A 60,948-nucleotide genomic window follows, 5' to 3' on the forward strand; every position below is an offset into this window, starting at 1 on the left:
TAGAAAAGTGTTGAAAGACATAAATGGAGTTTGATTGTATTTAAAATAAGTGGTATATGAATACTCACTTTTATTATAGAGTGCTATATGATTATTTCTAAATATATTTAAAATATAAATATAAAAATTTTAAATTAACAATTTTATTAATTAATATATTTAATCAATATATTTTTATTAAATAAAAATATAAAAATATGTTATTTTTAATTAACAACAATCTTTTTATTGACGTATATTTATACTTTCATATTAATTAATAATAAAAATTGTTAGTTATCCTAACTGGGAGTATGTAGTCTAGAGGGGGGGTGAATAGACTCTTTTCGCAGAATGTGTATGTTTCTACAAAATATAATGCTTGATAAGATACGAGTAATTATATCACAATATATGAAATATAAATCATGCACAAGACATAAATAAAAGAGTGAAGGGGGAGAAAACTTAACACCGGAGATTTTAACGTCGTTTGGTACCCAGCGTACGTACACGCTTTAGCACCAAGTCAAAGATTCCACAATCCACTATAATCATTCATTTCCTGGCGAAGCAAACCTTACAAACTCGGAAACAAATCCGTACTGCTCACAAAAAGCCTTTACCGATTTGGTTCACAAAGAACCTTTCACAAGAAGATGGAAGATTATGAAGAATGCTCCTTGCAACGAGCAAATATGATTTACAACTCAAACCTCACACAATTCTCTCAAGAATTAAATCAAATACAATAAGTGAGTAAGAGAAAATGAACACATGTAATGAAGGAACTAATATGCAATGTGCTATGTTTTGTATAAAATGATGTTTTTCACTAAGAATGATCAAAGTGTTAAATAAATAAACTATATTATTTTGGAATTGATGAAAGAAGTTAAGTTTACAGTGCTATTTATACTAGTATTTATATTAGTATATAAAATGAAAAATACAACTAAATCAACAACTAACAAATTAACAACAAAACTAACAATTAACAAACTAACAACTCTAATATGCCCCCTCAAGATGGAGATGGGGAACAAAGATTTAACATCTCCATCTTGTGGTAAAAAAAACGAACATAATGCATCAAAATCTGATTGCAACGCCAAATACAACCACTTTAGATTTAACACTCTTGGGCTTCGCACTCATTGAAGAAGTTGCCTTAGCCAGTGCTTTCTTTGTAGCAGGCTTCGGAGCTGCAACTTTCTTTCCCCGGCGAAGTCCTAGCTGAGATTCTTAATGCTTTAACCGACTTGTCCTTTGGCTTCGTCTTTGGCTTTGGCACAACTTTGGCTTTGTTGCAGGTTTTGGTTTTCAACAGCTTTGGCCTTCTTTATTTTGGTTGGAGCCTTCGCCTTTGTCTCATTCGATGCCTTTGCAGACTTTGCTTTTTTTGCTATTGTCGGCTTCTTCTTTGCCACATCAGTAACTATTGGCTTCATCGCCGGTGACCAAGACCAGATTGGTGGTGGCTTCACCGCCACGAGTAGCTCTTTTGTGTCATTCTTTCGAACACCTGGTGTAATAACCCCAAAAAGGGATATAGAATATTAGTGGAATGATTCCCAAAATAATAATAATAATAATAATAATAATTATTATTATTATTATTATTATTATTATTATTATTATTAATTAATTAATTAATTAGATTTAAAAAAAGAAAAAAATAAAAAATAATTAAGATTTATTTTTATTTTTATTAATAAAATATATTATTATTAATATTAATAAAATATATTATTATTATTATTATTATATATGAAACAATTCACCCGAAGCTTTGAAGCCCCGAAGCTTTGAAGCTTTAGGTGAATTCAGGAAGGCTCTCAAATTCTCTCTGAACTCACTCTCTCTCTCCTCTCATTCTCTCTCCCTCTCTCCTCGATTTCGTGATGGATTTTTGTCCGATCGAAAATCGGAAGATATCTCTGGACTCCATTCTCCGCTGCCGTCATTTTTTCCGGAGCGGATGAGTGGTAGGAGCGGCGTAGGCGTATCTCCTATGAGTAAGTCAATTTCCCCTTTTTCTTTAATTTCATGCAAATTATAAGCCCAATCGATGAACAAACACCACCACGAGAATCTAGTAATGATACTCTACAAGTCTAGCGGGACAAAATTCTCGTGGGGTTGTCGTGGGTAAAAACCTAAATTTGGGGTGCGAGGTTATTAAGGGGCTTATTTTTAATTAATTAGTATTAATTTAGAAATGCTAAAATATTGAGCATCTGGAGTTGAAGTAGAATGTTCCGAATTTAGGGTCCGGGTGAGCGCCGCGGGTATAATTTTGGGACTCATAGGTAAAATTCAGAAAATTAAGTGGGGGTGTTAAATATTAGTTTAAATGTTAGTTTGAGGTACATGGAGCCTAGGGAAGGTTAGATGGGTATTATTTTGGGAAAATAAATTAATTAATCTGGACAAAATGCAAATTGCAGGAGTTGAGTTTCGGGCGCCAAGGGCGTAGGATCTAAGTGTTAACGAGATTTCAATAAGCCAGGTAAGGGCAATAAATTATAGCAGTGTTTTTAAAATTACTATTTGAGCGAATATGTGAAAACGTGCATATGATACTTTGTTGTGAAATTATTATGATATAAATATCAGATAAATTGTGTGGCATTTGAGTCATTTTAAATTGAGATATTTTAGAGTGTGAAATATAGCGATGAGTAATTTCTGAGAAAATATTGGAATGAGAATTATTGATGTGAATAGTGAAAAATAATGAAATATGATATTTATATATGAGTAGAAATGTTTTGGCTGAAAAATGAGATTTTGTGAATTACTGATATTGGAAATAATGAAATATGGTACTTATTTTTTAGTGAAAATTATTTGCATAAGAAAAGAGTTTGTACAAATTATTGATATGAGTATTTTGGAAAAAAGTGAAAAAAATACATGAATTATGAGATATGTACTATTATGAGATGATGGAAAGTGCACAGAAAATGATGGGAATATTTATACTGAACTGAATTGTGATATACTGAAATATGATTGATGAAATGCCAATACCGCATAATGATTGCGGGTATGAGGTAGTAAACCCTGTTGGATGGTTATGATATTGAGCACGGTATCGTTACTAGTGGTGTTAGTGCAACCACACGGACTCTTGGAGCGTGTGGCGTGACAGTCGACTAAATCATTTTGTAGGGTTGTGGGCCCCCTGAGTCCGGATCAGGGCTATAGGTCGGCCAGTTGTACTACAGACGCGATATATGACATGATGTTTGATCTAACCAGGTCGGCCAACTGTGGTTAGATCCAACTTTCGGGCCGTACAACCTTGACCATAGGGGGAAACATGGCTTGAATAGAAAGATCCTTAGGGTGACCATGAGTTATAGACGCGATGTTGGTATTTGATACCAAGGATACTCATGAGCTGAAAAGTAAAATGAAAATGGAAAGTGAAAGAATGATGAAATTGACTAAAATGAGAAATGAAAGAAAGAATGGAAATTGAGAAATAAAGAATAATAAAATTGAGAAATGGAACTGTGTGAGTTAATAATATAAATAATTGAGGCAAAGTGAAACTCTCCGTCTGAGGGCTTATTGAGTAAGGTGAGTGCCCTGATAGGTATCAGATGTGACCATGCTCGGCTGCATAACGTGTTAGGGTAGAGGGAAGCTACCTGTATGGGCGGGTAATCTTCCCTATTCTTAGGAACTTTGTAGGTAAAAATGTGTTAGAATGATTGATTTTGAGAAATGATTTTAAAGCTTATAAAAGCTTGTGTTGTATATCTATATGACCATGAGAATATTTTTGTCAGTGTATTTTTTCAGATGAAATGTTATTTTGAAAAGTAAAGTGTATTATAATTGTACTCATATGACCACACACTGTAAATAATTTATTCTTTTTTACTGAGATGTGTCTCACCCAAATTATCTAAATTTTTCAGAAAACAGGGATAGATCAAGCGATAGAACTCCGTGACCATTGGGAGCTGAGTAGTTCTTCTGCATTTTAGAGTTGAACTATATTTCATTAATAATTAATATGCCATAATACACAGTAAAATAATATATGGTCATTTTAAATATATTTTAAATAAAAATACTATTTATATTTGGTAATTTAATTAATAACTATATTTATTTTTAAATTACATTTTAAATATTTATATTAATTAATATTATTTTAGTCAACAATAATCTTATTCTTAATGTATATTGATAACATATGACTGTTTCATTAATTTATGTTAAAAATAATATTTAATTTATTTAATGCTAATTGAGATTTATATGTGGTTCTTTTTCTTCATTTCAAAATTGAATTATGTTTCGTCAATAATTATTATATTACAACACATAATAAAATTTCCTATATTTACAAAACGAATGTTGCCTTTGAATAGTGCCACCTATAAATGGTCAAAAAATTATTTTGATTACCTTTAAAAATTTACTTAATTTTTTTTTAAGAAGTGGTTTTAAAAACACACTTTTTACATTTAAGTATTTGCTACAATAGAATCCAAACACCACTTTTTTTTTTTTTTTTTTATATAAAAAATATTTCTTTTGAGTGATAAGTATTATAAACACTTTTTTAAACACTCTCAAACGAAGGCTAAAGGCCTATTTGGAAGTTAAAAAACATTAAAAAATAAAATTTAAAATTCTAGTTTTTCATGTTTTAAGGAAAGGGAGAAAGAAAATAAAATATATAATCAATTAATGAATAAATTTTTTATTTTACACTTTATTAACATCTAATTTTTAATTTTTTTATACATTTTAGAATAAATCTGTAACAAATTTAAAATTGATAAAAAATATAATGGAAAATAATTTTTTTTTTTAGTTGCTTTTCTCCAATAAAATCTTTAATTCAAATAGATCCTAAATCACTAATCATTAATTAAAAATCACTTAAAGATTTAAGTACCTAATTAATCATTTGAAATATAATACGAGAAGATGGTATAATTTAATAATTTTTTTTATAAAATTAATAAACTATTTATTTTCATATTATCTCTAAAACCATATGCCCTTTGGCAGACTTAAAAAAAAATTTATGTAATGATTTTAATGCTTTAAGAAATAAAAAATTTATGTAATGATTTCAATGAAATAAAATTTTTTATCAAAAAATTTATAAAAAAAATATTTTTTGCATATTGAATTTCATTTGATTGGCTTTGAAGTAATTGTTTTTTGAGGAAACAACAATCAATAAAAAAAAAAAAAAAAAAAAACATTGCGGCATTATTAAGTTTTTGACCCTCAATTTTTTTTTTAAACAAAATATAAGACTATCATTCTTAAAATAAGTTTCATATTTTTATGCTACTCTGAACAAAATTATTAAAACATCCTTATTAATGATAACTTTGCTGATGAGAAGTTGCATTGTGTTATACAAATCCAAATAAATTATATCGCCTTTATAAAAAATTGATATATGTTAGACAATCTTTTTCTTTTCGTAAATTAACAAGCGTGCATGCAAATTGTGTGAAGTATCATAATGAAGAAAATAACAATTATTTATGCATAATAAGTAAAAGAAATAATAATGATTAAAATAATTAATAAATAAATGAGAACGAATATTGAAAACAATTGATGATAAATTGATTATAATATTATAAATGAATAAAACGGAGTGATCCCGTCCATGAGCAATGAATGGTAAAAACATTTTTGTCAGATGAAATTCATTAAACCACGAAAATTGATCAAAACACATAAAATAAGAGGCTAACTTGAATACTCGTACTAATTTTGGTGCATTTTGCATATTATTGGTATTTGAGTCAAATTTGAGCACCTGTCGAATGCTTTTAAAAATTTTACAAAATAAAAATCCCAAATCAAGTGCTTCTTTAGATAAGAAAAATCGTTCATCATTAATATTTTTTGCATTGATCAATGACTTTCCTTGTACATGAAACATGATATAATTAACTTTATTTAGAAATTAAATATACTTATTAAGGATGACATGAAAAGAAAGGGGGCAAACATCATATTATGTGTACATTTTTTTTATTATTAAAGTTGTGTTTTTTTTTTTGTAGAAAAAAAAATTAATTATATTAATTTTTTGGTACATATTATCACTAAAATATGTGTTCAAATTAATTACATGGTCCGGATTTTAGTTATAACAGTTGTTAATCATGCATTACAATTTTCAAAAATTCAATTTTTTCATAAAGAATTTTTTTAGGGTAGTGGATATATATATATTGCACGGTTACTTGCAGAGTGACCAATGGACAAAATAGGGGCTGAGAATGAATGTTTTATATGAGATGATAGGATGGAGAAGGTAGTTGTGAAGCTAATTTCACCACGTACGCACATGCACCTACCAGTTATATATGCTACCCACCCATTGAATAGAATAGAATAGAAGAACCAATTAATTAAAAACGCTAGTGAATTATAACTAAATTGACCGAAAGGAATGCATGCGCGTGCAGGTAGCTACCATTTGGAAAGTTAGCTGCCTATCTTTCTATCTTCTATATGTATAAATGCCCCCTTTCGCGGCCCCCAGTTTTCTTCTGTATTGCTTCCTGGTTGCTGCAGCCAGCCCAACCCCCACCGACGCCTACTGCCTCCTCTTTCCCAACTCAAAGCTTTCATCTTCTTCTTCAACAACAAGTATCTCTCTCTCTCTCTCTCTCTTCAACTTATTAATACTATTGCTGCGTTCATTTATGAATTTTAAAATTAATTATTTGTATGTGTATGTATGTGGGCGCAGTGGGTAGTGAAATGATGATGGTGGACGAGTTCCCCTTTCCTTCCCAGTTGAAGATCAACCCCTCCTCCCCCAATCCGCTCCCTCTGTTTGCCCATGGTAACAGCTCTTCTCTTATTCCTCTCCTTAATTACTCCTACCTCCATTAATTCATCAATTAATTACTATTTAAACCTACCCATATATGCATGCGCATGCCAACAACATTGCTTAATTTGTTTATTCACCTTGGATTATTTGATTGTGTGAAATTCTGGTATTTTTATTTGGATTTGTTTGTTGAGTTTCTCCTATTGAGGGGTGGTTGTGAAATTCTTTTACCAGTTTTCAGTTAGTCAATTATCTTCAATTTTTTTTTTTTTTTTTAAATTCCTAGGGACTGCCCTTCTTCGATGTCCACATTGTTGGCTCCTTTTACGTTCTTTATAAAATCTGGAATTTTCGAGACTACTTTGTTTGGCTCCACCGCCTTATCCTTGGCTAAGGATTACATTTTGACTATACATATGTTATTAGGGAGTAAAAATTAGTGTACTAATTCCTTATTTTAATTAATGGACGTTATATCCTTCCTATTCATTTCTATTGATCCCTTGATGATTTTTTATTTTTTGATCTTATATAAGTTAAAGTTAAGTTTAAATATTGGAGTCTCACTTAAATTTAGAAACTCATGCATGCCAACAAGTTAACAGTAGTTTGGGGGTAGATAGATATTTTAATCAATACATATAAATATATGTTGGTGCGCAATAAATGACTAATTAGGCATGCAAATGCGAATTCACAGGAATTACAGACATAGAGATACACTTCTTGCAAATCAAGTTTACGGCAATAGGGGTGTACCTGGACCCCCACATCCTGAATCATTTGCAACAATGGAAGGGCAAATCTGGGCCCCACCTTTCCAAGGACGATGCCTTCTTTCATGCCCTTATCTCTGGTACGCACTTATTCAAATTTCTACATTTTTGTTTATTTATTTCAGTTTCCTGCATCACTACGTATTGTGCTAATTAGTTCAAATTTCAAAGCCCTTTTTAATTTATCAGTCTAGTTATACTATACACACTATCAAATAAAGACATGCATAATTAAATATGTTCAATATGTGGCTCATTTTGAGTGGAATGCATGCACCGAAAAAACATGGTGAAATAAAGAATAAGAAAACTGGGTTGTAGGAAGAACTGTCGACTGTTTTGTCGACGGTTCACCCTCGAGAGATAATCGTCGATGGTTTTAGGGAAACCGTTGATAGTTTCGGTCTATAGGAATCAGCCTCGGTATTAAACCGTCAACGTTTATGCTAAATCCGTCAACGGTATTGTTCAACGCTAAACACGGATTTTGAATCAGGAAGATTAGTAAATTGGGGGATTTGGAGGATTTTCCTCTAGGATTTACTACAAAAGTATTTTAAATAGTTTCTAAACATTCTATACACATAGGGTTAACATATAAACACTATTTGTAACCTTTGATTGTAGTTTTTGACAAATAATAGTGAGAATCAGCCGTTTTCTTGCTCCCATAGACGTAGTCACATTGTTGAACCATGTAAATTCTTGTGTCTTTAATTATTTGCTTTCTTTTATTCTCTTTGTGAGTGATTGTTTATGTATTATTCATCGTTGGTTGCTGCATTGCACGCTCCAAATCGATTTGTGGTTTCCGTTGCGCATTAATTGGCATTCAACACTTTGCACAACAAATTTGGTATCAGAGCTATTAGTTGCAATGACCAAGATTTCTTTAGCAAAGTTTGATGTTTTTAAGTTTGATGGAACAAGAATTTTCGGACTTTGGCAGAGGATGGTTAAGGACTTGTTGGTGCAGTAAGGTATGGTGAAGGCATTATACGGAAAATAGTCGTAAGGCATGGACGACACGAGTTGGAAGTGAAAGCTATGACTACTATCAGGATTTTTCTGGCCGATGACGTGATGTATCATGTCATGGGTGAGGAATCGCAGGCGACAAGAAACTGGAGAGCCGGTACATGTCCAAGTCGATGACAAACAAGTTATATCTGAAGCAAAAGCTTTATCGGTTTAAGATGACAAAGGGTTTGGATCTAAATCAACACATCAATGTATTCAATCAGATCACCAGTAATCTAAAGCGGGTTGATGTGAAGTTCGAGAACGAAGACAAAGCGTTGATGTTGCTGAATTCCCTACCTACGTCTCCTACGTTTGAGAATCTGGTTACGACTCTAACATGAGGAAAAGAAACTCTATAGTTGGAGGATATCACGAGTTATAAATGTGAAGGTCTCTTGGTGAAAGGTAATTAGGATCATGGGAGAAGTAAGTTTCAGGGAGGACCGAGTAATAATAAGGCTCGGTCCAATTCTAGGAAGAGGAAGGATGTACGGTATTTTAAGTGCGGAAAAAAAGGGCATATAAAATCGGATTATCCTGAAAGGAAGAAGGGGAATGCTGAAAACAAAGAAGGTTCATTAAACATGATGAATGTAGTGAAAGAAAAAGACTTAAGGAGTGGTGACGGTGATATGCTCTCAGTTTCATCCAGTTCAAATGAGCTCTCAGATTCTTGGATCTTAGACTCGGCATGCTCTTATCATATGACGCCCAACAGAGATTGGTTCACCGCTTACATATTGGTGAATTCTAGTTTTGTTTTGATGGGAAACGATGTTGTCTACAAAGTTGTCAGAATGAAGAACATCTGAATCAAGATGTATGATGGTGTAGTGAGAACGTTATGTGATGTTAGGCACATACCGGAGTTGATAAAGAATTTGATTTCATTGGATACTTTAGACTGTAACGAGTTTAGTTACAAGTTTGAAAGTGGGGTAATGAAGGTGAGCAAGGGTGTTTTGACTGTGATGAAGGGGCTGAAAGTATCAGGGAATATATATACACTACTGCGAACTAAAGTTGTAGGTGGAGTTGCAGCTGCAGAGTCTAAGTTGGACAGTACTTTTTTGTGGTATATGCAATTAGGGCATATAGGTGAGCTTGGAATGAAGGAGCTTCACAAGAGAAATCTTTTGAAGGGAGTCAAATCATGCAAACTGAATTTTTGCAAGTATTGTGTGCTTGGAAAGTAGAATAGGGTTTAGTTCATGACAGTCATGCAAAAGACGGAGGGCATACTCAAGTACATTCATTCGGATGTTTGGGGGTCGGTGAGAGTAGCATCACGAGGAAGACATATGTACTTCGTGACTTTCATCGATGATTACTCACGAAAGGTTTGTGTGTACTTCATATGACACAAGTCAGATGCGTTTGTCAAGTTTAAATTATGGAAAGTTAAGGTGAAAAACTAGACTGGGAGAAATATTAAGTTTTTGAGGTCAGACAATGACACTGAGTACACAAATTTGAGCTTCAGATAATTGTGCGAGCAACATGGCATAATGAGAAATTTTACAGTATGCAAGACACTACAACAAAATGGTGTGATAGAAAGGATGAAATGAACCCTATCTGAAAGGGCTCGATATCTTAGATTGAATGCTGAGCTTGCCAAGAATTTTTGGGCCGAGGCGGTGAGTGTGCCTTGTTTCTTAGTTAACGGATCCCAAAGAGCATTGGGAAAGTTTCTGAGGAGGTGTGGATAGGTAACAAGGTAGATTACTCTGACTTGAGAGTATTTAGGTGTCCAACCTATGTGCACATTTCTGGCGAGGAGGGATCAAAGTTTGAGGCAAATTTTAGATGGTGCATCAGAAAGGGGTGAAAGGGTTCAAGCTATGAGATCCAATGGCAAACAAAGTGGTGATCAATAGAGACGTGGTTTTCGGCGCTAAACGCGAATTTTGAATCAAGAAGATGAGTAGTTTGAAGGATTTGGAGGATTTTCCTTCAGGATTTATTACAGGAGTATTTTAGATAGTTTCTAAATCTTTTGTACACATAGGATTAGACTATAAATAATATTTGTAACCTTTCACTGTAGTTTTTGACGAATAATAGTGAAAATCAGTCGCCTGCTCCTATGGACGTAGGTACATTTTCGAACCACGTAAATTCTTGTGTTTTGATTATTTGCTTTCCTTTATTCTCTTTGTGATGGATTGTTTACGTATTGTTCATTGTTGGTTGATGCATTACACGTTCTAATTCGATTTGTGGTTTCCGTTGCACATTGGCATTCAACACTCTGCACAACAAATATATCTTCATTTTTTTATGTACCTGCTTATATTGTTATATTTTTATATTTTTATCTTTTTTAAAAAATAATAATAATTTATAGAAATTAACAATCCCCTTTCATGTACGCATAGAAATTAACAATGGCATCCCATACTCACCCACTTGATCTCAATTGTGTAGAGTATTAGCAATTGCATTTACAATATGCATGTTGGTATGCAGCTCCAGTTGAGAAATTTTTGAGAATAGTGGTAATAAAGGAAATAAAGGGATCGCAGTACGGGGTGCAGCTAGAGACCACAGTACGGGATCGACTGGCAGCGATGGACAAGTACGAGGAGGAGGAGGAAGAGGCCCTGGAGAGAGTGGCCGAGTTCTTCCAGTCCAAATATTTGAAGAGAAATTCCGTCATCACCTATCATTTTCCACCTTCCTCCAACACTGTCCAGGTAATAAACTCTTTCTTACAATGTTTATACGAATATTGAAATATTTTAAGATAAGATGTTGACTGTGATAACTGAACATGTCATGACATTCTTGCATCCTGATAAAATCTCTCATTATTATTCTATGGTAAAATGCAGATTGGGTTTGAAACGGAAGGGAAAGATGCGAGTAAGATAGAGGTGGAGAACGGGAACGTGGCAGAGATGATAATGGAATGGTACTTGGGAGGGAGCAGAGGAGTGTCCCCCACCACCATCTCCTCCTTGGCCAACGCCCTCTCTGCTCGCCTCTCTTCTGATTAGGTCAACTACTAGGGTTGTGGCTGGGAGTTTGAATTTTAGTTTTAAAATTTGTACTTGTGTGTTGATGATTTTTAATCTAAATTCACACGGATGCAAATTTGAAATCTAAACTCAAGTATCCCTGAATATAAAATATGTGTGGCTTTCTTATTCTTCTCCAGTTGAAATCTGGATAGTTAATTTGGAGATGTTATCTTTGCTTTCTTGTGAGGATTAGCATTGCCTGCAGTATCAGCATGGGTGCCTCTTTTATATTATTATTGATAAAATAAAATAAATATTTATGTTTTTGTCATGGGTGTTTGTTGACTCGATCTCAATCGGTTAACTCTTCTTTAATTTCATTTCTTGAACTTAAATTGGTCACATGTGCACGATTTCTCCACAAACAGAGCGATAACCACCATACTTGAGCCATAAAAATTTGGTATATAATGGTTTTGTCTGATCCCAAACAATAGAATTGAATGGAGAAATAGTCATTGTAATTTTACAAATTTGTCATTGTAATTTTCATTATATTTCACTCCTTATCCATTCCATTCCATCAAATCAAAGATTGGACAAGATCCTCTCACTCTCTCCCTACGTCTTTTTTTTTTTCTTTTTCTTTTTTCTGTAACAAAAAATTATTAACCCTATATTTGGGAAAGACCTTGAATTTAAATTTGTGTGAATTTGAACAAAATACAATATAAAATTATATTATATTTTATTCAAACTCACCCAAATTCAAATTTAAAATAAAAAAAATGTATGCTCCCAAACATAACATAAAAAGCAATAAAAATACAAGCATAACATGATGCTTAAGGCTTAGATAAATGGATGTTTATGACATTATACCTCAATTTGGATGTTTATTCAAGTTTAATGGCGTCATTACTTGAAAGGATGTGGCTGTAGTTCTCCTTATAATAGAGTAAAGTACCATATAGCATCGATAAGTAGATTGGGTGTTAATCATCTCATTGAAATACCTTTCTTTTTCGATTGCAATTGTTACAACGTGTTGGAGAAGAGTCTAGAATGGTGAGGGATAATAGATATTGAAATTTGAATGGAATCGTCACTAACCTATTATTTACCTTAGTGCGTTTAGATCACCTAATTAATTGCTACTCATTTATTGGTCCTTAGATTATTCTTAAGCCAAGGAACTAGTAGTCTTAGTCTGCTTTTTCCAAAGTTGGGATTGAGAGTTCAGTTATATGATAGGAAGGTATCAGCACATCCTACACACCCGTTCTATGAACGGTATCTAATTAATCATGAACTATCCTAAAATTAAAGCTAATGGTCTTTAATCAACCCATTTGAAATAAATAATTAAACAAACAAACAAATAAAATAAATAAATAAATAAATAAGAAAAATTTAAAATGAAAATGAAAATCAAAGTGTGATTAAAATGTCTAATAAGACCTCCAAACGAGGGGATCTTTTTAGATAAACCCCCCTCAAAACTAATACAGGCGAGGTCTGAAATATCTTTTTACCCTTTTTTGAATCATTGGAACGCACATACACACAAATCATGAAAATCATAAATATATATATATATATATATATATATATATATATATATCTTTAAAAGCATTCCCAGATTTTTCAAAATCTTTGTAGAATTTTTGAACATTTTTAGCATTTTTCCAAAATTTCCCTCGACAATTCCTCTAAGTTCTCAAATTGAATTTGCTCTTATTGCTTAAAATACTTCCTTGTTGTGTGCAAATTCTCTTTATATAACTCTATTTGAATACCTGTCTTAGCCTTACTCTCTGAATATTTATGTATAACTCCCTGCATGCGAATTTTTGTGTGTGAATCTCTCTCTAAATGCCTCACTTTCTTAATATTTCTGTGTCTAGAACTTCTCAATGGATTTCTTTTTCTAAATGCTTATTACATTGTGTGCCCCTTCTTTGTAAAAATCTCTCTATTTATAGGCTTATGAGGAATAGTTTAATTAAATTGTAATTGATTGATTGATTCTGATTATCAATTTGTCTTCAATTTCATCAATCAGCAATTCAATTTAGATTATCCCATTTTGTTGGCCCTAGAGTCGAGTCTAGAGGGGGGTGAATAGACTCTTTTGCATATTTTTGATTTTCTCTACAAAATATGAAATGTTGACAAGATACAAATGATTATATCACAATATATACAAAGTAAATCATGCACAAGATATAAATTAAAGAGTACAGGGAAGAAAAGTTTGACAAACTATATTAACTTGGTCCAGCCCCTTGCCTACGTTCACGCCTTGAGGCACACTCAAGGATTCTCAATCCACTATCATAATCTCCTTCACTAGCAGAGAAACTTTTACACCACAAGGGAACCAATCCCTTTATGCTTGCCCAGAGCCTTTCACCAAGGTTCACCAAGAACCCTTGCAATTTGGTTCACCAAGAACCTTCACACGGGAACAAATCCCTTTTGCTCACACAGAGCCCAAACAAGGAAACCAATCCCTTTAACACTTGGTTCACAAAGAACCCTTACAAAATGAATATGAATAACAGCAACAATGCTTATTAAATGAGCTGATATTTGATACGATGCAAACCTCACACAACTCTCTCAAAGTAATGAATCACGACGAGATTAAATAGCAAGAGAGATGCTGAGCACAAAGATGATGAACTAAAATGTAATGTGCTTGGAAATGATATGTAATTACTAAATCAATGTTTAAACAAGCCTTTGGACTTGTATTTATAGGCAATTTGAGCTACTAGCCATTTTATGGTCGTTGGGCTTATAAAATGATTAATCACTTTGAAAACTAGTCGTTTATAGTCGTTGGATTTAGAATCTCGACTCAAACTGTCGACGGATTCCTCAAATTGTTGACGGTTTCCCCTTAAACCATGGACGATTTCATACTGACCAAAATCCGTTAAGCTCTCTGCCTGAAACTGTCAATTCACCTAGGCCAAACCATCGACGATTTGCCCTATTTCTTCATTAACTTGATTTTTAGGTGCTTAAATGAGGTTTTAACCCAATTAGGACCAAGTCTCTAAAAGATTACAACACTAAGATTGTAGTGACCCGAAGAAAAATGAGTATTTTAATGATAAAGAGGGAGAGAAAATAGATACAGAAATAGAAGGAGGCCGTAGATAACATTGTAATTTGGAGAATAAAATAATTTAATTTAATTTTAAGAAATTTTTCTGGCTTCGTCAACGAACATAAGGTTTTGTCGATGAAGGTCTTCAGAATTTCACTTCGTTGACGAGAAAATACCGAGAGACGGTTCGGGGTGCTCTGAATTTTGTCAACAAACATACGGTCTCGTCGACGAATTTTGTGAAGGGCTCGTCGACGAACCTGGCCCTATAAAAGGCGGGAAACCAAGATATTTCTCATTTTCTCTCGCCGCTTTCTCTCTCCTGTGACTCTCTCTCCCTTCTCTCTTCATTTTCGGCCCCACCAGTCGCCGGATCGACGATTCGAAGCTACCACAACGCTCTTGGAGGAGTTCTCTACGCTTCTATCGGAGCGGATCGTCGGGAAATCAAAGTTGGAAATCATCCCAAATTCAGGGTAAGCCCTTTTAGCCACTTTTCGGCCTCATGGTAGTTATAAGAAATAATGTAGGTAGAAAAATATTGATATTTAGTTCTGGAAAATATTGGTTTCAGGGTATTTTTGTAGGAGGCCCTGTGGGTATTAGGCTAGAGTACATTAGGGGCTTTTTGAAGTTAAGGTAAGGGATATATGCTATGCTAGGAAATTTCTAAATATTATGTAGTGTATTTATTTATGAAAATTATGCACTCAAATATGGTGTGACTTGAGAAATATGTATGTAGTATGGGAGTATGTTTTATGAATTGTAGTTTCATGATTTTATGTATTTTAGTGCTATGATTATGTGAATTACAGTACCATGATTTTACGGCTTTTAACACCATGACTATACGAATTACGGATACAGTATTATGATTATGCAGTTCCAGCATTATGATTTACAGAGTTTAAAGCATGCCATGATTTCTATTATCATAACATTCAAAGTATACAGACAAAGCATTTACAGAATATATAGACAGTTATACAGAGATAGCTTCGAGATGCTACAGTTATAGTATGTATAGAATAGAAAGATAGCGTTATGGTAATTTTGAAAACATGATGAAAACAGTGAAAGAGTATATATATATATATATATATATATATATATATTTGAATACGTATATAGTATTAGACCCTATTGGACCATACAGTTTACAGAGCACGGTACCGTAGCTATATGCAGTATACAGTTTACAGAGTGCAACCGCCTATTCAGATAATAGGCTATAGGTCAATCGTATAGTCCCCTTGACGTGGACAGGCTCCCCATTAGATATAGGTAGAGGTGGGCAGATCGACCGAGGGAGTATAGTGATTTACCTGGTTGGCCAGCCAGTGTAGATCCCACCTACGGGCCGCACAACCCTATCATGAGGGATTAAATAATGACATACAGATATCCACAGGGGAAGTTTTTACAGTTATTATTATGTATATTATGATTTACAGAGACCAGGGTGTTACTTATATATGTTAGAAGTATTTTGAATAGTAACTTAAATGCAGATGTGTTAAATGATATGAAAATGGTAATGAATATATGATTTGTACTGTATTTATAGATCCAGATATACATGATTATATGGAAACAAATTTTTATGATATGATGACTCGTTTGCCATACACTAGTAATAGCATATATCGTCTTACTGAGTGTTGGCTCATCCCAGTGTTGAAACCTTTTTCTGGTGATTCAGGTAGGCGAGCAGATAAGGCTCGCAGGTAGAGGGGCGTCTGTAGTGCCCTGACAACAAAGTGAGTACAGTGGAGGGTTTTTGTATTTGCCCTAGCTAGTTGAGGACAATTTTGGGGAAATTAGTATCACATGTATATATATTTTTGGGAAACATGATAGCACTTTGGTATTGTACAATAGGGTATATCATTATGTATGGAAACGTTTAATTGTGTTATGCTTCTCGCTGCTTAGGATAATATTATGGTATCAGAGTATGATAATTATTACAGTGGAAAAAAAATCATTTTAATTAAGCAGGTCCTTACAAAGATGATTTAAAACTTGTCCCATATTAAAATACATTTAAGTATAATATATTTTTATCAAACTTTTTATTTTATCTTTGAAAACTATTAGTATTAAACTTATGACTTAGTGAAATCCTATATACTCTTATGAACTAGTATGGACATGCAATTTGCTCAACTTTTACTCAATAAACATACGTGAAACAATACTGCAAGAATTACAACAGTTTCTACTTCAAACACTCCCCATTACATTATGACTTTATATTTACTTTATTAGATATGCTTGAGTTCTTCCGAATGATTGTTCACTTTAATCTTTCCTACTTGAATGTCCACTTGATCTTTGCCTATGAGAATGTTCACTTGATCTGTAATGATCCCAAAAATTGTATGCATGGAAATGTAAAAAAAAAAATTAAAAATTAAAAATAAAATAAATAATTTTTTAATTTTAAATAATAATTATTATTAATTTAATAATATAATATTATAATAATATATATTATATACATGTAGGTAACCTCCTGAGGAAGTAAACTTCCTCAGGCCTGAATTACAGAGAGAGATCATCTCTCTCTCCCCGCCTCACTCTCCGTCTCTCCTCATCTCCTTTCTTCTAGTCTCCTTAATTTCTCGACAAATATTCAACCGATTGAAAAATTGAAGATACTGCTAGGTTCTTATCTTCACCACTGACATTCCTACCGGAGTAGATTTGTTGCGGGAGCGACATAGGCACCACTCATGGGGAAAGGTATACTCCTTATCTTTCCTCAATTTCTCCTTGAATCTTTAGCAAAATCGACGATCGGGCACCACTATGGGGTCCTAGTCTCGATCATCGTCATTTTGGCCGGAGCGAATTTTCAATTTGGGGATCTTAGGCACCACTCCAAAGCGAAAGTGAGATTTAGGGAATTAAGGAAATTGATTGTTTTCGAGGGTTTAATTGTTATTTGAAATTTATGAGCTTAGGAAATGTTAAAATAATATTTTATTTGGAGTTGATTTGATTAAATTAGGATTATTGAATTAGGGTTCGGGTGAGCACCACAGACATCGTTTTGGAGTCCCTACTGGTGTAGTTTCAAGAAACTAGGTAAGGGAATTAAGTTAAATTAGTAATTTTATGAAATTTGGAAACAATTTAATTGTTATGTTTATATATACAACTTGATTTGAGAATTTAGAGGTTATTTTTGAAAACCCCGTTCGGATTGATTCATTTTACAAAATTAGGATATATGATATGTAATTTTGTATAAAATGAATGGTGGAGAGTTGAATATTTATATGAGTGTGTTTAAATGTGAAATTGTGTGGCAGATGATCCGAATGGATTGAAAATTATAAAATACTGAATTATTTGAGAAATACTAGAAATGCTTGCAAAAATACTAGAACTATTTATAAAATGCAAAAGCTTGAAATAACAGCTAGTGGTCTGGTATTGTTTGATTGGCTAAGGGTCAGGATTATTATTTGACAGCTGAGGGCCGAGTTTTAATTGACGGCTATACGCCGGGTTGTATTTTGTGGCTGGGGGCCAGGTTTTGGAATAACAAGAATATGTGTGAATTAATGTTTTAAATGGTGATTTCTATTATCTAAATTGCATGATATGCTTTAGGAATCTTGGGGACCAGTGTATTGTGAGCATGGTATCCTTGCTAGGAATTTGTTATGTGGTCGTGTGCGCCCACACCTGTGTTGAGAGGTGTAGGGTGGCCTTGTCCGATTTGCCTACGTGAGGTAAATGTACCCCCTGGGTAAGGGCAATCGGACCAGCAGTTGGAGCTGCATGTACCTGCGGAGTATGTTAGCAGAGAGTACAGATGACTATTGTCTGGGTGGATCCCCCAGGACATTAGTCCAGCCTTCGGGCCTCACAACCCGTGCCATGGGGGAAGTAAATGACGTGTTTGTCATAGGGTGTGTCTTATATGCATATCTATTAATTTATATGAATACGAATAATTAATAAGATAACTTCGAGGGCTTGCTGAGAAAGGTGAGTGCCCTAGTAGTAGTAATGGTATTAGAGCTGAGGGGAGCTACTTGTATGAGCGGGTAATCTTCCCTATCCTCAATTAATTGTGTGTGTGAGTGTAAAATAGAATGATTTCATAAATGTGTTTATCTACTTAGTGAACTGGTTATTTTCTGTGCACTAAATGCATGTTGGCCACACACTGACATTAACATAGTCTTTCCTTTACTGAGTTATGTCTCACCCCTACTTTACAAACTATCATTTTAGGAAACCCTAGGGATCGTGTTTAGCTGACTAGAGGGGTTGAGCTTGTTGTATAGTTGATACATGTAATGTGTTTAGACCGAGTTTCCTTTTTGGTTAAGTATTTTGAGTTGTAATATGGATATTTGGAGACATTTGTGTATAATAGTAATTAGAACTCTGGTAATGTAATTTAAGGATTTTTTTATTTTATTTCCACTACGTATATGTGTTTCATATATGATGAATAAGGTATTAGATACATAGACGTCACTAAAGTAGCACCTTGAGCCAACGTGGTGGGTCAGGGAGTTACAGGTGGTGTCAGAGCAAAGGAACAGCTAATGTCTCTCAATCCTCAGGAACTCTCGCTTATGAATGATTGTGGAGAAGTAGGACTCTTTGTTTAGGGGCTTGCTGAGTAGGCCTATCGTACGGGGTAGGGTGCTTGGTGAGTGCTCTAATAGGTACCTGTTGTTGCCACGGGCGCAAGGCCTATAAAGAAAGTGACAACGCCCAAAAGTGGGGCCATTACATGATCTTTGCACTAAAATCAATATCTATGTGATTTCACCACTTATACCTGCCACAACTTAGTATGCAAAGATTAGTTTAACTTAAAACCACTAATGAGTTGTTATCATCAAAATACAACAATTATGATCATGTAACAACTCAGACTAACACATTTATTTCTAAATTTCAACACATGTTTAACCCTTTTTTTTTTCCCTCTTTCTCGTAGGTTGCAAATTTGCCGTAGATTGAAGATTGCTGACCCACCTCTTGTTTTTTTTTTTTCAATGTACAAAATGTATTTTTTCCTTTTTCTACATCTCTATTTTTTTTTTGTATTTTTGTATGAAATAATAAAAATTCTATTTTTATTTTTATTGTATAAGACCCCGAACAATTTTAGGTGTCTACAGCAATTAGCAAATTGCAGGAGCAATGACATAACCTAGGAATGTAGGCACACAAGTATCTCGCGAGTTGCTACATCCTCCTATAATGTGTGGAGAGATGTAGTCCATTTTAGACTTCTTATACTCATATGTTTTTTATACTAAAAAAGATAATGATTTTTCCTAAAATTTATATAAAAGACACCCATATTTTCTGAAGTTTCAAAATTTCAAGAATCACTTTTGATGTAATGACTCGAATTTAGAATGGTATTTAAATAATAAAGGTTGAGAAATGGAGACCGGAAACAAAAGGAAGTCGTCGACGACATTGCATTTTGGAAGGAAAAGAAAAGGGAATGGAAACAAAATAAAATAAAGAAGGAAGCTGCCCAGCTTCGTCAACGAATACAAGGTTTCATCGACGAAGGCTTAAGAGAATTCGTGGACGAACACAGGGCTTCGTCGGCGAAGAAATGCCGAGAGGGGTTTTTGAGCTGACTGAATTTTGTCGATGAGGAGTGGATTTCATCTACGAAATTTGTGAATGACTCGTCGACGAAGGTCGGGCTCGTCGACGAAATCCTGTTTTATAAGAAGGAAAAATCCGAGAGAAATATTATTTTTTTACGAAACCTCTCTCTCTCTCTCTGGTTCCCTCTCCCTTCTCTCTACGTTTTCGGCCCCACTAGTCGTCAGATCGACGATCCAAAGTCACCACGACGCTCCTGGCGGAGTTCTCTTCAAATCTGCCGGAGCGGATCATGGGAGAAAGCTAGTTGGAAATCATTCCAGAGTTGAGGTAAGGCTTTTTAAGCCATATTTGGTCTTGCGCTAGTTATAAGAAATGTTGTGCGCATGAAAATACTGAAATTTAATACTGGGGGTTTTCAGTTTCGGAGTATTGGTCAGGAAACCCCTCAGGTGTTAAACTTGAATGCTTTTGGGTAAAAACTTTCTACCAAATACTTGGGTTTTTGGCAGTTGAGGAAAATAGTGTGCGCTTCAAAATACTGAACTTTAATTCTAGGATTTTTCATTTTCAGGGTGTTGAGTTAGGAACCCTACGGGTGCGGGGTAGTTTTATTAGGGGTTTTCCAGAAATCAGGTAATAGGATAAACTAGGCTAGTACTGTTTTGGAAAATGCTTATATATATATATATATATATATATATATAGTTATTATTTGATTTATGGAAAATGTATATGATTATATATATATGTTTTATATTTGCGAAATACTGTGAAAATGATCGTATGTTGAGTATGTGGAAAATCTATTGTGGCATGAGTAAAAATATTGTGTAATGCTGTTTTCTGGGAATGAGGATGATGTGGATTTTTATGAGAGAAAACCGGCGTACGGGCTGAGATGTTTTTGTACATATATATATATATATATATATATATGTATATGTGTGTGTGTGTGTGTGTGTGTGTGGATATGTTTGCCGGCGTACAGGCCGTGCTATGTGATTTGCCGGCGTACGGGTTGTGCTATGTGATTTGCCGGCGTACGAGCCGTGCTATGTGGTTTGCTGACGTACGAATTGTGCTATGTGGTTTGCCAGCGTACGGGCTGTGCTATGTGATTTGCCGGCGTACGGGCCGGACTATGTTAAAATGAGAAATACCGGCGTACGGGCCAATGATTTTTATGATACATGTATATATGTGAAATGATACGATTGATGTGAAAATAAATGAAATGAGATATTTATGTATAACGGTTTCATTATATGTATATGATATCATAACCTAATTGGCTTGGTTTAGGCTAGCACTTGCACGGTACCGTTGCTATGTGTCCATGGTCCTCGTGATCATGATATCTGTGTTAACGCCGTTGTACGGAGTGGTGTGAGATTGGATGGTCGATGTGATTATGTTTGAGGAGTGTGCTGTTATCGCCCCTGGTGTACGGACCAGTTTGGGTAGACCCATCGGACCTACAGACTAGACTATCGACTTGACAGTTGTCAGCCAACCATTGTTAGGTCTCGCCTTCGGGCCACACAACCCAATCATGTGGGGGTAATACATGACAACAGCCAGCTAACCTACCAGGATTGTTTTATGATATTATTATTACGATATAAGATGAGATATTATGTTATGAAAATGCAGTATGTTGTGCCATGTTGATTATATATATATATATATATATGTTTTCCCATATTTGATGAAACAGTACTAAATATATTATATATGATATATGTTGAACACGAATTACTTATGTTGCCACATACTAGTATTAGTTTATTTCCCTTACTGAGAGGTGTCTCACCCCTAAATCTTATACATATTTCAGGAGCCCCTGATATGAGAGCGGGAAAAACCCCGCTGATCTAGAGCAGTGTTTGCTCTCTTTGGAAGGGTAAGTTTTTGGTTGGGACAGTTAAGATTTTTGTGAGAAATGTCTCTAGATTTATTTTGGAATGTATATACTGTGAGATAGTGATAGTAGTAACTCTGGTATGTGTTATGCACATTATGATGAAACGTATATGATTTTATATTTTCTGCTGCATAGGCTTCTGCTGTATGTTCTGTTATATCCCTGGTACCCACGGGTCCAGGTGGATTGTGACCTGCTGAGCTAGTATGTGTGATGTGTGGATTTGGTCTGATGTTGACTGATATAAAAAATAAATAAATAAATAAAATAAATAAATATGAGAAAAATGAGCAGGTTGTTACATTTGAGGTTTTAAAATTTTTAATGACCTTTTTTTACAATGTATTTTTAAGATATTTACACTTTGAAAAAAAAAAAAAAAAAACTTCTTTTTTTGCAAAATATAATAGGATATTTGTATCTTTTTAGTAAACTTCAAGGGAAATATGTGAAACTTTTGAAATCTTAGGAGAGGTATATGAGATTTTTGAAACCTCAAATGAGGTGAATGTATTTTTTTTTTTTTTAAATCTCAAGAGAGGTAAGTATTGTCGTAACGTCCCAGAGAAGTGTCTGAAATAACGAGGAATAATAATATTGAAATTTAATTGAGTCATCACTGACTTGTTATTTACCTAGGCGCAGTCAGGTCACCTAATTACTACTCGTTGATTGGTCTCTCTTTAATCTTAGGTTAATGAACCAGTAGTCTTAGTTTGCTTTTACAAGAGTTGGGGATCGAAAGTTCAGTTATGCGAGAAGAAGGTACTAGCACCCCCTACATACCCGTTCTATGAACGGTAGCTAATTATTCATTAATTGATTGGTCTCTAGACTAATCTTAAGCCAAGGAACTAGTAATCTCAGTCTACTTTTACCAGAGTTGGGATCGGGAGTTCAATTATGCCAAGGGAAGGTACTAGCACCCCCTACACACCCATTTTACGAATGGTACCTTATTAATCATTAATTATCCCTAAACATAATCTAATGGCCTTTGATTAACTTCTTAAAAAATAATAATAATAATTTAAAAGGAAAATAAAAATCATAGTGCGATTTAAGAATGTCTAATAAGATTTTCAAACGAGTGGATCTTGTTAGATAAAACCACTCCAGAGATGAGGTTTGAAATACCTCTTTATCCTTTGTTAAATCATTGAAATGCATACATACAAAAATCAAGTAAAATCATCAAATTTTGAGCAAAAGAGCCTTTCAAACATTCCTAATTTTTTTCAAAAATTTTATAGAAATTTTCAAACATTTTTCTAAAATTTACTAGGATTTTTAAAGATTTTTGCTCATTTTTTAGTATTTTTATTTTTTCCATTTTTTTATTTGAATAAAAAATAACTCAAATAATTTTTAATTTTTTCTTTATTTTCTTGATTTTTTTATTATTTTTCCAATTTTTTTTAAAAAATCAATTAAAAATTCATTGTCTTAGGATTACGTCATGCCGCCATGTGGCACCTTCATTTATTTATTTTTTGAAATTTCTATAATAGGTGCTGACATCACCTGCCACATGACAGATCTTGGGTTGCTCTGGGTATTTTGCACAGATTACTGACGCGGCAACAATCTGACCATTTAAAGAAAATACAAATTGAATGGTTAGGATTGCATCATGTCATTCTCCGAAAGCGTAGCCTTGGTTGAGCCACGTGTTATCGTACAAACGATAACCATGTCCCACTCATTAATATATATATATACACACACATACACACACATTTTGTTTCCTTCTCTCTCCTTTTTCCCATTATGCTCTCTCTCTCTTCCTTCTTTTCCCTTTCTTCATCTCCTTCTTTGTTATTTCTTTTCCCAAATCCTTCTATTTCTTCACTCTCTTCTCTCAGATCTCACTCTCTCTACCTTTCTCTTTCTATTCTTCTTTCCTGGATCTACTCTTTCACCACTTTCTTATCTCTCGCAAACTCTTTCTCTTTGATTTTTTTTTCTTTTCTTTGATTTTATTTCACTTCTCTTTCTTGATGTTTTCCTCAAATTTCTATTTTCTTTTTCTGATTTTCTCTAATTTCTTATTTTTTTCCCCCACGGATTTCTCACTCTCTTATTTCTTTCTTTCCTTGCAGTTTGATTGAAGGGTCAATGCCATACAAGCACAAACACTGTGTCTCCTCCCATATCCAAGAACCATATTAATGTAAAGGTAGTTCCCTTCCCCTCTCTTTTTTCTTTTGTGCGTCCTTTTCTCTTTTTCTCACTGCTTCTTTGAATTTTCTCACAATTTTTCCCACGAGCCAAATTGAATGGAGTGGGGTAGACTTAGGTTAGCTAACCTAGGTTAAATTAGACGGTTAGGGTTAAGTATTAGGTTAGGAGGTTGGGCTAGGATTAGGTTAGTGGGTTTGGGCCAAGCCTAGTTGGGTTAGAATTCGGTTTGGGCTTTAATCAAGTTGGATTAGGCCAAGCCCAGTTGGGTCGTGAGAAGGCTTGAAAATGGTTTGTAGGCCTTTCAGACTGGGTTTAATGATCTTGGGCTTAAACTAGCTAACTGGGCCGAACCCATTTCAACTTGGGTATTGGGTTGGATTCAAATTCAATGGTCAACGCACCTAGATCCAAATTTGGATTCGGGACTAAGGTCCTAGTCTTTGGGTCAACGGATCGGATTCGGATCCTGACCTTAATATTACATTTAAATTAAAATTTTCAAATTTGTATAATTCAAAGAAGGATTAAACAAAAATTTGAACTGAAAAACCAACCTTAATCTTCAACTCTACACCAGTTTTCAGATTCAATGTTAGTTCTTTGACTCTTCTTTGATTTTGATCCTTTGCTTTGCTATTTCTTGAGCTTCTAACTCGTGCTACCTCTCCAAGCCTCTGAATCCTAAATCTGAAGTTCCTTTAGGCTTTTCTGAATTCCTTTTATAGATCCTCAATTCTTAGCAATTCAAACTTCTAGCCCGCTGAGAATTATCTGTTTGTCACTCAATCATAACTCTGACAATTATCTATATAAGTTCTCTCTATGATTGTCTCTCAATCAAAACTTTTTGACTTTTCTCACGATTGCTTGTGCTTTCTCTATGATTGTGTGAATCTAACTTTCATAAGTCTCAATTTATAGGCTTTGGAATTCAATTAGCTTAATGTTGATTAATCAATAAACACTTAATTTCATCAATCACCACTAATTTTGAGTTTCCACATTTTTCACACATATTTAATTTGCTTTCTTCTCTCTTGGCATATTTAAATTGAAGATTGATGATTGCTAGCCCACCTCTTTATTTCTAATTTTCCTTTTTTATTTTTTGTCATTTTCCATGTAATATTTATTTCTCTGTATATTATTTTCCTGTACTTTTTATTTTTATTTTTTGGAATAAAATTTGTACAATTTTATTATATTGACCCCTGACAAACAAATGAAGAATCTTTTTGTCAAAAAGTAAAAAAAAAAATGTCAACTTTGAGTATGAAGAGACTGCATATAAGCTTACAGCACAGGTGGGCTCATGAGAAAGAGGCCCTCTGGTATCAAGTATGAGAAACTCCTGTTTCGGCGGAATGGATTTCAACCCTAAATTTCTGAGCTGCAAGGCACTGGGCTTGTGTTGTTGAAGATAAGTTAGATACTCAGTGGGCTTAGGGCTGATTTTGCCTCCAAAATAGACAGATTAAAATACAGAGTCTCTAGAAGTTGACTACACTACACTTTGAGAATATCCAAAGAAGCTTTCTTTTTCTGCCCTTCAATATTTTCGGACACTATATATATTCCAGTTGGTTGTGATGAGCAATGCTACGGCGCACATAGAAACAGTACTGCTTCTTCTTCTTCTTCTTCTGCTTCTGTGTATCAGACTGAATCTGTGTCTCCTGGATTCAAACCCTAACCAAAAGGCGTCGCCTGCTTCCCCTACAATTATTGTACCAACTACCAACTTAACCCCCTCCACCTTTCCGCCTTTCTTCTTTTTATGGGACTGCCTTTCAAGCAATAGCTATCTACCCTTCTTCGATCAAACCCTATATTAAAATAATAATAATAAAAAAAGTCAGTCACTGGAATCTTATACGTAATCAAGCTGGAGCTAGCTAGAGCCAACTTTCTAATTAGATTACGTCTTGAAAAAGTCCAGATCTTTTTCATTGAGTGGGCATAATGCGAATTGAGAGAGGATCAAAACGGGGCTTGCTAATTAATTTCCACTAGGTGTGGTTCACATTGTTTGACAGGTACAGTTTAAAACATACACAAACAAAAAAAATCAAACAAGGAAAAGAAAAAAATTGTTCTTAGCCGCAATTACCTTTAACATCTTAGAAAAATCTAATCTTACAAAAATCTCCTATAGATTATAAGTCTTAATCAATCAATCAATCAAATTATAAAGTAAGGACCATTAGCGACAAGTCATGTAACCCATGCTTGTTAATAGTATATTAATATATCTATGCACCAGGCTGTAAATGGATGTGAACCCACGAGGGGATAAAAAAGAAAAATCAGATGTAATTGGAGATTCTATTCCGCCAGCAGAAAATGAAACTCGAGAGAATTCCATATGCTTCCTTTTTTTCTTAAGAAAAAATTCCATTTGGCCATCAAATCCAGCTGCCAACTGGGGAAGGAAGCAACCTTCCTTCCTTAACTAGCCACTGTACTTCTTTACTTTTTCTTCATGCCTTTCTGTTTTTGTTTGCCATGAATAAAATAACCTAATTAAGCTCCCTTCTCTACTGAACCAAACACAAAAGAAGGGAATATGACTCTCTCTCTCTCTGTCTCTCACGTTTTTTTTTTTTTCCCTTCCAAAAAAGGAAAAAAATCTACCGTTTTGCAGCTTTTGCTGCTGTTCTGCAGCTTTCGTAGGCAGGAAAAATAAAAATTATGGAGTACGAAGCCGGGAGATCTCCCACACATGTATAGGTGAACAATACTGTTATATAAATTGTGGGATAAACAAACAACTAATAAATACTAGACAACACATAGAATGATTTATATTTTATCAAATGTTAGACCCAGTCTATCTAACAACTTTTTAATATCAAAGAATTAAAAGAATAGTGACATAAATTATTGATAGTACTAAAGGTTCAAATCTAGCTTACCAACATAGACCTATAAATTCTCCTTTTTAGTCTCTTGATAAGAGTTCATAAATTTTAAAATTATAAAATTTCATTCAACTAATTAATAGTAGCATCCATAAGATCGGCGCAGTCTTCATCACCACGGGAGTCATATATAAAACTAATTGAGTCAATCCCAAATTATAGAAAAGTTATACAAAAGATTTATTCTTTTACATGCTCGTTCGTATGCTAATTTTTAAAACATAAAATATGTGCAAAAGGGAAAGAACTTTTTCAAGCTATAAACTCTTAAAACTTTGATTAATATGAATAAAAGTCCTCACAACAAAACTTTACCTGCATAGTGTACATAGTTAGGAAATTTAATATAAAATAAAAATAAAAATAAATATTAAACTTAAACACAAATAAAAATACAAATATAAACACGATTTACAAATAGACTGAGGCACGGATATCTCGCTCTCTTTAAAGAGATTCAAGCCCTCTGCGGTTTATGGTTTAGCCCAAACATTGGTATAGCAGAACTCTTTAAGACTTGTCTCCCCTAAGATACAATAGTTTGATTTGAATCATATGACTCTCTCCAATTCTGTACAAACGGAAGAGTCCAAAACTCCACAAAAAAACACTTTTCTTTACTAGTCAAACTCTCTTAGACTGATGTGTAGAAATTAGTGCATGACGCCAATACCTTAAGAGACTATTTATAGGCACAAAATGACATTTCATTTTCCATGCATTTAATAAATAAGATGCATATATATTAAATAGATATACACCTAGATTTAAGATACACTCACATAATTAATCTTATGAATTTATGAAATACATGAATGAATGACCTAATTAAATGAAAATACATAACCTATTCTAAGATACATGCTCTTTTTCAAAATAATTAAGAAAATAACAATATTAAAATACACTAACAATTCTCCCTTCATTTTAATATTATGTATGTACCATGCATGTAAAAAATTTAACAATCAAAGAAGAATAATTATGCATAATGAAGGTGTGCTCTACAGTGAATCTTCACTTAATGAACAATAGTCTTTATTCCAGAGTTAGTAGTGGTATTAAACTTGAACTGTCATGATCAAGTGCTACCGGTTCTTCTAAAACCAATTGGTGGTAGAAGGGGTGCAACTTTTTCCTTTAAACGGAAACACAGAACCCCGCACTAAGCGTCAGGTGAACATGAAAGGTTGCACCAATTCCAAGCAGGGGTGCCGACGGGCTAGCACACCAAGCACTGTCGAGTTGGGGCCCACTGCTACAATCGCTCACAATACGGTTGACTGCTGACTTCCCATAAAGCCAAATATCACACCCAACAGCTACCCCGGGAGCACTCAAACCCGTGACCTTGCTATGATACCACTTGACAGGATTAAGCGCTACCAGTTCTTCTAAAATCAATTGGTGGTAGAAGGGATGAAACTTTTTCCTTTAAACGGCAACGTAGATCCCCGCACTAAGCGTCGGGTGGACATGAGGGGCTACACCAATTCCAGGCAGGGGTGCCGACAGGCTGGCACGCCAAGCACTGTCGAACTGGGGCCCACTGCTATGATTGCTCGCAATAGGGTTGACTGCTGACTTCCCATAAAGCCAACAATCACCCCCCAACAGCTACCTTAGGAGCGCTCGAACCCATGACCTCGTTGTGATACCACTTGTCAGGATCAAGCGCTACCAATTCTTCTAAAACCAATTGATGGTAGAAGGGGTGAAACTTTTTCCTTTAAACGGCAGCGCAGAGCCCCGCACTAAGCGTCGAGTGGACATGAGGGGCTATGCCAATTCCAAGCAAGGGTGCTGACGGGCTGGCACGCCAAGCACGGTCGAGTTGGGGCCCACTGCTAAGATCCCCCGCAGCAGGGTTGACTGCTAACTTCCCATAAAGCCAACATGAACTATGACTACTTAAAGGAAATAAAGTATTACTACTCACACATAATCATTTGTTGGAGATGTGACTTATATTGAGTATAATGCATGCGTCGGGAAAGCATAGTGAAGCAAAGAACAAGGAAGTTAGTTGCAAGAAGAAACCGTCGACTGTTTGGTTGACGGTGATTGATGGTTTTGGCCTCAGGAAATAACCGTCGACGATTTCAGTTTGCAGAAGGAACAACTCTCAGTATTTAAAAATCAACGGTTTCGTTCGGTGCAGATCATGGATTTTTAATTTTGGAGATTAGTAGATTGGAGGATTTGAAGGTTTTTCCTCCGGGATTTGCTACAAAAGTGTTTTAGATGTATTCTAAGTCTTCTCTGTGCATAGGGTTGATATATAAACTATTATTTGTAACCGTTGATATACACTTGACAATTTGATAATGAGAAATCAGTAGGGGTGGCAAAACGGGTTCACGGGTTGGGTTCGGGCGGGTCGTGGATGGGCTAGTTCATAAATGGGTCAGGTCGTAAATGGGTCCCCACCATGGAAACCCTAACCCGCCCGTTTAATATGGGTTACCCATTTAAAAAATAATTTACTTATTTTAAAATTTTAAAGCTAAGAAAAGAATAAATTGTCTCTCCCACCTCTCGGTTGACGAGTTGAGGAAGAGAAAGAAGAAGAAGAAAAAGAAAACCTGTTGTGACGCCCCGATTTTTGTACCCTTTTTTTTCCAAAAAATAAAAGATATTAATCAATCATCGGCCACGTCAAATACTTTAATACCACTTCAACACAACTAGACCCGAAATGAGTACCGGGTAAACGGTAAATCTTATATACACAAACCTAACTATGGAAGTAAATATATACAAACCATCCAGTATACAAATAACTAGAGTTTTAACCATCTATATATATACATATTTAAACACATTCCCAAAAACCCACAATATACACTAGGAATCATGTATCCCTAAAAAAAACACTCACCCTGTCTATCAGGGTACCAGTTCCCTCTATCACGGAACTCTATCCGCTGGTCTGTCATGGTTTCCTAAAATAATATATATTTAGGCGAGACACATCTTAGTAAGATGAAATAAATTATTTATAGTTTGTGGCATTATGAGTTTCGTTATATCATAATATACCTATTTCAGTGATAATACCATCTAAGAAAATATACCAATTATACTCATAATCATATAGATATAAAACATAAGCTTTTATAAGCTTTAATTCCATTTTTTTTTTCAAACTCATCCACATGCAAACCATATTTATCAGCGAAAGTTCTCGAGAATAGGAGAGATTACACGCCCATACATGTAGCTTCTCTCTGCTCTAATATCGTTTGTAACCTTATCCGATTAACTCAGGAGAGGTTGCAACTGATACTTATCAGGGCACTCACCTTACTCAATAAGCTCTCAGGCGGAGAGTTTTACTTCATCCTAATTATTTATGTCATTAAACTCACGTTTTTTCATTAATCGTTTTCATTTCACATCTAACTCATAAGTGTCTTCGGTAACCAATCCATGTGCTGTCTGTAACTCATGGTTGCCTTGAGGATATTCTATATGTCATGCTTCCCCCCATGGTCAGAGTTGTGCAGCCCGAAGGCTGAATCTAAACTGCGGTTGGCCTACCCAGTTAGATCAAAATAAGAAGTCCATCATTTCGTCTATAGTACGATTGGCCTGCCTATCCCTGGTCTGGACCCAGGGAAAAAAACTACCCTTCTCATTGGCTCAATCGACTGTCACGCCACACTCTCTATGAGACCGTGTGGTTGCACTTATTATCCCACTAGCAACGGTACAGTGCTTTCAGAAATAATCCAGTCCCTCAAGGTTCTCATTTCCATGTTTCCATATTCACATTTCAACATTCATAATTCAGTATTCACATTGCAGTATTCAAATTGCAATATTCACATTTCAGTATATGCATTGCAGAATTTACATTGCAATATTGCTGATTTTATGAGTCCAATCCTGTTTTGATAATGAAAAATCATTTGATATTTGACCTATGCAATTGAGTTTGTAAACAGGATCATGATTTAGAATGCACAAACAAAGATCTTGATATGGAAGCCACGAGGAACCTAAAGTACATATCACTTGACTCAATCCATGGATCTAGAAGAATAAAAGGATGGAGAAGCAAGCTTCAAGTTCGAGATCGTCAATGGGAATGGGTATTTAGAATTAAATGTATTTACATGTCATATGATATATTTTGAAGTTCAAATATACCTTAGGACTCCTGCATTCATGAAAAATTCATTTACATTAGTCCAGGTTGAATAAATTTTTCGAGGCAAATTTTAGAGGCCTCGTCAACGAACCCAATGGCCTCATTGACGAATGTATGAAAGCCACTCTGCAACGAACAATGTTGTCTTATCAACGAACAAATACCGAGAGCCTAAAAAGTTTAGACAGTGCTCTCGTCGACGAACTTATGGTCTCGTCGACGAACGAGTGTCATACACTCGTCGACAAACGAGTGTTATACACTCGTCGACAAACTTACCCACTCGTCGACGAAGATCAGCTAAGTGTTTTCAATTCGTCGAGTCAATCGGTTGGACAATCCTCTCTTTTTAAATATTTTTATTTCTGATTTTTTTTTTAAATCTAGTTTACTTGAAGAACTCAAATACAACTTTTCAAAAACATTTTCAAGAGTTTTTCAAATGCTGATCTCTAAGTCTTTGTATCTTAAGGAGTTTCACATATCTAAATAGTAATGACTTGAAGTACTTATAAATATCCTTCTAACCATGATCTTCTTAATCGCTAAGTCTTGCAACCTCTTGAGGTTCAGTCTTTACTTTAAGACCTGCTAAGCCTCTAAGCTCTTCATTTGTCCTTCATTGCTTTAATATATTGAGAAGCTTTCACTTGATTGACTTTGATTTCCAGCTTACTTCAATGATTAACCATGAGTGTCCTTTTATTTAGACTTGAAATAAAGCCACTCAACAACACAAGTCAAAACATCCTTCATTTGTTATCATCAAAACAAGATTGAAAAACTCAGTTAGACCAATATATGCATAAAAGATACAACCTGGATTGTTGTATTAGAGTCATCACGCTATTACATACTCATATGACATGCTTCCCCCCATGACGGGTTGTGCGGCCCGAAGGTTGGACTCAGCATATGGCTAGCAATAAAGTCACTTAACAATACAAATTAAAACATCCTTCATTTGTTATCATAAAAATAAGATTGAAAAACTTAGTTAGGTCAACATATGCATAAAAGATACAACCTGGATTGTTGTATTAGTGTCATCACTCTATTACATACTCATATGACATGTTTCGTCCTATGACGGGTTGTGCGGTCCGAATGCTGAACTCAGTATATGGTCAGTCGACCATAGCTGAGTTAGAAAAGGTAGTAAGTATGATTGTGTCTACCTATGGTCATCCAAAACTACCTCAGATGGGGGCCCCTGACAAAAACCTCAAAGTAGTACTGTGGCTTAGGTCACCAAATTGTCTGTCCATTATCACACTATCATCCCAGTGTGATTGCACTATCTGCCAACATATAGCTACAGTACCGTACTCAATATATATCACATTTCATATCCATAAAGTTCTAGAATCATATATGGCAATTTACAAAATAAAAACTATTTTATCCTTATTTCATATAAAACCTGTCATTTATTAACTCTAGGCCCCCGACCGTCATATTAAATCTCGGCCTCCAGCCGTCATATCATACTGTGAATTATCAGTAAAAACATTCTGCTCATATATACCATTTAAGACTGTTCTCCTGCCAACCAATTTTTTTTAGACAAATCATAAATAAAATAAACTGACAAGGAAAGACATAAATTGCTGAAAATATGGTTTGAGCATCTCTAAGGTTTTATTTAACTTAAACTATTTATTTTATATAAAATAGGAGATTTCAAACCAATCACATTAATTTTCCTTAAAACATATAACAGTCAAAACCACCATTTTTTATACTTAATTCGTTCAGAAAAAAATATATGCAATTTAACCGGTCCATATTTCAAAATCAACTGACATAATATAATCCATTTACCTGACTTACTGGGAAACCTAAATCCACGCCCTGCGGCATTCAAAGATCAAAACTCTTAAATTACATTTTCCCCAAATTAATCAACTCAACCCACAAAATATTTCTCATTTAACATTTCTTGGGTCTCATGTACTCCAAATCAACAATAAAACCCTAAAATATCGTACTTATCCTAATTTTGGAGTAGTGCTTTGATAGGCTAGATAAAAAATCTGCTCTGTTAGACTTGTAGAGAAATGCTTCTAGATCCTCGTGGTAACGTTCGATCGTTGATTCGGGTGACAAACGGTGAGAAATCGAAGAGAGACAGGGTAAGGGTTCGTGGGTTAGAGAGAGAGAGAGAAAAAAAAAAAATTAAGTTTCTTAATCATGAAGTAACTTGAAAATCTATTTATAACCCTTTGACCCGACACAATTTGTCGGCGAAATGGGACCTTCATCAATGAACCATAGAAGGACGTTTGTCGACGAACCGTATGTCTGAAATTCCTCTCGGTATCTCTTCGTTGACGGCGCCTGAATTTCGTCGACGAACTACAGAAGGACATTCGTCGACGAAAACAGGGGATTCGTCGACGAGCCTTGCTATTTGCCTTTTTTTAAATTTTCCTTTCTTCTTTTTCTTATTTCCTCTTTATTTTCTGGGTTCGGGTTTCTACATATATATATTATATTATTTAATTAATAATTCTGATTAATTAATTAATTATTTAATATTTTATTTATTTTTATTTTTATTTTTAGGATCACTACATCTTACTATCTTCATTTCTTGCAAATATACATAATGCTTTTCATTAAAGGAAATTAATTTTAAACATTATCTAGTTAATTTTCGCTATTCATGTATACTAATTATGTTTATATACACTTATATGCATATTATTTTCTAGGACATTATCCCATAGCCCGATTTGAATTGTATGACTCTAATTCTATATAAACGGGAGATTCTAAAGTTTCACAAAAAAAAAAACTTTCATTGCTCGTCAAATTCTCTTAAACTTGAAGGAAAGATGATATGATAAAAATGATGTGTAGAAATTGGTGTATGACGCCAATGGCTTACAAGATTATTTATAAGTACAAAATGACTTTTCATTCTCCATGCATATAGTAAATTAGATACATATACATTAAATAGATATACACCTAGATTTAAGATACACTTACATAATTAATCTTATAAATTTATGAAATAAACGAATGAATGACTTAGTTAAATGTAAATACATAACCCATTTCAAGGTACATGCTATTTTTTAAGATAATTAATAAAATAATAATAATACAGTAACAAGATAATTAATAAAATAATAATATTAAAATACACTGGCTTGGATTTATAAATGGACAAAAATTGTTCTCTCTTTATGATGTGGAATAATTTAGGGGTAGATATTTTCAAATATTATGGTTGAAATGCGCTGCATATATCATCATCATAATCATCATAATAATCATGAAGTGAAGTGAAGTGAATTGACCAAAATGGGTCAATACACAGGTAGAGGTTGGAGGGCTATGGGATGGGACTGATGGGGGTAGGGCATTTTGTATGGGCCCATTGCTTTTCGTGAAAGGATTCCTCTCTCTCTCTCTCTCTAAATGATATTTGTGCGTCTGATTGCAGGCAGCGGGTATAGTTTTGCGGATGATGGGTGGAAACCGAATCCGCTCATGTCACTTCTGCTCTATATTTTTAGTCACAAGAAAATATTAAAAGGAAGCAAGAAAGAAAGAAAATGATGGAGTTCAAACTTTGCGTTTACCCTTCATGACCTTCACACGTAATTACATTAAAAAATAAAAATAAAACCAAAAGATATTAAACTCTTTTAAGATGTGACAAATAATCTCTTTTAAAATTGTAAATATCTTTTATAAAATTTCAAGAACCTTCTCAAAATTTATTAAAAAAAATATATATTTTAATTTTTTATAAAAGAAAAATTTAAAGAAAAGTTTGTATCTTTATGCAAAAATTCGAAAGAAGTTTGTGGCATTTTTAAGATATTAGGAAAAATCTTTATTTTTTTTACCAAATTTCAGAAAAGATAACTATCTTTTACTAAAAAAAAAAAAAAATGAGAGATACAAAGAAAGTGTTTGGAGACTATCAATTTTGATATTTAACATTAATAAAATAGCAAACTAAGAAAAAATATATTTTAGATTTAAATAAAATGTTACATAAAATTATATTAAATTTATTCAAATCTATCAAAATCTAAATCTAAATCTAAATCTAAATCTAAATCTAAATTATATGTTCAAAATTCATGCTTCCAAACATAATCTAAGGGCAAATCTGGATAAAGGATTTTTGATTGAGAAAATAAAAAGAAAAGGAAAATAAGAACAAAATTTACTACATTTTCTCTCTATATCAAATACCATTAAAAATAAAAAATTATTCCAATATAATTAAAAATTAATAAAAATCAAATATTAAGAATCTGTAAAATTAAAATTTTGTTCATTAATTTAATATTTATTTTTATTCTTTTATTTATTTTTTTAATAACCAAACATGAAAAGGTGAAATCCTTCATAATTTTGGGCTCTTTTCATATTGTGTGAAAGGAGAATTGTTGGAGTGTCAAGCTTGCTTGAAGGAAATACAAGCCGTCCATTTATTGAGAGAACCAATTGTTGATGTTATTTCTTTTACTATGAGGGGCAATGATGTAATTTATATGAAATGAATTGTAAATAGATAAGGAAAACACATAAGGGGGCAGGAGAAATTTTTTCACTTTCTGTTTTGCAACTTCAGTAGCGCAGTGGGGTCTTCTCCTTTTTTCTAGCCACGAGTCTTCAGCAGAGGGTTTTCAGCGGCCGCGAGAGAGAGCATTTGCAGCGAGTTCCTTCAGCCGCACGAGAGAGTGAAGCCGCACGAGAGAAGGAGACGGCAGCGGAGTTTTCGGCATTGGGGGGGATCTCCAACCTCTAGCGGAGGTTCGCGCAAGGGTAAGGCAAGGTAAAAGCTCAAATTTAGTTTCTTGGGGAGGGTTTCTTCTAGGGAAATCAGGGAGGAATATAGGAAGAAACCTAGGATTCTTCGCTGGTGCGAAGGGGGGATTTCTTGGATTATTCTTGGGCTGATTTCCAGAGGAGATCGGTAAGACAAGAAAGAGTAAATCTGTGTGTACTTGTATTTATTTCCACCGATTTAATATAGTGTCTCTGGAGGTAAGTTTCTGCCATGGATGTAAGCTAATTTTTGGGCCGAACCACGTAAATGTGTTCTTGTGGATTATGATTGTGGCATGTTTATGTTTTGCTGAATATTATTTGGTGAACATATATTTTTCTTGATCAGGCTTAGCACACACACACACACACACGTCAAAATAAACAGGTTTAAGTTTAGGTGTGATTGTGGTTGATGCTTGGACAAAATCAGATTGTTATTGTGATTTGTTTGGAATTAATTAAAATCTGAAAATAGAATTAGCAATCAGCTGAATTACACACAATAAGTGCTATCAGAGCCTGGCTATGTGATGGGGACCGCTAGGTTTGAAATAGAAAAATTCACCGGTAAAAATGACTTTGGTTTATGGAGGATTAAGATACGTGCCATCTTCGTACAGCAGGGGCTTGAGGAGGCTCTTCTTGGAGAAAAGAAAGGGGCTTTCACTTCACAAGAGGGAAAACCAAGTTTTCCCTCCACCGATTAAGTGAAGCCCGATATCCTTCAAAAGGCACATAGTGCCATTATCTTGTCCCTAGGAGACAAAGTGCTTAGGGAAGTTGCCAATGAGGATATGGCAGCTGGAGTTTGGTCAAAACTAAAGAGTTTGTACATGACAAAATCCCAAGGAAATAGACTCCATAAGAAGACTAGACTCTACACCTTTAAAATGACTCCTGGAACATCAATTGATGAACATTTAGATGAATTTATTAAAATTATTTTGGATCTTGCTAATATTGATATTAGTATAGATGAAGAAGACCGGACAATTCTTTTATTGAGTTCTTTTGATTCCACATATGACAATATTAAAGAAACTATGATGTATGGGAGAAAGAGGCTGACTTTAGAAGATGTGCAAGCCATTTTGCACTCTAGGGAATTGCACACTAAGTTTGAGTCTAAATCAGGGTCAGGGGAAGGGTTATATGTGAGAGATAGGTCTGAAAAGAGGAACAATAAAGGAAAATACAAGAGGTCTAGATCAAAGTCTAATAGCAAAGCACTAAAGTGTTTTGCATGTCACAAGGAAGGAGATTTTAAGAGGGACTGCCCTGAGCGGAAAAATGGTGCAAATGCCACCACCTCTGAATCAAAGGGTAAGGTAGCTGTAGTTTTAGATGGGTATGATAGTGCAGAAGTGTTGAATGTCTTTGATAGAGATTCGGGAAAAGAATGGATATTAGATTCAGGATGTTCCTTCCACATGTGTCCATTGAAAAACTGGTTTGAGTCCTTTACATGCTTCGAAGGAGGTCATGTTATCCTAGGAAACAATAAGTCATGTAAAATACAGGGTATTGGGACTGTGAGACTTCTAATGCATGATGGGATTGAAAGAGTGCTAAAAGATGTGAGGTACATACCTGAGCTGAAGAGAAACTTGATTTCTCTTGGTAGCTTAGATAAAACAAAGTACACGTTTAAGTCTGAAGGAGGTAGCCTAAGAGTTTGTAGAGGTTCACTAGTAGCGATGAAAGGGGTGCTAAAGAATGAGTTCTACACCTTGATAGGAAAGACAGTGATTGGTGAGGCTTCACCTATCAATCACAGGGTAGAAAATCAGGTTTCCTTGTGGCATAAGAGACTACGACATGTTAGCCAGCAGGGCATAAAGGAGCTGGAGAAATAGGGGCTCCTTGGAGATAGGAAACTTGAGGAATTGTCATTCTGTGAGGAGTGTATCTTGGGTAAGTATACTAGGGTTAGTTTTAAGAAGTCCACTCACACCACGAAACAAACTCTTGATTACATACATTCAGATTTGTGGGGGCATGCTACGGTTAGTTCTCATGGTGGTTTTAGGTATTTTCTGTCAATTATAGATGACTTTTCTAGGAAAGTATGAGTTTATATTCTAAAACATAAAAGTGATACTTTTGAAAAGTTTAAAAAATGCAAAACCTTAGTTAAAAATCAAGTTGACTGAAAAGTTAAAACACTGAGAACAGACAATGGATTAGAATACTTGTCAAATGAATTTTCTGAATTTTGTAAAGCTGAGGGCATAACTAGACATAGGACTATTAATGATACTCCCCAACAGAATGGATTAGCTGAAAGGATGAATAGAATTATTTTGGAAAGGGTAAGATGCATGTTAGCCACTTTAGGTCTGCCTAAGACTGTTTGGGCAGAGGCGGTGACCACTGCTGTATACCTTATTAATAAGTGTCCTTCCACAGTTTTAAATTATAAAACCCCTCAAGAAATCTAGTCAGGTAAGCCTATTGACTATCAAGGTTTAAAAGTTTTGGGTGCGTAGCCTATGCCCACATTAGAATTGATAAATTAGAGCCTAGGGCTATTAAATGCATTTTTGTGGGATACCCAGAGGGGGTTAAAGGCTATAAGCTTTAGGTTGTGGAACCTAAAAAATTAAAATGTATTATTAGCAGAGATGTAGTTTTTAATGAAACTAAAATGGGGGGGAAAACTAGAAAATTCAGATGAAAGTGTTAGGCACTCTGATACTAGTGACCCGCAGCTTGAGTGGAGCAACTCTCCACTTCTCATAGCCATTTAGAAACAGATGCTGCAAATTTTGAGGAGCAAAACTCAAAAACGGAAACCTCTGAATTAAGTAAAACTTACCTTCTAGCACAGGATACGGAGAGGAGGGTCATAAGACCTCCTCAAAGGTATAAGGAAGCTGATATGACAACTTTTGCTCTTTCTGTTGCTAAAACAGAAATTGAGGTGGAGCCTAAGACTTTTAGAGAGGCCATCGATAGTAAAGAGGTTGAAAAATGGATTCTTGCAATGTAAGAAGAAATTGAGTCTCTAAACAAGAATGAGACACGGGTGATGGTACCTAGACCGGAAAAACAGAAACTCATAGGATCCAAGTGGATCTTTAAGAGAAAAGAGGGAATCCCTAAAGTTGAACCACCTAGGTATAAAGCTAGGTTAGTGGCCAAGGGATTTACACAAAGGGAAGGGGTAGACTATAATGAAATATTTTCCCTTGTTTTGAGGCATAGTTCAATTAGAATTCTATTATCTTTTATTGTTGTACATAACTTGCATTTGGAACAACTTGATGTTAAAACTGCTTTCTTGCATGGTACTTTTGAAGAAACAGTTTATATGCCACCTCCCAAGGGCTTTGATACGGAAATGAATAAAAATCATGTATGTTTATTAAAGAAATCTTTATATGGGTTGAAACAATCACCTAGACAATGGTATAAATGATTTGATTCTTACATGATTCAAAATGATTTTTGTAGAAGCAATTATGATGACTGTGTTTATTTTAAATCATGTGATAAATGTCATATATATTTGCTATTATATGTTGATAACATGTTGGTTGTTTGTGGAGACATGCATATGTTACATCAAGTTAAGTGCATGCTTAAATCTGAATTTGAAATGAAAGACTTAGGACTTGTTAAAAGAATACTTGGTATGGAAGTAACTAGAGCAAGGAATAAAAAGCTTCTCCACTTGTCTCAAAAGTCTTATATTTCAAAGATATTAAAAGATTTGGAATGAGTCATGTTAAATCTACTTCTATTCCTGTTGCACAACATGTTAAATTATCTAGAAAATAGTGTCCTGAAACTGAAAGTGAGTCACTGTTTATGAATAGAATACCTTATGCTAGTATGGTTGGTAGTGTAATGTATGCTATGGTATGTTCTATACCTGATCTATCTTATGCTGTAAGTCAAGTGAGTAGATTTATAAGCAAACCTGGAAAACCACATTGTCATGCTTTGAAACAAATTTTTCAATACTTGTCTGGAACAAAACAGTAAGGATTAATATTTGGTAAAAAGGATATGCACTGTGAAATATGATTAAAAGGATATGTAGATTCTGACTATACTAGAAATCTAGATACCAGGAAGTCTTTGTCTGGTATGGTCTTTTCTTTTTTAGGTAGTGTTATTAGTTGGAAATTGTTGACCTTATAGGTCACGCCCGATTTTGATAATGACAAATACTCCTGTATCTAATAAACATCTAGTTCATGTGCAGGTTCATATTAGCATATCATCAATGGCACGCAAAAGCTCAAAGCTTGAAGACATTCATGCTCTTAATTGTAATATTTTTGTAGTGAGTTTTGTCTGTAATAGTAATTAGGGTATTCGGTTTGTAATAAGCACACACATCACATGCATGATTTATTTTGTAAGCTCAAACCAGATACAAATAAAAAATGATCTTAGAAAGACCTTAGGGTATTCCCTTGGTCGACCGACACCGAACTTTTTCGGTGTTCTCAAATTGGACCCCAAGTGCCCCTAGGACACTCACACTTTTACATATATTTGTTAGGCACCGAAATAGGGTTTGATTGTATCAAGACGGGACCGAAATGCACACACGATGCACTTTCGGTCGACCAGCCAAGCCAGTTCATTTTGGCCTGGTCGATCGAGACATCCTGGGTCAAAGTTTGACCACCCGGTCGACCAGCAAAGGTAGTTCAAAAGGCCCTGGTCGACCGAAGCTTCTTTGGGTCAAAGATTGACCACTTGGTCGACCGAAACTTATAGTTCAAAAGGCCCTAGTCGATCGAAACCCTCCTGGGTCAACAGTTGACCATCTGGTCGACTGAGAACTTTTGTACTACAACTACTTGGTCGACCGGAGGGTTCTCGGGAGAATTCCCAGCAGTCTGGTCGACCGAACCATGTAGTTCAAAATGCCCTGGTCGACTGAAACTTGAAAAATTGGAAAATCGCCCTCTCCGGTCGACCGAGCATTTCAGTTCAAAAGTCCCCTGGTCGACCGAGCCATTTGAGTCCTGGTCGACCGAACCATTTCTGGTCGACCGGACCTCTTGGGTTGCTCCTATTTTTTTACCGCGGTTAAATGTTTTAAACAGGGTTAAATTGATTTAAATGTCATTAATCTTTTCTAACAATCCCTAATAGGTCCCCAACGGTCAAAATTTTCAGTATGTCTATATATACTCTTTCATTTGGTGGATTAAGCACCAATTAGCAAAAAGAATTAAGAAAATCTCTCTCAAGCAAAAATATTTTCTTTTGATTCCCATTTGCTCACACCTTTCCTACAAACACTCTAACTTACATTCAATACTCGTAAAATCATTTGTAAGTATTCTTGAGTGCTTAGATAGGAAGGTTCACTCTCTCTTGATTGTGAGATTGATATAATTTTATTGAGAGCTGAACCAAAAGGATTCTTAGGGTAATTAGCCAATAAGTTCATCTTAAGAAGACTTTACTAGGTCTTCCGACATTACATATTTGTTGCAATATCTTAAGAAGCCCATTTTTGCTTTTGGTTGCGAAATATTTTCAAAATCATTTACAAATATCTATTGCTCTTTATTTTGAAAACTATTTGAGGAGATATTTGTGTTTGAGGTGAAACATCTTTGTTGCAATATTTATTCACTCAAATATTCTTGCTGAAAACAAAGATCCTATATATTTTGCAATCCAAGCATATACATACTTCCATGATTGAGATATTCTATTGATTGATATTCTTGAGGCTTATCTGATAATCTGTGTGAACACTTTTGATTGAAATACCTTGAGATACACAGATTGCTTGTTAGACACTCTCACGTACTTACTACACTGATAGAAAACATAGTTGAGAGTTGAAATAATTAGACCACACAGAGCTTACATTTTAAATCATTTGTGGTGTTTGTGTTTGTGCGCATTTGTGGTACAAATCTGCTTTACGTGAAAGCACCAATATATTGTACCGTTTGATTGTATATCTGAGAGATTCCAGGCGTGGCCTGAGGGGGCGGTAATCCAGCCCGGTAAGGATTGGTGAAGGTTGAGGTCAGCCCTGTGGTAATTTGACCTGGTTTGTATAGGTGTCGCTCCACCCGTTTAAGTGAGTAAGTTATTATGATAATCCTTGTGCTGGTTAGCCAAGGTAGGGACGTAGGCAGTTGGCCGAACCTCGATAACATATCTGCGTGTCATCCTTTCTTTACTGCTTTCTGGTGCTTGTGTGATTGTTTAAATTACTTTATTTAATTTCTGGTATTGTTACATTATTTGCACTAGATTGACCATAGGCTTGTGAACATACTGCTGTTAGGAGGAATACCTAGAAAATAAATTTTAAAAATACCAATTCACCCCCTACTTGGGATCACGGTAAAGCTAACAGAAATCTCACATGCAGTCGGTGGTAGCCTTGTGTACCATGAAGGCTAAATATATTACCATGACTGAAGCCTTTAAGGAAGCTATATGGATAAAAGGACTATGCCTAGAGTTAGGAATGTATAGTGGAACCATTACAATTTATTGTGACAATCAAAACACTAATCATTTGGTTAGGAATCATGTTTATCATGATAGGTCTAAACATATAGATGTTAGACTGCATTTTGTGAGAGATATTATTTATAGTGGAGAAATATAAGTAAGAAAAATTCCAACGGAGGATAATCCTTCAGATATGATGACTAAAGTAGTACCTAAATTCAAGTTTGAACATTGTTCGAACTTGGTTAATTTTGGAAGTTTCTAGTATTTTTTTTGCAGGAACCGCCATAGGACATGCTAAGGAGGTGCAAGGATCACAAGCTTGCCAAGGTGGAGAATTGTTGGTGTCAAACTTGCCTGAAGGAAATCCAAGTCGTCCATTTATTGAGAGATCCAATGGCTGATGTTATTTCTTTTACTATGAGGGGCAGTGATGTAATTTACATGAAATGAATTGTAAATAGATAAGGAAAACACAGTAAGGGGCAAGGGAGAAATTTTTTCACTTTCTGTTTTGCAGCTTCAGCAGCGCAGGGGGGTCTTCTCCTTTTTTCTAGCCACGAGTCTTCAGTAGAGGGCTTTCAGCGGCCACGAGAGAGAGCATCTGCAACGAGTTCCTTTAGCCACGCGGGAGAGTGAAGCCGCACGAGAGAAGGAGACGGCAGCGGAGGTTTGGCATTAGGGGGATCTCCAACCTCCAACGAAGGTTCGCGCAAGGGTAAGGCAAGGTAAAAGCTTAGATTTAGTTTCTTGGGGAGGGTTTCTTTTAGGGAAATCAGGGAGGAATATAGGGAGACCTAGGGTTCTTTGCAAGTGCAAAAGGGGGATTTCTTGGATTATTCTTGGGCTGATTTCCAGAGGAGATCGGTAAGACAAGAAAGGATAAATCTGTGTGTACTTGTATTTATTTCTACTGATTTAATATAGAGTCTCTGGAGGTGAGTTTCCGCCGTAGATGTAAGCCAATTTTTGGGCCGAACCACGTAAATGTGTTCTTGTGGATTGTGATTGTGGCATGTTTATGTTTTGCTGAATATTATTTGGTGAACATATATTTTTCTTAATCAGGCTTAGCACACACACACACACGTCAAAATAAACAGGTTTAAGTTTAGGTGTGATTGTGATTGATGTTTGAACAAAATCAGATTGTTATTGTGATTTGTTTGAAATTAATTAAAATCTAAAAATAGAATTAGGAATCAGCTGAATTACATACAACAAGAATCTATGGCAATTCAAGTGTCAAGTAAAAACTAAAATAAAAAAGAACCCAAAATTATTATAAGCTCAATTAGTTAGTAAAAATTCCAAAATTTACCAATCACTCTTTCAACAAAGCACATATACATTAATCCAATCCATTAAATTAAAGCTATCTTTGCTATCTCAATCCATGGATTTTTCAATACTTCAATTGCTACCACCCAACATACTTCCCTATGCATAATTACACAAATAGACTTGTAACCCCCCCCCCCCCCCCACCCAACCAACACCTCAGATACATAAAATAAAAAATTTAAAAAAAAAAATCAAAAAAAGCTAGAGCCTCTAGGCTTGCTCTGTTTTTGATTTCCCCCGTGAAATTTTCATGAATGTGTTTTCAGAGGCTGATCAACTCACCTCCTCTACTGCTAGATTCACTTCCCCATGCCCTGCCGCTGCATTCCCCGTCGGCTGGATCCCGGTGTCGCCATCCCCTGCACCCGAGGCCGATAGATTCTCCGGCAAAGACTGCCGGCAAGTGGGACAAGATGAGTGCGAAAGCAGCCACGTGTCTATGCACCTCACATGAAACCCATGCCGACACTTGGGCAGTACCCTTATCTTCTCTCCGCCCACGAACTCTCCCAGACAAATCGCGCAATCCGTCGCCGGAACGTTAACCCCCGACGAACCGTAAACCACCACCGGAATCTGCCGCAGAGCGCTCTTCTTCAGCCCCGTCGCCGCGAACCGCGCGGCCGTCTCACCTGGCGTTTCGAAAGTGAACCTGCGGCTGCAGCGGAGAGCACAGCGCACGATAGAGTTCAAGCCCAGGGCGCATATAAGCGCGCATAGCAAAGCGGCGAGGATGATGACCATGTTGGTGTCGAAATTGGCCTCGTTGGTGTAGGAGCTGCGCGTTCTGCCTCCAGTGGTGGGCGGCGACGCTGCACCCACTTCGGCTTCGAGGAGTACCAGTCGAGGCGGACGGTGGTGAAGCGTCACCATTTTCACTTTGATTTTCTTTTGCAGCAGCTAGCTTCTAATTCAAGATGAGAATGAGGTAGCAAGGGGGAAAAAGGACTTCAATTCCTTTGTTGTTGTTGTTGTTATGCAACAAGCTAGGGATTAACTTGGTTCGTGCAGGGCGTTTTGACACCAAATCGGACCACAAAGGAGGTGATGAGTAGAGAATTCGTTTATTGCAAGGGGTACAGGAAGCGGGAGAGCATGCATATATGTATTTGAGCATGTCAGTGCTTTCTTTTGGGTTTTTGCTTCATCTGATTTCACTTTTCAACGAAAGAGGGAACTGGCAAGACTCTGATCTTGAGCTACGATACTCTCTGTTCCAGGGTTTTGAGGGTTTCAAGATAACAGTACCCCCAGTAAGAAAAAGGCATCTTCCGAGTTGGTCAATAGGTTGGATAAGGGCAAGGGAAAGAGAAGGAGGTAGAGGATATATATGACAAAAGGGTACTGTACTGCTACACAATCCCAATTCCGGAACACATCAAACTACCCCAGTTGACACTAATCCTTTCCGATTTCGGACGAAAAGAAATAAGAATTAACAACAGCAAAAACGAGGATTGAAGGGGATGACAAGTTCTTCGATCAAGCACTCTTCGGCCTCACCAGAATTTTGATCATCTTAAAATCGTGGAGGTCAAGGGATGAAGCTTTCCTTCACGACATCCGCAGATTAGATGCATGAATTTTCAATTGTGAGCGGGGGGGTGGGGAGAGTTAAATAGGAGGGGGGTGTGCAGGACATGGATGATGGGTTGGGTGATGACTGATGAGCAGGCAGGCCTTTGAATGGGGGATGTGGCAAATTAAAGGACGCAGGGATACAGAGAGGGAGGTGGAAGAAGATACCCAAATGAAGTCAGTGAGAAAGCGAAGGAGTAGGAATTGGGGTTGATGTCTTTTCAGTTCATCTTTTATTAGAGAGAGAGAGAGAGAGAGAGAGAGAGAGAGAGCATGCCACATTGACACAGTGATTAAAGTTCAGCTTTCATGTAGAGGAAAAGAAAAGGATGTCTTGAGAATTTTGATTATGGCACCTGATCCCACCACCTTCTCAAACAAACCCACAACTAAATGCTTATTCTCATCAGCACCAAATCCTCCCTCCCACTCCTGCGCACTCTTTTAGATTTTGTACCACTTAGGAGGGCATCTGGAAATGATAGTTAAAAGAGTGCTACTACCCACTCTGCCTCACTATCCTTGTCTTAAAAATCAGTCTCAAATTTGGAACCATTATCTAATTAATAAGGATAAAAATCTCTGCGACATTAAGCTTTTGATTATGATATAGGCAGGTTTAATTAATAGTTCATTTCACTAACTATATGCTTTTGAATTAGCCAAACAAAGTTATCCTCTAATTTTAGTCGTTTCCACTAAGTTTGTTAAGACATATGTTCAACGAATTAATAAGTTCGCCAACTTCTAATTACTTTAATGAAATTCATCCGTGCATCATAGCCAAATTTCCACCATAGAATTTTTTTACGTGCATCATAGCCAAATTTCCACCATAGAATATTTATACAAAAAAAAAAAAGTGTTATGTTACTTTACTTTTTTATCAAGCTGGCAAACTTCTAATGATTTTTATTATTTCCTTAAAACTAGCTTTAAAATTCACATGCAATTCATGTGCAAGTAATTGATTGACTGTTATAAAAATTCAATAGAAAATTATTAGTTTATGTTGTCTAATCATGTCACATTTGAAATGACAATTAATTTTTTAAAATTTTAGATAATAATCAATTGATGATTATTTAAAATTTAAAGATTTATTTATCGTTCAAAATGTGATAAGGTTAGATAGCATAAACTACTATATCACATGATTCATATATGAATTTAAAGTTTACAAACTTTAATTTATTAAAATAATTAGAACTCTTTTAATTAGTGAAGAGAAATGTTATTTAGCACTTATAACTATTTAGTAGAGTAACATTTAAACTTAATAATTCATTGGACCATAGAGCCAATATTTAGTTGAGTATAAGTTTGATCCAAAATGGAATAAGATTCAAGGCATTGAATTGACAACTTTTTTTAGAATTGCTTTCTATCATATTTCATGGGAAGATTTAAAGACAACACTTAAACCCTTTAGTCGTCGGTGTTACATGAAAAAGATTCTATGCGTATCATTGTCAATTACTAAAAATATAATAATATTCATTACACTGAAATTTTTAGCTATTTTATTGAATCTCGTATCATAACATTGTTTATCACAATTTTATTTATTTATTTTGGTGGAAATCAAAATACTTGAGAGAAGAAAATAGTAGTACAAAGTAGTCAGGAAAAAGAAAAGGGTACTACATATACCAATCAACAAAGAAGAAATCATCTCACATACTCGAACAGAAATGAAAATAAAAAAAGGCATATAATTGAACAAGCACTAGATAGATAAATTAAGTTATGAACTTTTTCTTTCGATGAAAGAACATATAAGTAAAATTCTTATGATGGGTAAATTATGAGTTACTTAATATCCAGCCATTGAATTTGTGAAAGAGAAATTCAGAAAAAGAGAGTGTATGCCTAATATATAACTGAGGGTTAATTTTAATGAAAAAAATATAATAATCAGACCACCATTATAATCACGATAATACTCACTGTCTCTTTTTTTTTTGGTTATAAAAAATGCTATCATTTTTAACGTTGCAATAAAATAAAGTTGGTGAAGGATAAGAGGAAGCTTAAGAGGAATTAATTAATTATATGTTCTCATTGCAAATAGGAAAAGCGATAATCATTCTTTGAATTTAAAACAATAAATCTGAGTTTTCATAAACAGTGTGTCTGTGAAAGAGTGACCGATGGTTGGAGATAAGACTGTGAGTTGTCGTGGCATGGAGACCGTGTGGCTGTGGCAATTGCCCCCCGCCCCACTGCCCACCGGAAACAAACCCATCTGGAGACGCAGGTCGCGTCCATCTCACTCTGGGCCGTCCGTTTCGCTGGCCCGCCGCCACACCTGTTCATGTAAATATTACCTGTAGAACCCACCTAATCCGCCGGGTCAGACCCGAATGTTATTGAATTTATGCTCCCGCTTCCACTAGCCCTACCGCCAACGCCTCCCGCCCGCTAGAGGCGGATGCAAATATTTTTTCAAAAGAAAGCAAATAAATATATAAAAAAATAATACATAAATATTTTTTAAAAAATTTTCAAAACATATTTTAAACACACACATATTTTCAATTCACAGAAGTATCAAATAACATTGGTTTACTTTTTTTTAAAAAAAACACTTTCTGGAATGTCCTATTATTAATTTCCTTATTTACTTAAAATTCTAAAGTTTTTTTTTTTTACTTTTATTTTTAAGAGAGTATTTTCAATTAATGATAATAATTTTTAATTTTTAAAATTATTGGCCCCCACTCAAATTAATGTGAGCCTGCCTCTACCAACAGCTAGCTACCCTCTTTATATTTTATATAGATCAATTAATGATGCATCGTCAGCATTAGATTTGGATTTAGGACATTAAACAACAAAACAGGTTAACCAAACCACAGCGGTTGGGATACAAGCCCACACCATGATGTATCAGTGGACCAAGCAAGCCCACCCAATTTTCATGACTTAAAGGGAAATATATAATCCAATTCCACAATTTTACTGAAAAGACATAATATTTAAAGAGTGATTTGTAAAAATAAAAATAAAAAATATCAGAAATTTATATAAATCACATTCGCGATCAATGGGACAGAGATATTATGGAGACCCAGGTTGTGGGCTCATCAAATCTCACGCCACTAAATATAATAATCTCTCTCTCCCAATTCTCTCTTAAGCTAAATCACTAATTAACGAGGGCAAGAAAATCGGGGAGTGGGCTCCTCCATACGTGTATTAGCTAGCCTTAATTATGTTAATCGCTGCACTCAAATATTATTAATGCAAGTTGTCCTCCTCTAGATTTGGAGAGCTGGAAGGTTCCCTTGGTCTTTCCACAATCATGTCAATTCTTTTTCTCTTAAATAAAAAGAAAAAAAAAAAGATTTAAGATATACCATACTTGGAGAAGACTTTCAATTTAGAATTGTACGTACCTAGTTTAAGCCAAATTTTCTTTTTATTATACTTGGAGGGACTTTCAATTTAGAATTGTATTCAATTTAAATAAGATTTACTATAAAATTATATTAAAATTTGTCTTAATCCACTAAATTCTAGATTCAAGATCTAAAATTCAAGCTCCAAAAAATACTACCTTTATCCTATGTCTGGCGAGTTTAGATTTGGATTTATATCGGAGTTCGATAAAATATAATATAAAATTATATTAAAAATTATTTAAATCTATCAAAAATAAAATTCAAAGTTCGAAATCCATATTTTCAAACATAACGTTATCGATTTTTAAAAATACAAGGTTGTGCACACTGTTTTGATAATAGTACAAAAAGAATATTTAAGTTCATGAAAGAGCGTGTTGCTGCAAAAAAATCAAACGACTTATGTGAATCATCCTTCGATCGATTAAATTGGTAAGACACAGTGAAGATTAGCATGACCCCTACGTAAGGAGTGGGCACTGCTCACCAGTAATGGCTCATCTAATGAGCACTGCTCATGAAACCCTGAAGACTTGTCCACTTGATGAGTATAACTCATGAGGTACAAATATTGAAGAATGAAGAAACCTGAACTGGGTGCAGGCAACTGCTCATAATCGTACCTACACAAATCTTGTTTCATTTTATTTTATTTTGTTTTATTCTTTCTCCATTCTGTTACGGGGATTTGTTAGGAATAACTGTATTTTTATTCCTGTAGTTAGCTTCTAACCATTTTGATTCCATTTTATACTATATATATTTGTTGATCTAATACAGAAAAAGAATGCGGGAGAACTCTTCTGCAATTTTTCTTTCCTCTATTCTGCATTCCCTTCTTTTCCTTCCTACGTTTGATCCATTGCAGACCAGCGCTTCTCACTCACAACAGCAGAGTCAAATTCTTACATGGTATCAGAGCCACGATGGATGAATCCTTCAATTCACCAGCCAAACCACTCCTCCAAATCCACCACCAAACACCAATTCACCAGCAGCTATTCCTCACGATCCAACACAACCCACCAGTCCTTATTTTATTGGCAGCGGCGATGGTTTAGGTGCCATGCTCGTCACACATACCTGGACTGCAGCAACTACTATTCTTGGGCTAGATCCATGAAAAGGGCTTTGTGAATCAAGAACAAACTCGGATTCATTGATGGTCTCATCTGTGAACCTTTTAACCCCAATGATCTTCTAATGGAACATTGGCCGAGGTGCAATGATATCGTGATAACATGGATGCAGAACACAATGATGGTTGATATCAAATCCAGCACCACATATGCAGAAACTGCGCATCAACTTTGGTTGGAGCTGGAGCAACGTTTTGCTTAACAAAATGCTCCCAGAATTTTTGAGGTGAAGCAAGGCATCACAAACCTCAAGCAAGATCAAGACTCAGTAAGCATTTATTTTTCTAAACTTAAAACCTTGCTTGATGAATTACTCAACTATGAATCAATTCCTTACTGTACCTGTGGAGGGTTAAGAGTTGTAGTTCAGAACCAGCAAAGGGATTGTGTAATGAAGTTCTTGATGGGGCTTAATGATACGTACGAAGCTATTAAAGCATGGATACTGCTGATCAAACCCTTTCCCAGCTTGAATGAGGTTTACTCCATTATCCAGCAAGAGGAAAAGCGAAGGGAAATCTCTACAAACAACCTTGGCAATGACTCTATGGCTTTGGCGAGCAAAGGGAATTTTGGCAAACAATCTGCTGGGCAACAAAAGAAGGATAGGTATTATTGTACCTTCTGCAAAATACCAGGACACTCCTTGGAGAGATGCTTCAAAGCAAATCCGAACAAACCCACATGTACTCATTGCCAAATGCTCGGCCACACAGCAGATAAATGCTACAGATTACATGGATACCCAGTAGGATACAAAGGACAAGAGAAGAACAGACTTGTCACAAATTTGTCAAATGTGAATGCAGCTGTTGGTCCTGAGCAGGGGGTTCTGAAAGACAAATCTCAAATGTCATTGACACCAGAGCAGTATACTCAACTTCTGGCTCTCCTCAAACCTATCTCTGGAAACCAAGCTTTCATTCCCTCGGCAAATCATGCCATGGTCACACCTTCATCCTCAGATACAAATAACCACAAAATTTCTAGTATATCTCTGTGTTTTTCTATTTTTACTTCCAAATCCAGCAATGTCTCAGAAATCCCTTGGATTATTGACACTAGAGCAACAGACCATATGATCTGCTCCAAGTCCTTATTTCATTCCATCCAGAGCACCATTTCCTCCTCTGTAGCTCTACCAAATGGTCAGATAGTTCCTGTTACTCACATAGGAACAGCCAAGGTCGCCAAGAATCTTATATTGCACGATGCTCTTTGTGTTCCCAATTTTTCCTTTAATCTGATTTCAGCAAAGAAAATGACTCAAGAACTAAATTGTTGCCTTGTTTTCTTTTTTGATTACTGTTATATTCAGGACCTTTTGACTTGGACAATGACTAGCATGGGTAAAGTGAAGTAAGGACTCTATCATATGCTGCAAAAAGAAGTCTCTCCTTCAGCATTATCCGATGCTCTATCCAAACATAACCTCAAAACTGGCTTTTCAGCTTCTGTTAGCAACAACAGTGATTCCTTTGACCTCTGGCACTATAGATTAGGCCATTCCTCTTACTCTCAATTTGACACAGATACCAAAATCAACATACCAAAACCTTCTGATGATCACCCATGTCTCATTTGTTCTTTAGCTAAACAACACAAGCTACCATTTCCAACTAGTCAACATTAATCTAAGAAATGTTTTTAGCTGATACATTGTGACATATGGGGTCCATGTAATGAGATTAATCATGATGGCTGCACGTATTTTTTGACTATTGTGGATGATTTCAGTAGGTGTACTTGGGCTTATATGTTGAAGTTGAAATCAGAAGCAAACACCAATTTACAAAATTTTTGTGTGATGATAGAAACCCAATTTGAAACAAAAGTAAAAACCATTCGAAGTGATAATGGAGGTGAGTTTGACATGAAAGAATTTTATCTAAAACATGGAATTTTGCACCAAAAGACATGTGTGGAGAAACCTCAACAAAATGCCACTTTTGAAAGAAAACATCAACATATTTTAAATGTTGCAAGAGCACTAAAATTTCAAAGTGGCATTTCATTGAAATATTGGAACCACTGCATTCTTACGGCTGTATACCTCATTAACAGAACTCCATCTCCATTATTAAATCATAAAAGCCCTTTTGAGGTTTTGTTCAAATGGAAACCCAGGTATGACCATCTAAAGGTTTTTGGGTGCTTGGCCTTTGCTACCACTTTAGTTAATGGAAGACAAAAATTTGATCCAAGGGCCAGAAAGTCTACATTTATTGGTTATCCTTTTGGTGTCAAAGGATATAGACTTCTGGATTTAGATACTAAGAAGATCTTCATTTCTCGAAATGTTGTGTTTCATGAAATTGTGTTTCCATTCAAAACGAATAAAATCAGTCATCCTGATACTAGTTTCAGCAACACCAATTCACCACCAAGTCCAAATGAGTTAAGTTTTACTCAAAACCCTGTCATTTCCATTCCTGCTCTGCCTATTCACAATCACTCCATAGACACTGTCAGCCCCAATATCAATTCAGAAGTAGAACAAATGCCTGTTGCATTATCTAATTCACAAAGCAATGAACAGATCAGTTCCCAAAACAACTCTAGATCAGAAACAGAAGCTGGTGACAACACCCATACACACTTACCCAGAAAATCAACCAGAATAAGGAGAGCTCCCACTAATTTGCAGGATTTCATATGTCAGCAGTCATCCTTCCTTTCCCTATCTTAGGACTTGGACAAGCAGAAGGACCAGATCTTATCAGGTAAGCCTTCTCCTCTAAGTGCCACCATATCTTATGATAAATTGTCTACACCTCACAAGACTTTCGTGACCTCCATAACTTCACACACTGAACCTACAACTTACCTAGAGGCAAGTACATCATCCAACTGGGTCAAAGCCATGAATGTAACGACTCGGAAAATACTGATATTTAAATATTAAAGAGAGAGGAAAATGGAAACAGGAACCAAAGGAGGCAGTAGGTTTCGTCGACGAACGCGACATTGCATTTTGGAGATAATAATAATAATTTCAAGGAATTGCCTGGACTCGTCGATGAATACAGGGGTTCGTCTATGAGTACATAAGGATGACGGCAAGATTTTGTCGATGAGAAAATACCGAGAGACCGATTTAGGCTACTCTAAATTTCATCGACGAATACAGGTATTCGTTGACGAATTTACTAAGGATTCGTCGACGAAGTGACGTGTCTCGTCGACAAATATGGCCCTATAAATAGTGGAAAACCGGGATTTTTATCATTTTCAGTGTCTCTCTCTCTCTCTTACGACTCTCTCTCCTTCTCTCTTCGTTTTTGGGCCTATTTTTTATCGGATCGAAGATTTGAGGCTACCACGATGCTCCTGGCGAAGTTCTTTGTAAGTCTGCGGAGCTGATCGTTGGAAAAGTTGGGTTGGATTTTGTCCCAATCTCAGGATAAGACATTTTATTTAGTATTTTCCTTTCCCTCAGTTATAAGAAATGTTGTAGGTAAGAAAATACTGATATTTTGTTCTGCGGGATTTATTTTCAGGATGTTGAGTTAGGAACCCCGCGGGTAGAGAGCCAGAGTTTTATAGAGGCTTTTCAGAGTTAAGGTAAGGGAAATATGCTATGTTAGGAGTTTTAATATAGTTAACAGAGAATTCAGACATATATTCATATTAGTTTATTATGTAGTTTTTACAGAATATGAGTTTACATGCTTGTGTGGCCTGAGTAGATTTTTCATGTGATGAAGAATTTTTATAGCTTTTATAATGTATCATACTATATTGAATACACAAATATAGATAGTATATACAGTTTATATAGTTTTTCCAGTATATGAGATTATACATAATATACAGATATAGATTTATATACACAGAGTATACAGAGAAATGTACACGCATATACAACTTTTATATAAATGGTTTCATGAAACAGATATATATATATATATATATATATATATATATATATACATATGCATGCATACAGTTTTACTCAGATCAGTATTTATATTACAGTTTTATACAGAACAGTATATACAGAGTTATAGTATGTCATGTTTCCTATTACCATAACATACAGAGTATACAGACAGAGTATATAGACAGCGTATATAGACAGAGATACAGAGGTAGCATCAAGATGCTATAGATACAGTATACATAATTTATAGTATTTACAGTACAGAAAGATAGAGTTATGGTAATTTTGGAAACATGATGAAAACAGTAAAAAAGTATATATGTATATAGTATCAGATCCCTGTGGAAAGATTACAGACAGATATAGTACAAATATAGAATACAGAGCATGGTATCGTTACTATATATAAATAAAATGCAACCACATATCTCAGATAGTGTGTGGATACCGTCAGCCGTGCTCGGAGAGTATGCAGCTCCCTAGTTCACTGGGTGGAGGGGGTTTGACGAGGTAGTAGCCAGTCCCAAGCCTAGGAGTGGATGCAGTTTGGCTGGACTGAGGTAGTGTAGAGTATATTGACTTATCTGGAGGGCCGACCAGATGAAGTCCCGCCTACGGGCCGCACAACCGTGTCATGAGGGGTCAAATCATGACGTACAGAGTCCTAGGGATAAAGCATAGATATGTATATGTATACAGTTTTATAGTATATGATGAATATAGTATGATATTATCAGTATGAAAAATAGAAAAATACAAACGATACAGTATGTTTTAAATTGAGAAAGAAAGATATGCTTTATAGATTATTTGTTGTATTACAGTTCAGTTATTATTTAAAAGTATTCTTAACTTAGTTGCCAAACACAAGTAATAGCATATTTCCACTTACTGAGCATCGACTCTCCCCATTACTTTAACATTTTTTAGGTGAGCCAGTTAGGCAAGCAGATCAAGCTCACGGATAGAGAGTATTTTGATTACCTTGGTTATAGGGTGAGTTTTTGACAGAGTTGTATATATTTTGAGTAGATGATGCTGGAGGGGTATTTTTGTATGGCTATGGTCTGTATATATTGGATTCTGGTATTGTATAGTATATATATGTGAGTGGTTGTATGATTTGTGTTTCTGCTGCTTAAGTATGGATATAGATATGCAGATATATATATAAACGGTTAGAATTTTGAGGATGTTACAATGAAGGCTGAAATTGCTGCCCTTGAACTCAATGACACTTGGATTATTATGGATTTACCTTCTGACAAAGAACCAATAGGCTGTAAATGGGTTTACAAAATCAAATTTCTTGCTGATGGTAGCATAGAAAGATACAAGGCCAGGCTTGTTGCTAAAGGGTACACACAGCAGGAGGGGTTGGACTATCATGAAACCTTCTCTCCAGTGGCAAAAATGGTTACTGTGAGAACCTTATTAGCCATTGTAGCAGTAAAAAGGTGGTTCTTACAGCAATTTGATGTCAATAATGCCTTCTTACATAGGGATTTGGAGGAGGAGGTGTACATGGAGTTGCCCCCGGGGTATCCTAATGAAAGGGGAAAAAAAGTATGCAAATTAAACAAAAGTTTATATGGCCTCAAACAGGCCTCACGTCAGTGGTACTCAAAACTTTCAAATTTCATCATTCACCAATGATATATTTAATCCAAGGCAGATTACAGCTTGTTCACAAAGGTAGCTGAGGGCTCTTTCACAGCTACTATAGTATATGTGGATGATATAATAGTTGCTGGAAAAAACATCGATGAAATTGATCAATTGAAGAGGTCTTGTAAGAACCCAAAATATGAAAAATGGGTTTAAATATTAAGAGAGGGGCAAAATTGGAAATTGCCCGGGTCAAAGGGCTATAAAAGGAAATTCTCATTTCTTCCAAGCTAAGCAAACTTAGATTTTTATTTCTCTCTCTTTCTCTCTAAACCTCTCCCTACTCCTTCTTTCTAGAATTCTTTGCCGATCATTGGCAGAATCGGAAAACGGAAGCTACCACGAGGATTGTGGAAGGATTCTCTACAACTTCTACGAATCAGAATCTTGTTTCGGAGATTTTTGGGTTTTAGCGTAAAATCGAGGTAAGGCTCGGTTTTCAATTTTGATCTGGTAGATTTGTAGGTAACTGTCTTGTGAACATAATCTGTACTGTGATTTGTAGGTTTTAGAACTCAGTTCACTGTTTAGGGACCTTGGAGTTTGGTATTTGCTTACGGGGTTAAGGTAAGAGGAACTATGTTTATATTAATTATTTTTGAAATCGGACTCGATGGAACTGTGGTCCACGGTCTTGTGTGTGTTTTGGCTACTCATTTGGGGGGATCTAATGAGAAAAACTATGAGTTTTTCATTATTACAGTTTTGGGAAAGGGGGGCGACGGGCTGAATCCCGGGTTTTGTTGAAAACCGAGTATATGTGTGATTTATACTGTGATATTGGGATGACTGTGCCTTGACTTTATTTAGACTGTATTTGTTTGGAAAACCATGATTTAGATTACCAAATGAGTGTGGTTTGTTTGGTTATATGAGCATGCATGTGTGTGTGATATGTTGAAATGTTAGTAGGAACGCGATTCCGAAATTGTCCCATGTACTAAGAGTGTTCGACTCTATATCTTAGGGCGTGTTATCGCCTGTCATGTAGGTAAGAGTGTTTGGCTCTATATCTGAGGGCGTGAGCCTATTCCGGTAGATCAGGCCGAAGGGTGTGGATCCACCAGTTTAGCGTCGGTACGATGCCACGGGAGTCGGGGACTAGCCATATGCTGGTGATGCCGTGTTCGCAGGTTGGTTACGGCCCAACGCCATATGTCGCGATTCGGCTTCTGGCTGAAGAGTGTGACGACACTAAGGATTACTGATCATATGTATGTATTGTGACGGGGCTGCGTATAAATGGTCGTCGTATGTGTGCGTGTATGTACTATGTAAATTAGTACTGGAATGCATTTAATTGTGTGTATGTTGTATCATGATAACACTCAAATGCCACACACCGATATAACCTGTGTTCTTCCTTACTGAGAGGTGTCTCACCCCAGCTGTATGTACATTTTTACAGGTCCTTCGAGTAACCGGAACTAGCGTCCTGGTGTAGGGAGCGTAGTGGCTGGTGTATTGTGTTTAGCGCTGGGTAAGTTCTAGGATTGTAATTTTGGTTGGGTTGCCATTTTGATATGTATTTGGGCACCCGTTGTACGTGTTGATAGAGCTATGTTCTGCTATTGTATAGACTCTGGTATGGTACTACATATGTTGATATAGAATGACTTTTTTCTCTGCGTATATGATTGTGGTTGGATGTGTTTAGGGTGCCTGGGAACCCCACGGGGTCAGACCCTCATCCATTGTACTGTATCTGTGATGATTTGTATGATACAGAGATAGGTTAGGTTACATTCTCACCTTTGGGTCCCATTTCGGGGTTCGGGGCGTGACAGCTTGGTATTATAGCTAACTAGGTTACTAGATCTTGTAAACTTGGTTAGGCTTAGTTATGAGTACATACTAGAGTATAAGATGTGGATATGGGTAGAGTTGGTTGAGGGTTGTTCAGTTGCTAGATCGGGAATTGTCGACGGTATTCCGTGTTTTTCCTGGGATGACGATTCCAGTAAAATCAGGGCACATTATTGATGACTTTCGTGTCGATGTGATAGGACAGACCTAGACCTGGCAGGGAGTGGTTAACATGATTAGTGTAGATCATGGTGTTAATTGTATGTGTTGTAGGGATACTGATAGATTCCTATTGTGTTGCAGCATTGAGCCCAAGGATAATAACATGGGAAGTGGCTCCAAGGAGACTACAAGTGATGAGTCTCCTTCTGTGCCTCGATGTTTGACGAGGCAGGTGTTACGAGAGATCGGGCGGAGTGTGAGGAGATGTGAGCGTTCTATTACTGCTGCGGGGTGCACCATTGAGAGGTTCACACGCATGCATCCTCCGACGTTCTCTAGAGGGCCTGACCCAATGATAGCAGAGGATTGGGTGGAGAAGACTAAGAGGATCTTGGAGGTCCTGCATTGCACGGATAGGCAGCAAGTCCTTTAGACCACCTTCCAACTATCTGGGGAGGCAGGTCGATGGTGGATTGCGGTGAGTCTGCTGGAGAAGCCCGGAGGTGGTCTTGAGGAGATGACGTGGAGCCGTTTCAAGGAGGTGTTATTTGACAGATACTTCCCGGGTTCAGTACGTGATGTGAAGGCAGATGAGTTTTCTGCTCTGAGGCAAGGGAGTTTGACGGTGCAGGGGTATGCTGCTCAGTACGTAGAGCTGTCCCGCTTTGCACCATATATGATCTCCAGTGAGTATGAGAATACTTGGAGGTTCGAGAAGGGTTTGAGGAAAGATATCCGCAGACTAGTGGGTATGCTTCAGATCTGCGATTTCTTGGTGTTGGTGGATAAAGCCATGGTGATCGAGACTGGTATCCGAGAGGAGGAGGTGGATCAGGAATCGAGGAAGAGGATGGTACCTTCTGGTTCTCAGACAGGATCTCGTCAAGGATCGTGGAAGAAGAGGAGCAAGGGCTCGGGTTACCGCCAGAATACTGAGCGCCAGGACTCTCAGATGAGCCAGACCGGTGGTCATTGTACCAGATGTCACAGGTGGCACGAGGGAGAGTGCCGGTCATTTGGGGGTAGTTGCTACAGCTGTGGCCATCCAGGCCACATGTCTCATGATTTTTGAGCACCGAGGCAAGACATGCCTGCAGTTAGTGGGGACCGAGGGAGTAATCAGATACCTCGAGGAACCGCTCAGACGAATACAGCTTCGGTCAGAGTATACTCTTTTACTCCAACAGACGCTGAGCATGTAGGTAACGTGGTGACAGGTACCTTATTATTGCTTTCGAATAAAGCTTCTATTCTGTTTGATTCGGGTGCAACCCATTCTTTTGTATCTGTAAATCTTGTGGGACGGTGTGGGATTGAGACCTGAGACATGAATGAGGTATTAGCTCTTACTATGCCATCTGGGAGTGTATCTTTTTGTAGGAAGTTGTTGATAGACTGCCTAATGGAAATTCAAGGAAAGCTGTTACCGGTGAATCTTGTGGTATACGACATGTCAGGGTTCGACGTCATTCTGGGGATGGACTGGTCGTTCTCCAGCTATGCCGTGATCGACTGTCGTAGAAAGGTGGTAGTTTTCAGACCTCCTAGGGAACAGGAATATGAATTCGTGGGATTGTGTGTGCGTTCAGTGCCGCAGATTCTATCAGTACTACAGGCGAGAAGGCTACTCTTGGATAGATGTCAGGGGTACTTAGCTTGTGTAGAGGAACCGTCGCGGGATAAGTTGAGACTCGAGGATATTCGAGTAGTCATCAAATTCCCGGATGTGTTCCCAGATGATTTACCCAGTTTACCTCCGGATCGTGAGGTGGAGTTTGCGATAGAGTTGCTGCCTGGTAAGGCGCCGATCTATAAAGCTCCCTACCGGATGGCTTCAGCAAAACTTTGGGAGTTGAAGGAGCAGCTGTAGGAATTACTGGACAGGGGATTCGTTCAACATAGTGTTTCACCTTAGGGAGCTCCAATACTGTTTGTGAAGAAGAAGGACGGGTCGATGTGGCTGTGCATTGATTACCGTGAGATTAACATGGTAACTGTGAAGAATCGTTATCCTTTACCTCGTATAGATGATCTCTTTGACTAGTTGTAGGGGACGCGGGTCTTTTCGAAGATCGATTTGCGATCAGGATATCATCAGGTGAGGGTTAGAGCGGAGGATGTAGCGAAGACAGCTTTCCAAACCTGATATGGCCACTACGAGTTTTTAGTCATGCCTTTTGGGTTGACGAATGCTTTGGCAGTGTTCATGGATCTAATGAACAAGGTTTTCCATGAGTACCTAGATCGGTTCGTGATGATATTCATTGATGACATTCTAGTATACTCGAGGAGTACGAAAGAACACGTGGAACATTTGAGGTTAGTGTTACAGATTTTGCGAGAGAAGAAGTTGTATGCTAAGTTGAAGAAATGTGAATTTTGGTTGAGTCAGATTGCGTTTTTAGGCCATGTGGTTACTAGGGATGTAATATCAGTTGATCCTAGCAAGATTGAAGTTGTGGTCGACTAGGTAAGGCCGAAGAATGTGCAGGAGGATCGGAGTTTTCTACGATTGGTGGGATAATATCGTCGGTTCGTAGAGGGTTTCTCTAAACTGTCTGGACCTCTGACTCGATTGATGAGGAAAGGAGTCCAGTTTGAGTGGACTAATGATTGCGAGCAGTGCTTTCAGGAGTTGAAGCACCAGCTGGTTACTACTCCAGTGTTGACCATTCTTTCGGGGGATGGTGGATTTGTGATTTATAGCGATGCATCTCTGAAGGGCTTAGGATGTGTGCTTATACAGCAGGGTAAGGTTGTGGCGTATGCTTCTTGGCAACTGAAGGAGTATGAGAAGAATTACCCCATGCATGATCTAGAGTTGGCTGCTATTGTGTATGCATTGAAGATCTGGCGACACTATTTGTACGGGGTGCAGTGTGAGATCTTCACTAACCATAAGAGCCTCAGGTATTTCTTCACGTAGAAGAAGTTGAATATGAGGCAGAGGTGGTGGCTAGAGTTGATCAAGGACTACGATTGCACGATCAGTTATCACCCGGGGAAGACAAATGTGGTGGCTGATGCGTTGAGTAGGAAGTCAGGACCTACAGTTTTATCTGCGGTTGTAACTCAGTGTCATATCAGACGAGATTTGGAGAGCTCAGGTATAGAGTTGGTGGTTGGTGATCATCAGGCTTATTTTGTTGGTTTGGTGGTCCAACCGACCCTATTTGAGCGTATAAAAGTCATGCAGGC

General features: G+C 36.1%; 3 protein-coding genes and 1 long non-coding RNA gene across 5 annotated transcripts; 3 read left to right on the forward strand and 1 right to left on the reverse strand.

Annotated features, from left to right (window-relative positions):
* Positions 1-6,375: 6,375 nt before the first annotated feature.
* On the forward strand, positions 6,376-11,922 carry LOC131165508 (chalcone isomerase-like protein 2). The gene is made up of 5 exons (XM_058123386.1): positions 6,376-6,636; positions 6,740-6,835; positions 7,527-7,682; positions 11,098-11,324; positions 11,463-11,922. Exons 1-5 carry the CDS (start codon positions 6,507-6,509, stop codon positions 11,625-11,627), a joined length of 774 nt encoding a protein of 257 aa, XP_057979369.1. The 5' UTR covers positions 6,376-6,506; the 3' UTR covers positions 11,628-11,922.
* Positions 11,923-23,998: 12,076 nt separating this feature from the next.
* LOC131165509 (uncharacterized) lies at positions 23,999-31,595 on the forward strand. 2 transcript variants are annotated; one of them, XR_009139591.1, is made up of 3 exons: positions 23,999-24,428; positions 31,305-31,451; positions 31,555-31,595. It is a non-coding gene; the product is annotated as an uncharacterized LOC131165509 (long non-coding RNA). The 2 variants fall into 2 exon arrangements; XR_009139590.1 differs by having other exon boundaries at positions 31,305-31,595.
* Positions 31,596-44,099: 12,504 nt separating this feature from the next.
* LOC131165510 (RING-H2 finger protein ATL74-like) lies at positions 44,100-46,061 on the reverse strand. The gene has a single exon (XM_058123387.1). It carries the CDS (start codon positions 44,978-44,980, stop codon positions 44,381-44,383), a length of 600 nt encoding a protein of 199 aa, XP_057979370.1. The 5' UTR covers positions 44,981-46,061; the 3' UTR covers positions 44,100-44,380.
* A 4,561-nt stretch (positions 46,062-50,622) lies between these two features.
* Positions 50,623-52,920, forward strand: LOC131165892 (uncharacterized). Its single transcript, XM_058124044.1, has 2 exons — positions 50,623-51,590; positions 52,359-52,920. Exons 1-2 carry the CDS (start codon positions 50,623-50,625, stop codon positions 52,918-52,920), a joined length of 1,530 nt encoding a protein of 509 aa, XP_057980027.1.
* Positions 52,921-60,948: the final 8,028 nt, after the last annotated feature.

Source organism: Malania oleifera, chromosome 10 (assembly GCF_029873635.1).
Source record: "Malania oleifera isolate guangnan ecotype guangnan chromosome 10, ASM2987363v1, whole genome shotgun sequence".
Taxonomy (NCBI): domain Eukaryota; kingdom Viridiplantae; phylum Streptophyta; class Magnoliopsida; order Santalales; family Ximeniaceae; genus Malania; species Malania oleifera.

What these genes read in the sequence shown, in the direction of transcription:
- LOC131165892 (XM_058124044.1), top strand. Translation starts at nt 50,623, where the DNA reads ATGAAGTTCTTGATGGGGCTTAATGATACGTACGAAGCTATTAAAGCA. An exon ending in ACTAGCATGGGTAAAGTGAA is followed by an intron (nt 51,591 to 52,358) that starts GTAAGGACTCTA and finishes ATGGAAACCCAG; the next exon opens with GTATGACCATCTAAAGGTTT.
- LOC131165508 (XM_058123386.1), top strand. Translation starts at nt 6,507, where the DNA reads ATGCCCCCTTTCGCGGCCCCCAGTTTTCTTCTGTATTGCTTCCTGGTT. An exon ending in ATCTTCTTCTTCAACAACAA is followed by an intron (nt 6,637 to 6,739) that starts GTATCTCTCTCT and finishes ATGTGGGCGCAG; the next exon opens with TGGGTAGTGAAATGATGATG. An exon ending in GCTCCCTCTGTTTGCCCATG is followed by an intron (nt 6,836 to 7,526) that starts GTAACAGCTCTT and finishes GCGAATTCACAG; the next exon opens with GAATTACAGACATAGAGATA.
- LOC131165510 (XM_058123387.1), bottom strand. Translation starts at nt 44,980, where the DNA reads ATGGTGACGCTTCACCACCGTCCGCCTCGACTGGTACTCCTCGAAGCC.